This window comes from Carassius gibelio, chromosome A5 (assembly GCF_023724105.1).
Source record: "Carassius gibelio isolate Cgi1373 ecotype wild population from Czech Republic chromosome A5, carGib1.2-hapl.c, whole genome shotgun sequence".
Classification (NCBI taxonomy): domain Eukaryota; kingdom Metazoa; phylum Chordata; class Actinopteri; order Cypriniformes; family Cyprinidae; genus Carassius; species Carassius gibelio.
Window position 1 is genome coordinate 10816597 of NC_068375.1, and position 72089 is coordinate 10888685.

The 72089-nt window shown below is 43.3% G+C and overlaps 2 protein-coding genes and 1 long non-coding RNA gene across 3 annotated transcripts; 2 read left to right on the forward strand and 1 right to left on the reverse strand.

The window, feature by feature from the left end:
* Positions 1–2974: 2974 nt before the first annotated feature.
* Positions 2975–11315, reverse strand: LOC127993218 (PH and SEC7 domain-containing protein 1). Its single transcript, XM_052591706.1, has 14 exons — positions 11178–11315; positions 10023–10582; positions 9641–9719; positions 8334–9330; positions 8168–8248; positions 7902–8073; positions 7717–7806; positions 7588–7631; positions 7344–7516; positions 5808–5878; positions 5478–5623; positions 5263–5407; positions 4328–4474; positions 2975–3602 (listed from the first exon to the last, which is right to left on the reverse strand). The coding sequence occupies exons 2-14, from the start codon at positions 10422–10424 to the stop codon at positions 3318–3320; spliced, it is 2832 nt and encodes a 943-aa protein (XP_052447666.1). The 5' UTR covers positions 10425–10582; positions 11178–11315; the 3' UTR covers positions 2975–3317.
* Positions 11316–13704: 2389 nt separating this feature from the next.
* Positions 13705–16000, forward strand: LOC127993234 (zinc finger protein 436). The gene is made up of 2 exons (XM_052591707.1): positions 13705–13987; positions 14439–16000. Exons 1-2 carry the CDS (start codon positions 13786–13788, stop codon positions 15899–15901), a joined length of 1665 nt encoding a protein of 554 aa, XP_052447667.1. The 5' UTR covers positions 13705–13785; the 3' UTR covers positions 15902–16000.
* Positions 16001–39215: 23215 nt separating this feature from the next.
* On the forward strand, positions 39216–40728 carry LOC127987728 (uncharacterized). The gene is made up of 3 exons (XR_008161355.1): positions 39216–39271; positions 39400–39464; positions 40097–40728. It is a non-coding gene; the product is annotated as an uncharacterized LOC127987728 (long non-coding RNA).
* Positions 40729–72089: the final 31361 nt, after the last annotated feature.

A 72089-nucleotide genomic window follows, 5' to 3' on the forward strand; every position in this document is an offset into this window, starting at 1 on the left:
CCTCAAGAGTACAGATCCAGCCCTAATAAGCCTACATATTAATAAACAAGTTCATTATGAAAATGTGTGTGTAAAACAGCACAGGGATTTCCTGAGTTGTCATGTGTCTTTGAGCTATCAATCGATTTGACCAAGTTTTCTCATTGAAACACAGAAATCAAATGGTTCACTATAAACTCCCATAACAATTGCTGCTGAACCAAATGTATTTTGAAACTTTAAGTAGCTTTTAATTTGCTTTTTTTCTAAACTACAAAACACAAAAATATGAGCATGCGTTATTGTTATGCCAAACGCCTCAATATAATACAATCAATACAAATAATGTTTATATCAGTTGTATAATTTCATAACAGTTTATTTCATTCAGTTAATATGTTCATTCAATTGTATAATAATAATAATAATAATAATAAGTATAATAATAATAATTATAAACAAATTATTAAAAGTTTATTAAAGTATTTAAATTACAACAAAGTTAATACAAAAATACTGTAGATTTGGGTTAACTTATATATATATATATATTCTTAGAAATAATAGCTGCATTGATAGTATTGATCTTGCTTTTATTTTGTCTTGCTTTTATCTTGATCTTGCTTTTATTAAGTAGACTGCATAATATGATGTAAGAATATTAAAAACATGCAGGAAAACAGAATGCCAAATATTCATTTTATAATACACGAGGCACAGCCTGCAAGTTTAGGGGAAAGTTTTAAATGAAATGACCTGTGTTACAATAGCAGACAGTAAGATCCTTTATTTTGATATGCAAGTAAATGTTTCTGTGTAATACATGTAACTCTGCAATATGACATTATGGTTTATTTTGTCTCTCACAAAACTCACTCTACAGCAGTCATGTTTGTTAGTACTGTTGTTGTACTTCAGATCTATCAATCAGAATTCAGAAGCAGCCAAATGGTTAGAGAGACAAACTAAACTTGTAATACAAAGGTTGCGGATTCGACTCTCGATACTTGTAAGTGGGGGAAGTGAATATACAGTGCTTGCTTTCACCCTCAATATCACGACTGAGGTGTGACCCTTGAGCAAGGTAACAAACCCCCAACTGCTCCCCAGGTGCCGCAGCAATGGCTGTCCATTGCTCAGGGTGTGTGTATATGTGTGCACTTGGTTAAACACAGAGCACTAATTCTGAGCGTGGGACACCATACCTGGTTATTTCACTTCACTTCTGCCATATTTATCTACTTTGTGTCAGAGGCCACTATGCTCCATTTGGCATCAAATGATAAAAACAGCAAAGAGATGTGATTTCACATCAAACAACAACCCTGGAATTTCAAGCACAAATGCCATTTTGCGCTTGTTTGAGAATGACCCAGAATTTTTTGATGCATACATTACCGGACAAATCATAACTGTCCATCTGCAGTCACGTCAATGCATCAGTACATCAAGATGTACGTTATCTGCAAAAACTCACAGGACGCGTCTGCTTCACTTAACAGCATGAAAAATGTAGCCTGTTATTGTCCCTGGCAGCGTGTGTCTTCAGGCTGTTGTGAGTGGCGTTAATGTGGCCCAGCGCTGAGGCCAAACTCCGGTCACTGACCAAGACGACTTGGACCACTTTACCAGAAACCAACACAAATAAATTCAGCTTTAAAATGACGGAATCATGTGCTCAGGGTCTGTGAGTGAAAGAAATGCTCAGATATGAAAGATCCCAAGAAAAGTTTAACTCACATATGAATCCTCATCTAAACGGAGAACGTCTGATCAGAACAGATCATTTCTTAACATGACACACAAGACAACAAAGCCATTGTAAAGTGAGAAGATGGACGGATCAATAGACATGATACCTGTGCCTACAGTTTTGACTCACAAAGGTCAAATCTAGTAGTAAAATGACATGGGTCTTTAAAAAAGTATTTTCTTTTACTTTCCCTCACTTCTCTCCATCTGGGAAGGGAACCAACCTCCAACAAACATCAGGAGATGAACACAGGGGAGTGATGAGGACCGCCGTGAGAGCACTGGAGCAGATGGAGAAAGAGCGAGAAGAACAGCCACCACTGAAACCAGAGTTAACGCTTCACCCGCCGAATCTGAGCGCGAGTGACAGCACAAAGAGGAATTCAGAGGAATGATGTCAGGAATTTTTGTGACAGATCAAGCGAGAACGAGGGCGACGGACGAGACCCACGAGCAGCGGAGTGCTGGTTAGGGCCCTTAATGAAGAAAAGCCTCCGCTTGCCTTTTTAATTACTCAACCAGGCCTGACAAGTGGCCACAAAACCCTTCAGCCATACAGACATGCAGGAACAAAAAAACACAGAAGAACTTGAGCTCACTCCAGTAAAAGCGACTGCGTAGACGTCACGCTCCGCGGCTCCAGCACTGAGCTCTGGTCGTGACCTTATGCCAACAGCGGAGCGGGAACGGCTGCTGCTCACCTCGAGCAAACACAAGAGCTTCGGGGGAAAGGTGTAACGGTGAAAACAGCTCGACTGTAGCAGTGGATTCAAAATAACAGACATTCTTCAACTCTGAAGTATTTGGTAACACTCTATGAGGATTGTGTGTTCGTGTTGGTTTGTTAAACATAATTCTGTCCAGCAGCTGCAGGATTTCAAATCGCTCAAGTATTAAATTAATTGTCGGACTATATTTAGAGGCGCATTTGTACTTACACTGGTGCTTTATAACGTGGTATAAGAGCAGAAGTCTGGCTTTAAGTGGCGTTCAGTCATTTTCTAACTCACTGACAGTTTGATTGTTTTCCCTCACAATCTGTTTATGTGTCAACAGGCGGCATTATCTGTTATTGGCTTTTCAGATCTTTATCAAGTGACACATCCTGAGCATCCAGAGCCTAAAGGCACAATCCATCACAAACATCCTCAGCATCTGAGTTTAATGACCGCTGTTGTTTAAATGAAAGGATATGAGATATTCACAAACACAACATCCACAAAAGCCATTCAGCAACAACGCATTCAGAAGAAAATGTGCTTTACTATGGTTCTGCTGACAACACATTAAATCCAGGAACTCTTATTAAGATGTGAGGTAAGAACTAATGACTTGGAGCTTGTCCTTCATTTAAACATCTTGAGCAACATCTCCCTCTTGTGGGCGGTATGAACAGTGTCAATTAATGAAGAAGTTGTGTGCAAAAAAATCAGTATTTAAAAAGAATACATTTGTTGCTATTTTTACTTTGGATGGGACAGACTTAAAAATATATTAAATGATGTAAAATCTTAAAGGATTCAACTGCTTCATGCATATCTCCACAGTTTGTGTGTAAGAGTTCAGACACTATAGTCCTGATTTTTTCAAAGCTCTTTGTTACTGCGAGGGATTATGATCTTTCGGTAGGTCCGTCTCTCGGAGATGTTGCGTCTGACTTTGACGACAGGGTGAGGAGGTGTTTCTAACTCCAGAGACGGACTGGAGTGAGATCGCTTCATCCCAGCATCAGCCTCATCCTGCTGCTCGTCCATCACACCTCTCCACAATCCCTCATCAAACACATTCAGTTTGTCTCCAACCGAGGAATCAGACTTCTCCAGCTCCTGCCAGGCCTCCAGAACTTTAAGATAGACTTCATAACGAGACTTCTGTGAAAAGCAGCAGACAACAGTCTTCACTCATACCTTCTACAGTGGAAGTAAACTGAGTTACAGCATGGAAAATTAAACATAGTAAGCTTTCATGACACCTGCGGCCTTTTTTTTGATGAAAATGCTATATGTACACCAGATCTGGCACAAACATTGTAGGTAGTGATGCATGGTGCATACAAAAGCTCTATTCACTATTCTCTATCCTGAAATTATCATTAGCGGTTTTTATCATCTGAATTTCATTTCCATATGCATAGTGACATCCAGAAATGTGACACTACTGCTTTTAACAGTACAAAAAAAAAAAAAAAAAAATCAAGAGATATTACTGATTGTTAATAACACACCGCTTAAAATGTCCATGATCACTATCTTGTTTTCGTGCAAAAATATAGGGAAAGTTCACCCAAAAAAGACAAATCTGACATCATAGACAACAAGACAACAAGACATAAAACAAGACAGAGTAAACACTGACGGAATTGACATTTTTTGGGGGAACTGAACTGTCCAAATAAACAGATAAATTCTCCTCAGATGCTGAATGTTGACTTGTCTTCAGAACAAGAGCTTCTGTTTTTCTCAGCCCATTGGCAATACTTATATCTCATTAATCTTGTGTGTGTGTGTCATTTATACACCAGGCCTCTGGAGTTTGTAAGTGAAATGCATTGTGTATTATACGAAGGTCCAAACCTCTTATGGTGACAAACACACACCTCGTACTGTAAGTACTCCTCTCTCTGTCTGAGCTCCTCCAGCTCTCTGGCTTTGCTCTTTCTGCTGTCCGGCGCATCCTGCTGGAGAGCCGTCAGGTCCTGCTGAAAGCTGTGCAACATGGCTGCATGCGACTGCAGCTGTTTGTCCTGTGAAAACAACAACAGATGCAAATACACCGATCCACACCCTAAACGACGAATAGATGCTTGACATGCTGAACGACTCTCTAATGAAAGCAGGGAAATTAATGAACAGGTAAGCTGGTGTCTAACTACAGACAAACATATTGTCCTTTGGTGTGGGTGGATGCTAATATAGTTATGGTCATATAGTCATGGTTTTAGTTATTGGAGTGTATGTGTATTCAGGGATATTGTCCCTGAATGTGACGGTATCAGAATTTCATGCTGCGATTAATTGCAAATGGTTTTATCACTATATTGTTGTATTTAGCGCCATCTGCTGTCAGAGAGTGTATGTGCGCTTTCATTCAGCGGCATTCTTAAAATGCATTTAAAAAATCTGAATAATTTGTAATAAATAATTATTCACGGTTTTTTGAAGTTCATTATTGTGATATATCGCATTACTGAATACCTGGCAAATATCTATCCGTGATGGACAAGTTTAAATGTAGTCAGTCATGTCCACCCACAACTGTTGCCTAATGGGCTTGTTTACCTTGTTGTAAAGCAGCATATATGCTGGTTAGGTATGTTTTGAAACATTGCTACTGGTTTGAGCTGGTTCAAGATGGTCCTTAGCTGCCTTAAGCTGCTCGTGTGCTGGTCCTAACCAACTAGCTCCTGCTCAGGACCAGCTCATGACAAGTTAAGGACCAGCTCAAACCAGTGGGAATGCTTCACAAACATACTTAACAAACATATGCTGTTTTTTTCAACCGGACCGAGAAGCAGATCAGAAAGACTGTTACCAGCATGAGGTGTGACTGTGTCGCGGGCAGGATGGGCCGACAGAACTTTCTCTGAGAGCCTACAGCAGCGGGAAACGGTGGTGAGGAGTACAGCGCAGACACCAGGTTGATCCGGCCGATCCAAGAGTTCATCTGCTCTGTGGAACTAAAGAACAAGTGACGATCACTCAGACTGAACTGTTAAATGATTTGGGTTTAAGAATAATCAGACTCACGCAGCCTCAAAGAGGAAAACTCTCCAATCGGCTGTCTGCAGGCGAAACACGTGGGGGCGTTTGGTGTAATTCAGAGCTTGCTCCGCCAGAGCGTGATGAACGCTGACCACTTCCTCTGAGCTCTGACAGTCCTTCACATAATCATCCTGGACAGACAAGAGACACGGGTCACCTATGACCATTTTTACTGACATTTTTTATTGATGCTTTGGCAAGGTTATAAATGCAGGCATAGTAAACACGAAGACAGAGCGTGTGTCACCACTCTGGCTGTCCATATGCATATCTTTACATCTTACTAATATCCAGCATCAGTATCTGGCAACCAACCTTCTGCAGGTAAAGCACCATTCCCTTCAGCATGGCATAAAATGTCTTCCAGCTTCGTTTTCCCCAAGGAGCTGCAAATCAGTTCAGTTGGTTATTAGTTTGTGTCAAATATTCCCTGTTCAGCGCTCTTGGGATCACGATGGACAACTCATTGATTAAACATTTCAAAAATTACATAATAATGACAAATTAAATTGTGAGCTCCAATAGATTTTTTCTGGTTTTATCTGTGGTGTTTAAAAGGGAATTAATTGGTCTTCTCTACTTGTTGAAGAGAGTCTACTTGTCTTTCACACATACTTGTTTGCAGTGCATATGCAGTGTGGATGTTTTTGCCTGTGCCTGTGTTTTCAGGTTAGGCCGCACTGAGTCAACACATGGCTTTTTGACTAGGTTTAAAGCAAGGGAAAGCACATTAGACAAATGAGGCCTCATAACATATTGCACTCATGGAGGTAGAACATTTTTGTTTATGACCTGCATAAATATATAAATGCAAAAGAAAAGGCACAGAGATTGTCTTTTTATCAGGATTTAAGTAATAGCCTACTACCTTTAACGTATAAAAGTAGGCTATAGGTTATGTTTAAATGTTTTGCCACTTGCTTGAGCAACTTCATATGTAAATCTATAAGTGAAAGTGAAAGTCGTGACATTTGACAAGTATGGTAACCCATACTCGGAATTGCTGCTCTGCATTTAACACACACAGCAGTGAGAAGTGAACACACCGTGAACACACACCCGGAGCAGTGGGAAGCTGTATCCAGTGCCCAGGGAGCAACTGGTGGTTCAGTGCCTTGCTCAAGGGCACTTCAGCCATGGGTATTGAGGGTGTACGAGAGCGCTGTTCATTCACTCCACCACCTACAACTTCTGCCAGCATGAGACTCGAACCTGCGACCTTCAGGTTACAAGTCCAACCCTCTAACCATTAGGCCACAGCTGCCCCCAAATTAAATTAAATTAAAATGAATTTAATAATACATTGTTTCTATTTATTGTGTTTACACATGACTATGTCTATAAAATGTTGAATTATTGTACTTTGTAAAAAAGAAACACAATGGTAAAAAAGCATTTTCAGGATCAATGTTTGGATCTGATATCAAGAGTTAATTAAGGGAATTAATGTTGTGTTAGTGGATCAGTAGCGGATTGCAAATGCATCCTATGCAAAAGCACAATGAGCCTGTGCTGCTTCTGCACCACATGTATTGTACACGCACAGCACACAGACTGCATTTGGACTGCACCCGGTTCACATGTCAAACAGTTATTAGTGACTAGTCTGTTAGCAGCACAGTTAAAACTACTAAAATCATACTTTAAGCAGTAATGTTGTTGATATTTAAACTGTTTTTGGAAGGACTATGATATTTTTTTAAATATAAAATGTTAAAGTTAATTGCTATTTTTATTTGTTGAATATTGATCTTTTACGCTACTGAAGGGCTGCACACAGAAATGTGAATATAGCCTCCTAAATACTGACTTCTGTTCATCACACTTGTCTTTATACACACTGTGACTCACTGCGTTTGCCATCAATGTCTGCATGGGCTTTGCGCTTTAAAAAGCCTTTCTGGAACACGGTGGCCTTGGTGTCGTGAGGGAGATCCTGGAATGGGTTACTCTTTGAGCGCAGAAGTCCATCCTGGTCCACATCCTGCTCGAGCATCATGGATTTAGCCAGAACTTCATCCTCTCTAGGAACAGAGATAAACATGATAAAACATCAGAACAAAGTCGGATCAGCACTGCAGGTCAGTTTACTCACATGGCCCAATGCAGCGGATCACTCTTGATAGAGCTGTAGAGACTCTGAAAGAGACAGAAGAAACCAAATTACTACTAAGCTTATAATGCAATACGTGAACAACCCGGGATGAAGATTTGGCGCTCACACCTTCAGATAGTCCTTGTTGAAATTCTCGCCTCCATTCATGCCATCCAGATTTGACACAAATTCAGCTGAAGACATGGGCTTCCCAACATTCTAATGACACAAAAGAGTTACTCTCTCAAATGCTGTAGTTGATCAGTTGACATCTTAATCTTTTTCTATGACTGTTAGAGTAACATGAGACTCACTTGTCCATGCAGGTCTGTGTTAAGCAGCATAATGGCACACGTGAGCGTGAGCACAGATCCCACTGAGGAGAAAGTGTCAGGATTACACTGCTGGAAACGACAGGAGAAGTGCTGCAGGACTCTCTCGCGCTCCTGAGTTTCACCGATCAAAACCACCTCCTTCAGAAATGACCTAAGAATCAGGAAGAGCCCCAAAACTCTTTTAAAAGTGACCTCTTGATGCATCTCCTCATTGTGTGCTCAGATGTTGGGAATGAGAAGCTTACCGGAGTGCTTGCTCCAGATTTTGGTTGGTGAAGTCAAAGAACTTGAGGTACTCCTCCCCAACAGCATGACTGAACTTGTTGCTATCAAAAGAAACAGCTAATGGTAAGATTTGCTGGAAATACAAATACTTGCATGACACTTAATCAATGCTATGTAAAGATTTACTCTTTGTCCAGATGTCTGACCACATCTGTACGCCGAAAACCATCCAATCTGTAGAGCTTCACAGCCAACTGTTGAGCCTTAGCCCTGTCCACGACCTCAATGCCACCGTTGATGCAGGGACTAGCAGTTTTTGTGTCTAGAATAGGCAACTCGTCCTGCATCTGGGGCTCTGATGTCATATCCTGTACATGTTGTGCTATGTCTGTCAGCACTGTAGGTTGGTTCATGTCACTGGATGCGTCTGAATGCTCTGATGGCTCCATCTTTGATTGTGGCGTCTGCTCGCAGGGTTTCTCCTCTTCTGAACACTGGATCTGCTCTGAGGATTCGTTCTCTTCAGGACATCTGAACTTCTCGGGCTGCTCTATCAGCTCAGACACTGCTTGCTCTGGCAGCCCATTTTCAGGTTCAGACTTTTGTTCTGAACCAATGGGTTTTTCTACATATTCTTGGACCTGTGCATCGAATTGCTCTGAGTGGTCCTGAATCTCTTCTGCATGTTGAAAAGTGCCATTATTCTGGTTCATCTCTGTCTCTGTAACAGCTGTGCTTATCTTTTCTGGCTCTTGTGTCAGTATTACTGCCTCAAGTTCCACTGAATTGTCCATAATGTCCGACAGCTGCTCTGGTGGTTCTGTTGGGCCTGTAATGATGGCATCCTGTGAATGATCAGACTGGACCTCAGGAGGAATTGACTCTTCCTTTTCCAGACATTGATCAGGTCCTTGAATTTGATCCTGAATATCGGTTCTTGTGTCTGATGATTCTCCTTTGGCTTCGGCCTCAGTCCACTCTCTTGCTTGCTTTTCACTGCCTGAATCTGTTGTTTCCTCATGGGCAAAAGTAATTTGAGGAAGGACTAACGTGTCAGGTTCCTTCTCTTCATATGACCGTGAGCTGTCTTGATCCAGTTCAATCTCTGATTCTCGTTCATCCATAAAGATCGTAATATCATCAGAAGGTTCAGAATGCTCTTCATTCGCATCTGCTCTGGAATCTGATGGAAAACAGTACTGATTAATATTTTCACGCCATATTGATTTCTGAGAAAACCCTAAAAAAAAAAACAACACCAAGTCCAAACCTCAAGGAATGTAAAGGCTGATGGGAAACTCATGTGCATGTGGTCACATTTTAAAGGTTATGCAACAAAACTCAAGAGGAAGAAGTGCAATCGACTAAGTCAGCAAACAGTTCACCATTCACAGCTGACGAACATGGTCACATAATTACAACTACACCCCAATATGATTTAAAGCACATCACCCCACAAAAAACGATCCAATAATTTAGACTTAAAATATTACCATTGACATCTGCAGATGACATGGGAGGCTCTTCATGTAAAAGTACCGGCTGTGTTTCTGACTTCTGAGCATCATATGTCTATTGGAGGGGGGAAAAAACTTTAGAACAGATACATTTCACTCAAACAAATATACATTTGCCATCTTTTTCTTCTGGTCAATTCTAAACCAACTCAAACTGATATTGTATTAAATTCGAACAAACTTTTTGTTTTGGAATTTGTTTAACTCCCTTTAAAAAACTGTTCTTTTGAATTAACAATATATAAATGCACATTAAAAAGTGCACACACGCAGTATTAAGAAAGCAGGTCACTGGTAACTGATACAAGAACATGTCTACCAGAAAAACCACAAGGCCCTTCCGGTTTTACTGACATACCTGAGTAGATGCAAGTGCAATATCAAGTTGTGCCTCGGCTTCGGGTACGAAATCAACAATGGTGTCCTGATTTGTGCTATAACTGAGGTCTGCAGATGGTAGATCCAATGTCCAGTCGAACCTCGGCTCAGCAATGGAGTCTAGTTCAGTCTGAGATGATCCGGGAGGCTCTGTGGGCGTTTCTGGGGTATCCCATTGCACAGTAGCATAAGAGAGAGGAGCACAGGGAACAGTGACGGGGTACAAAGACACATCATGATCTGGCACGTCCAGATCCACACAGCTTTTCCTGGGGATGGTCTCGTTCTCAAGGCTAATTTCATTGTCCTGTTTCATCCTCTCTATGTACTGCATGGCCTCCAGGTAAGGCTCAGATTCCTGATAGTCTACAATATCCTCCATAGTCTTCGCATTCAGATGGTCATCGTGAACAGTTTAGGAAAAGCTCATGTCAGTCTTTTTCCTCCATGATGAGCAGGGCATCCATTTTGAGATCGTCACTCAGAAACACGGTTTCCTCCCACACCGACCAAAATCTTCAAACTTCAATGTCCAAGAGCCTAAGATTTCAGAATACAATCTATATCATGATCATTTAATATAGCATAAAATCAAACATTTTGAGAATGTAAATGTTCACTTTAGTCTAAAGTGCATCGGTAGAGATAAAACCCTTTCCTTAGCCATCACATCTACGCAGCTATGATACCACAAAACCATGACACTTTACAGCCATGTGCATGAGACTGCTGAAACATTAATTTCATTTTAATTGACGATCCGTGGAAGATGTTTGTGTTCAGCATTTACTCAACAAAGGCAATATAAATAAAGACAACATAAACCATCATGTTGACATGAAATTGTACAAAGAGCATCTGTAGAATCAGTTTTTTTTTTTTTTTATAATCATACACTTCTTATGATAAAAGTCCAAACAGGATCAGAGTCAGTGTTTGCAGTGCTTCAATAGTCTGTCAAAAGCACACACAAATGAGCAATAAATTATTTACATGTCATTTATAAGGCAACAGAGTCCTCCATAAGCAACGTGCCTGGTTTGCATGTTCACATTCTCCTAACAATCAGCATATGACTAAATCAATGACTTGATTTATAATATATAATGTGATGATGGTAGAGAATGGAGCTCACCTCAGCCGAGTCCTTCAGTGAAGCCACTTTTAAAGACACACAGAGCGGATGTACTCTGCAATGACTTTTGCTCAAGCAGCACTGAGGCACATTTACACTTCCTGACCACAAACAACCTCAACTGACACACACACACAGAGAGAGAGAGAGAGAGAGAGAGAGAGAGAGAGAGAGTTGAGGGTGTTTGGTGAGACGAAACTCAGTGAGTTCTTTTCTTGCAGTTAAATCACTCTAATCATCACTGTTAGCACAGATAAACACAGTCTAAGACTGACAGATAGACACTGAGATGAAACATGAACTGACCCTCTAACAGTAATAGATTATAGATCAGCACATCACTTCCTGCTGCTCCTCACATCACCTCACACTTCCTGTGCTGTAGAAAACATGAATATGAAAAAGGCGTCTCATATTTCAGACACTTTCACAGTCCAGTGACATAAACTGTTGCATTACAACACACAGTTTAATCTTCATCTGATCTGTGAAGGTCAGAATGTGTTTAAACAATAACAAAACACTATTCATGACATTCATACTTAAGTTCAAAAGTTAAAAGGGACTGAGAATATGCATAAAGCATGATATTAATATGCTTTCAGGACAAAGTAGTTAAATGGACAGTCTATGACATTAAAGAAAACTTAAAGAAATGTTAAATTATTTGAAAAGTGTTATTAGGCTACACACAAAGGAGAGAGCAAACAAATAAAATAAAAAACAAATAGCCTACATTACACTAGATCACAGAGTCTCTGTCCTTTTTTTCAACTTCATTTTACGTGAATCAGATGAAATCTGTGCTGCCCGAGTTGATGTGGTGGTTGTTTTCAAAAAATCATTCCCAAACAAGTCTAACAGCATTTTTTGCATTTTACAGGTACAGCTTCGAACCAAATGACACACACAACTCAATTCAAATTGACAGTCCACTACCCCAAAGTGTCACTCGGCCAGAATCAGGATGATCTAATGTTTAATTACAAAATAAATGCCCTCCAAAAACTCACACATGACCGGTTTTGTCTGATTTTGGATAGTTCTAAAAAGATCCCATTTCATGCCCAATTCAAATTTACATTTAATCATTTAGCAGATGCTTTTATCTGAATTACAAATGAGGACAATAGAAGCAATCCGACCAACAAGAGAACAACAAGGGCTAGTCAAGTTTTTGTTTTGTTTTTCAAGATAGACAAGAAAAGGTAAGTGCTAGTATTAGTTGGTCAAGTACTGGTGAAAAAGAAGAGTTTTTAGATGTTTTTTGAAAATGAGTAAAGACTCAGCCTTTCGAATTGAGATCATTCCACCAGCTGGGAACAGTCCAGGAAAAGGTCCATGAGAGTGACTTTGAACCTCTTTGTGATGGCACCACAAGCCGTCGTTCACTTGGAGAATGCAAGCTTCTGGCAGAGGAGAATGGCAATTTCAGTTCAGATTAATAATCCACTGCCCCAGGGTGTCACTCCGACAGTCTCAGAACAATCTGATATTGCATTACAAAATAAAACTGGCTGAGTGACACACCAGGATAGTGTACTGATAAATCAGAATTGAAACTGGTGTGTGGAAACAGGGAGTTTCCTTTTTAGAGCTATCCAAAATCATGGGCAGAACAGGTAGAATATGAGTTTTGAATGGCGTTTATTATGTAATGCAACATCAGACAGTCCTGAAATTGGTCAAGTTATACCTTGGGGTAGTGGACTATTAATCTAAATTGAAATTGATCTGTGGAAACAGTAAGTTGTCTTTTTAGAGCTATGAAGGCTTTTATTTTGTTATTTCTCACCAGTTATTTTCATATTTTTTGAAAATTCTACATTTAATATTACTCAACGTTTGAAGCCATTTGTATTTCGTCGTGCCGTTTTTTAAACATTTGTATTATTTTAAATGTATTTTTTTGTTCTTCGTTACTGCATTCATTCATTATGGAAAGAGAAACTGGGTCAATAAACGAATGCCAGAGATCGGTTCTCCTCTGATCTGAGTTTTTATAGACATCTACCGTAACGCCTGGTATATGCGCGCAAAAGGTGGCGGCTAGAATGACCGTGCTTTTCAAAGTGGAGGCTGGCCTGACCACAGGGGTGTTTTTTTCTGCGAGACATCCGTGAAAATACTACGAATTGAAAACCGATGCGCGTCTACAGGAAAGTGATCATACGATTGCATGGCTGTTGTCCTCTGAGCGGCTAAACATCTAATGGCCAGTCCGTCAAGACCCTGCGAACAAACATTATCCTAAAATATAGCGTATAATTCACAAACTACACATTTAACTACACAATATAACTTTATGAATTGTTTAGTATGAGTTGTGTTGTCTTCATTGATCCAGAGACAAAGACTATCAAAAAGTAAATGCTCTATACTAGTGAATTGCTTTCAGAACAAATGTTGTCTTAAGTTTTAATAAAGGTACACTATAGATAATTACAGTGAGAAATAAAGCATTATATCAATGAATAATCGCTGAAAAGTGTATCGAAACAAGCAATCAGAGCGGCTGTGATTGTCTTCCAATCCTGAAGGGGCAGTGGTGAGTCCGGCGGCGCTCGGGCTTGTTTCGCGGTCACTGCGGCTCCGTCTATTTGCTGAAATGGCGAAGTTTGGCGATTTAAAAACCTTTCTTGAATCATCGTTAAATGAAATCTTCCGTGCGACCGTCAGTGACATTCTGGATTCAGTAGAGCAGACTGTCGGCGAGTATCAGCGTAAAATTCAGCGAATTGAGTCCGAAAATGAGGATCTGAGAAAACGACTTTGTGCAAAAGAAAAAAGGACAAATTATATCAAAACTGGTGCGTGCAATTAGGAAAATTATTTCATAGTTAATATACACTGCTCTGTTTTTTGGTGCAACGCGTGCAAATGATAGTGTTGCACATTAAAGCTGAGCATTTGAGTTATTCCTTCTGTGATTATCTTTTGAAAAACCATCTGATATAACGTCACAGGTAAACGTAAATAAGGTGTGACAAGGGTTGAAGTATTTGTTTCTGAGAACAAATTCCCTCTAAAATAAAAAAATAAAAAAACGATTCCCTCTGTCATAACAGACAGGGACATTTAATCCATACAACGAAACTGCTGTCTGTTATCATCTGTTATGTTTTTCAACAAGATATGGTTTTATGTAAACTCTGATTTAATCCTTTGCAAGAGTTTAACTCTTCGGAGATCAGTGTGTTTTTCTTTGTTACTCATGATTTTTGGCATATCAGTAAACATTTGTTTTTGTATGTGTTGCAGAAGATGAAGACTGTGTTGTGGCTCAGCTTGAGTCTTCAAGAGACAATTCCAGCCAGACTTCATCTGCTTGTATGAATGAATACAATGATCAGACGAAGATGGCTGGAGATTTACCGTGCAGCCGTACAAAATCACAAACCATAGACGTCCAGTCGATCCAACTAAACAAAGATTGTGCAACACAATATTTATTCGTAAAGGCCGACCCAGACATGGAGGATGGATGTGCTGTTGACCTTTCAAATCCTCATGCTTCTCCTAAATACTCCAGTAAAGAAATAAAAATAGAGGATACGAATGAGAACTTTGACTCTGAACAACACGCTTTATTTAAACATCCTTTAGAGCCAGAGATCAACTCTAACGACTGTGATGTTAAAGTAACGGTAGTGTCAGACATGCACCTTTATCATGTTGATGAAGGCGAGTGCAGCAGACGTGCAGAGTTGGAGGAGGAAGCGCGGGAGTCACCGGAGCCCGATATCATCTCTGATGAAGAGTCTAATCCAGACAGTGAGGGGTTTTCTGGATTGTTGCATATGACGGCGTCGTCGCCAAACTCCGAAGAGCTGAGACCAAATTATTCCTGTGGTCAATTTAACAAGAGCTCCAAGCATGACGCGTCGCTCGGCATCCCGTTGAGATCTCAAAGCTCTGAGAAGACGCACATCTGCGGCCAGTGCGGGAAGGGGTTTGACCGAGCCGATCTCCTGAAGAACCACCAGCGCACGCACACCGGAGAAAGACCGTTCGTCTGTAACCTGTGCGGGAAGAGCTACGGCCATCAGGGCCAGCTGCGCATCCACAAAAGGATCCACACAGGCGAGAGGCCGTACTGCTGCCCGCACTGCGGCAAACGATTCAACGAACACAACCAGCTTAAAGTCCACCTACGGACCCACACGGGCGAACGGCCATACACCTGCAACGTATGTAGCAAAACCTTCACCAACGCCGGAAACCTGAGGAGCCACCAGAGAGTACACACCGGAGAGAAGCCCTATGCCTGCGGCCATTGTGGGAAGAGGTTTAACGGTATGGGTGACCTTAAAACACACTACCGCATCCACACGGGCGAAAAGCCTTACCGCTGCGAGCTGTGCACCAAGACCTTCAGCCAAGCCGGGCATCTGACCATCCACAAGCGCATGCACACCGGCGAGAGGCCGTACGGCTGTGGAGAGTGCGGGAAGCGCTTCACGGTGGCCAGTAGCCTGAAACTGCACCAGTTAACACACACCGGAGAGAAACTGCACAACTGCTCGCACTGCGACAAGAGCTTCAGCCGGGCTGGACACCTCAAGAGACACGAGCTGGTCCACTCCAAAGAGAAGCTGTATTGCTGCACGCATTGCGACAGGAAATACAGTGACCAGTCTTCTCTGAAGAAACACCAGAAACTGCACGTGACGGTCGAGAATGAAGGTGACCAGAGCACAGCTGCTGCGCTGGTCACAGAGTAACACTGACCAGACCTTAACATGTTCCTGTCTCTTCATTCATCTTTCCTCATCGTGTTCCTCAGTATCGCTTCTTACAATAAACATGTTGAATCTGCTGGCCTACAGTGACTGTTTGATTGAAATGATGGTTCCTTTGATTGGAAATATACTTTTGACATGTATTAAATCATAACGATTAAAGGATCGTGAGATCTGATGTTTATCCCTAATACTGAATGGTTATTATATTCACGTTTAAGGAATACCATGGCATTATCATGGTAGTTTTTGGCACGTCGCACAGCACACATACTGTGCTGATGTTTGATAATATCGATAGGTCTCCATTGCTTTAGACAGTGTGTTTTCTGTCTGTGATTGTATGAATTATGTTCACTAGAAATGAATGCTGTCGTCCTGTATGTGATCTAGTTTGTTAAATATCAGATATGATGTAAGTACATCTTCGATGAAATGCAATTTAACTTAAGCACGTTCTGTGTTCTCTATTGTATTGTGAATTAAAGTTTATCATTTCAACTCCTCATAAATATTATCTCAAATCTTCAGTGACAGAATAAAGCTTTGAAAATAGGTCAGTGTCCTGTTTGAATATTTCGATTTACTTTTTTTGAGTTCCAGTGATCATAACTGAAGATCATAAGGTGTCTGTTCATTAAGCTCAGTCATATGAAACCTATAAAGATGCCGTGTCATATTGGATTATGCATTTCTAGGCCTTTAAATTATTAACATGAATCAAATTTTGCTGTTTAACCTGTCGCACACAATCTACTACATCCCTTCTTTCATCTGATTTACAGTTATTATTAAGTTAAAGGTATAATTATATAATAAGTGTAATTGTACAAATGTTCACCTTCTGCTTCACATGTCTGTTTGCTGTCAAATTACTTACTGATTTTTATCAAAATGTGAGAATAACTGATATTGTTGGTAATATGTCAAGATAAACACTTATTGGACTGAAGCAGTTTTGGTTTGCTTGATTATTCAGACATTTTTTTTTTTTTTCTGTTAGTCATAAATATGATCTTCAGGCTTTTGAGGAACGTTTGTTTCCAGAAACCCTTGCTTTCACTGTTTCTTAGCGGAGAAATGATATTCCCAAACTCGAAAACAATAAATGTCATCTTACTAAAACATTTTATTTGGATAATATTTGAATATTATTGCAAATCCAGTTTTTCTGTATTTAGTCTGTCCCAGTTTTTTTTCAGTTTCTTCATGTAATCCTAAAAAGACTGTGTGGAGGACTGGCTGTTATCAGACTCATAAAAAAAACTCACTGCATTATTCCAATTAATGACAAAAGAAATGTTTAAAGATGTTAACTGATTTTTCCTACTGAATATATATATATACACACACGATTTGTCTATAGGATGGATACACTGTTTCTTCTTTAAAAAAAACTTTTTTTTTCATACAATTATTTCACTTTACAGTTATAAATGAGCCGCTCGTGTAGTTTCTCGTGGTCACCCAGTGCCCTCTAGTGTTCACTCGAGTAATGGCATTGAATCGCAACATTTCCTCCAATGAATTCAGATAGTATTTACTGGATTTCAACAGCCACAAATGGCTTAAGAATTTGTCTGGCCAACATTTTACTAAGGGAAAATCAGTCTTAATTTTTGGATTCAAATTAGATCAATCCACTTACAATTTTAAACTTGTTAAATTACTAACTGGTAAAACTAGTTTACGCTAAAGCATTTTAGGATTTAAAAATAGGGTTTGACTATCCATAAATATAACTTTGGATAGTCACAATTGTTATTCGGCAGTCATAATGACAATTAGATACAATCTGCAATTATAATTGCACAAGTAAGAAATCGGATTAAACACATCTCTAAATACTTTACGACTAGTCAAAACTCCATTTAAGATATCTGTAATTACTTTATAGATATCTTCAACAGACGCGTCATACATCCGCACATGTAATTAGAAATATCTCTAATTCAGTTTGGACTGAAGCTCCAAGTCAGAACATCTCGGTTACGTATGTAACCTTGGTTCCCTGAATAGGGAACGAGATGCTGCGGTGACGTCACCACGTATGGGAACACCTCTGGTGTGACGAATGTCTGAAGCCCTATACCATCCCGCCAATCCTATTGGCCAAATGGCGCATAGCACCACCCTGCGCATGCGCACGCATGATATACCTGGGTGCAGCGCGCCATTTCGCTCAGATTTCATGACTGAAGATGAAGAGTTATCAAGGTACGGAATGGCCAGAACCGCAGCATCTCGTTCCCTATTCAGGGAACCAAGGTTACATGCGTAACCGAGATGTTCCCTATCATAGGTCACTTCGATGCTGCGGTGACGTCACCACGTATGGGAACGATATACCAAAACGCCTGACGTACCTGATAACTGAGATCCGAGGAAGCATCTGCTCAAGCGGAGAGAACCCGGGAGCCAGGGGCCATCCTCACATCCAGACTGTAGGACTTGATAAAAGTGCTCGGTGAGGACCATCCTGCCGCAGCACAGATATCATCCATATAAGAGCCACTGAGAAAAGCTTGAGAAGAAGCTACAGCTCGAGTGGAATGAGCCTTAATCCCTAAGGGCGAAGCGAGTCCGCGCGCCTCATAGGCCAAAGAAATTGCCTCCACCAGCCAATGGGACATGCGCTGCTTTGTAACTGCACGGCCCTTACTTTTAAGCAGACAAACAGCTGGTCAGATTCACGCCAAGGGGCTGTACGATCCACATAAGTCTTTAAAGCTCTCACAGGGCAAAGACTTAGATCTCCTGACCCAGCCTCAGCAGGTGAAAAAGCTTCCAGAACCACTTGCTGAAAGCGAAAAGGGTTAGATGCGACCTTAGGAACATAGTTAGGCCTGGGCCGCAGCAGCACCTTCACAGAGCCCGGTGCGAATTCCATGCATGAAGGTGAAACAGAAAGAGCCTGTAAATCCCCAACTCTCTTGAGGGAGGATAAAGCCATGAGAAGAAGTGTCTTCAGTGTCAGGAATTTATCTGATACGGTCTCCAAGGGCTCAAACGGATGCCCTGATAAACCTAACAACACAATGGATAAATCCCATGAAGGAACTCGCACAGGGCGGAAAGGCCTCAGCCGTCGCGCACCCTGTATGAAACGAGAAACTAATGGATGACGCCCCACAGAGGCACCGCCTATGTATTCGTGGTAAGCTGAAATGGCTGCCACGTAAACCTTTAAAGTGGCTGGTGTAACGCCATCCGAGAAACGCTCCTGGAGGTACTCCAGCACTGAAGCCACTGGGCAGTAAACTGGATCCACATTATGATTGCCACACCAGGCTGTAAACAGTCTCCACTTGAAAGCATATAAGCGTCTCGTAGAAGCTGCTCTAGAATTCAATATAGTCTCAGTAGTTTCAACAGAAAGACCGGGACATACTAATTCACTCTGCTCAATGGCCACGCCCACAGTTTCCACAGATCTGGCCTCGGGTGCCAAATCAGCCCCTGTGCTTGTGATAATAAATCCTGTCTGAGGGGAATCTCCCACGGAGAGCCCGCTAGCAGACTGATCAGATCCGCAAACCACGGCTGCGTGTGCCATCGCGGAGCCACCAGCAGCAGCTGTTCCACTCTGTCCCGCCGTATTCTGCATAATACCGCTGGGATCAAACGAATCGGAGGAAAAGCATACAGACTGGTCCTGGGCCAGCTGTGAGCTAACGCATCCACGCCCAGGGGCGATGTGGAGCGTAGGGAGAACCATAGCGGGCAATGCGTAGTCATGCTCGACGCGAATAAATCCACTTTCGCTTTGCCGAATATCCGCCATAAAAGATCCACCGTCTGGGGGTGTAATCGCCATTCTCCCTGTTCCAGAGCCTGTCTGGATAGCAGGTCCGCTCCGAAATTCAATCGTCCGGGGACATGAATGGCCCGGATCGACAGAAACTTGTCCCGAGACCACAGAAGAACACGCCTCGCCAGCCTGCACAGGGGGCGAGAGCGCAATCCTCCTTGATGGTTCAGATAAGACACAACCGCTGTGTTGTCTGATCTGAGCAGCACATGGCGGCCGATCAGCAGATCCGCGAAATACTGGAGAGCCAGAAAAACTGCCAGTAATTCCAGTCTGTTTATGTGCCAGCCGCGCTGAGCCGCTGTCCACACTCCGTGGGCTGGTCGCCCTCGACACACAGCTCCCCAACCAGTCAAAGACGCGTCCGTCGTGACAGTCTCTCGGAAAGCATACATTCCCAGTCGAACTCCTGACAGGAGAAATTCGGTTGACATCCAAAATTTTAGCGACATCACACACCGCCGTGTCACCGAAATCGTGCGATGCGGGAGACAACGGGGTGAAATATTCCGCCTTTTCGTCCACCACTGAAAGGGGCGCATTTGAAGCAGTCCCAGACGAATCACAGGGGATGCTGCTGCCATTAGACCCAAGAGCCTGAGGCACAATCTCACTGTCACCGTGCGACCCGCTTTGAAGTGCCGCACGCATGACGCAATCGACTGAGAGCGCGGGAGAGAAAGCTTCGCTGTCATCGCGCGAGAGTCCAGATCTATTCCCAGAAAAGTTATCCGTTGAGAGGGAGTTAAAACACTTTTCTTGAAATTTGTTCGTAAGCCCAGGCTGTTTAAATGATTCAGCACAAGGTCTCGGTGAGAGTGTGCTTGAGTCCGCGATTGCGCTAGCACCAGCCAATCGTCCAAATAATTCAACACACGAACGCCCTGGAGCCGCAACGGGGCCAGAGCTGCGTCCATGCATTTTGAGAAAGTACGGGGCGCTAAAGCCAAGCCAAAGGGAAGAACGCGGTACTGATACGCTTTGCCCTCTAAAGCGAATCTGAGGAACTTCCTGTGTCTCTTGACGATCTGAATATGGAAATACGCATCCTTCAGATCGATCGTAATAAACCAATCGCTTGGTCGGATCTGAGACAGAATAGATTTCACCGTCAACATCTTGAATTTGCTCGGTCTGAGTGCAAGATTCAGACGGCGTAAATCCAGAATGGGCCGTAACCCGCCGTCTTTTTTCGGTACCACGAAATAACGGCTGTAAAAACCTGTCTCCATCGGAGAGGGGTGTACTTCTTCTATAGCCCCTTTGCTCAGCAGAGCTGACATTTCCTGTCGCAGCACCGCCAATTCCGTAGACTTCACCGTAGTGGAAAGAATTCCGCGGAAAGGGGGCGGGCCTTTCCGAAACTGAATGGTGTATCCGTGACAAACCGTGCGTAACACCCATTGAGGAATGCCGGGCAAGCGTTCCCACGCGCCCCGAAACAATATTAGCGGCTTGTGCAGGGTCCTTGAGTTGTCCCTCGAACTCCGAAAGCAGGATTGCGCAGAGTGTCTGAGGGAGCGTCTATTATTACAGCTCGATCCAATGTTGCTCGAGGCGCTGTTTGCGGCGAGACAATCAATGTTTGAGCATGGGGACTGCAATGAGAGTGTAGGATGCGCGAAAGCGGTCCGACAGCGCTCTCTAGCGGAGGGCACAGTCCCTGGCAAGCAGCAAAAAGATCAGGAGCTGCTATTCGGCACCCGAGAACGAGAGGCTTTAGCCGTCGAGGTCAGGTTCAATCGCTTACGTTGACGCTGGTGCGCCGGAGGAAAAACCCTAGGGCCCCAGTCCTTACGAGGAGGCGCCATAGGTGTGGGTTCCTCTCGAGAGGCTGCTCGCTGGCGGTGAGAGGAGGTTGAGCGAGAACGCACGGGCGCTTGCCGGCGTTCGACCTCCCTGGGTCTGCGGGGAATCAGCTGGCGGAAAGCGGCTGATTGCTGTTTCGCTGCCCTGAACTTCTCCACTACTGACGTGACAGCCTCACCGAACAATCCATCCCTGGAGACAGGGGCATCCATAAGGAAAGATTTATCCTTCTCCTTAATATCGGTGAGATTAAGCCAGAGGTGGCGCTCAACCGAAATCAAACCGGCCATAGTACGGCCCACTGCACGAGCGGTATGTTTGGTAGCACGTAGCGCCAAATCCGTAGCTCTACGCAGCTCTTTCACTGCATCCGGTGTGATGCCCTCACCTTCATCCAATTCCTTCAATAACTCCGCTTGGTAGGCCTGAAGGACCGCCATAGAGTGGAGCGAAGCAGCCGCTTGACCAGCCGCCATGTAGGATTTACCCACCAAACTAGACGTGACTCGACACGCCTTCGAAGGAAGAAGGGGGCGAGACTTCCAAGCCGCGGCCGAACTAGGCGCAAGGTGTTCGGCGAGAGTCTCTTCCACCGGGGGCATCATAGTATAGCCATGGTTCGCCATATCAGAAACGGTGGCGAAATCCGCGGCCGCAGCGTTAGTAATCCGCGCCGAAAACGGCTGTTTCCAGGACCTCGAAACCTCCTGGTGGAGGTCCGGGAAAAAAGGCAAAGGCCTCCGGGGCTGTGTAGGTGTCCGACTGGTTAGAAAACGGTCGTCCAGCTTAGAAGAAGGTTGGGCCTCGGCCTTGTCAACCTCCCAGTCAAGCCCCAATTTACCCACCGCACGAGAAACCACATCCAACAGCTCACTGTAGGAGGGGGAAACACGCCTCTCCTGTCCGCTAGGAGGAAGAGGGCTAGTGTCGGTCGCGAAGTCCTCAGACCCCGAGGCCGCAGTGGATAAAACATCGTCGTCATAGCGTCCACAACCGAAGGAGATGGCAGCGCATGCCTCCGGTGTGGGAAGTAAATCCTCATTAGAGAAGACGACAGGCTCAGTATAAGTTTTATTCTGCAGCAGGGTAGGGGAGAGCGAGCGATGTGGAGAATATTCCAGCGCTGCGCTGTCCACGAAGTCCATGTCGCACGTGTCACCCCAGGCCCTCGCCTCGTGCGGTGCCTCGGCAGTCGCAGAGGTGACCTGACGGGGGTTAGACTCGAGGGCGACATTAGAGAATACTTCCACCCTGGAGCGCAGTACTCTGAGCCGCAGGCCATCACAATGGGGACAGGAAGAAAGGCCACTAAGCGCGCCTGTGCGTGATGTAAACCAAGACATACTACGCACCTGTCATGAGTGTCCCCCGCCGTGATGTACCTGGTACATGGCTCCTTACATTTTCGAAAACTCATCGCGTCCGCGAAGAGGAGTTAACACTGCTCGAAGAGATCGCTGGAGAACGCGAGATGATAGGGCACAGATGATTCGCTATTCCTGAAGGAATGAAATCTGAGCGAAATGGCGCGCTGCACCCAGGTATATCATGCGTGCGCATGCGCAGGGTGGTGCTATGCGCCATTTGGCCAATAGGATTGGCGGGATGGTATAGGGCTTCAGACATTCGTCACACCAGAGGTGTTCCCATACGTGGTGACGTCACCGCAGCATCGAAGTGACCTATGATAGGGAAATGGTGTTGTGTGACATCAGAATACATTTACTCAAGCCCCTCCCCACCTACTCTGCTAACTGCTAATAAAATAATAAAAGTCTGCTTTTGTTGTCTTGGGGAGAAAAGCTACTGGATGAAGTGCTTCATGGATTATGAAATCTTGATGCAGCCTTATGTGGTAAAATGTCTCCAGTGTGCATGTATGTATAGTATGTATGTTGTAATTAAATAATGTTGCAAAACGGACCAAATGCAGAGTGATCGCAAACTGCTCATCTTTATTTATTTATTACATATATTTAGACATAATGAAAAAAAAAAAAAAAAAAAACGTAAAAATAATACAAATAAATGCATGACGAACAAGAACAATACCTAATCAGATGCAGTCAAAAGAGGTGAAGGCTGAATTTAAAAATATAAAAATTTAATGAAAGTTTAACTGACATTTATAAGACATTTATAAGTATGAATTCAGGTTCACTTGTTTCATTTTGGCAGCTTGTTTTGCTGCAAAACGGACCAAATGCTGTGTAATGTTCAATAAAAGGCAGAAAACCACAAATTGCTCGTCTGAATGTATTTATATATTTAGACATAAGGAAAAACAATGGAATTATATCACAAAAAAACACATATTTGAAAAATAGTACAAGCAAATGCATGAAGGACAAGAACAATGCCTCATAATAAGATGCAGTCAAAAAAGGTAAAGGCTGATTTAAAAAAAAATACAATTTAATAATTGTAATCTGCCAGTTTATAATAAAGTTTATAATAAAACGTATATGATCAGTTGTACCGCCTTTGTCAAGGAAAGGTTGACTGTGAGTGAATATGCTTTACATTTCCGCACTCTAGCCGCCAACTGTGGATGGAATGAAACTGTGCTTATCACCTGCTTTCGTCAAGGATTGAATCCTGCCATCAAGTGGCAGTTTATGATGATGTCATCGGCTTAGAGAACTTCATTCAGCGTACCATTCGCATCTCTCAACGTCTCACCGCCTGTGCTCTGGACCAACCCAATGCGCACCCTCTGCCTCCCACACCATATATAAACCTTCCAGCACCTGAGCCTATGCAAATCGACTCATACCATCTCACTGCAGTAGAACATCAACGACGCATTCACAATGGCCTCTGCCTCTACTGCGGTTCCGAGGGACATCTCATTTTGCAGTGCCCAGTGCGACCACCATGCCCATCGGTGAGTACAATCCAGATTCCTCCTATGATATCACCATTATCACGTACTCCGGTCATGATAGTGACCCGTTCCCACTCTGTTTTATCGTATGCCCTCATTGACACCAGCTCCTCAGGGAACTTCATCTCTCACGGACTCCTCAAGAAACTCTCCCGAGGAGAAGGATCACGAAGAAGTTAGAGATCCACACCATCTTGGGTAAACCGCTGGGCCGTGGTCAAGTCTGTCATCAATCCCCCATAGTCTCACTATGCATTTGATGTCTTCATCAGGAGGAGATTTCATTTCTGGTGCTGGAAGGATCCACCGCGGATATCATCCTGGGACGCCCGTGGATGTCAGAAAACTCCCCGCAAGTCAACTGGACCACTGGGGAAATTACGCAATGGGGTGAATCCTGCTCTTTATCTTGTCTACTACCTGTCATCAAGATCTGTCGTCAGAAACCCTCTCCTGATGATTCCCCCTCTTCCTCTCATCTTCACCTCAACTCCACGTCGATCGAAAGTCCAGAATCCAGCCATCCAACAGAGATTCCCCTTGAGTACTGGGCATTCCAGGAAGTGTTCAGCAAACAACAAGTGACACAGTTACCACCTCATCGGCCATGGGACTGCGCCATTGACCTGCTGCCTGGAGCCACACCACCCAAGGGCCGGATCTATCCACTGTCAATCCCGAAGCTGAAGGCCATGGATGAGTATAACAAGGAAGCCTTACAACAGCGGTTCATTCGACCTTCCACTTCCCCTGCTGCATCCAGCTTTTTTTTCGTGGGAAAGAAGGACGGAGGCTTGAGGCCGTGCATTGACTACCGTGCACTCAACGAACAAACGGTCAAATTCTGCTATCCCCTTCCCCTGGTCCCAACCGCTCTGGAACAACTACGTGGAGCTAAAATCTTCACCAAACTGGATCTCAGAAGTGCATACAATCTCATACGCATCCGAAGAGGCGACGAGTGGAAAACTGCTTTCATTACTCAGTCAGGGAACTATGAATATATTGTTATGCCCTATGGGCTGTCCAACTCTCCATCTGTATTTCAAGCCTTTATGAACGAAGTGTTCAGTGAGTTTTTGCATCAGTTCGTGATCGTTTATATTGATGACATCTTAATCTTCTCCAAGAGCTTAACTGAACACCATCACCACGTCTTTCAAGTCCTGCAAAGACTCAGAAATCATCAGTTGTTCCTGAAGTTGGAAAAGTGTGAGTTCCACCATACCACTGTTCACTTCCTCGGCTATGTCATCAGCCCACAAGGGATCCAAATGGACCAGAGGAAGGTGGACACCATCATGAACTGGTCACAACCCACCACCGTCAAAGACCTCCAGAGATTCTTAGGATTTGCAAACTTCTACCGTCGTTTTATTCATCAATACAGTATCATCAGTTCACCACTCACCTCTCTCCTCAAGTATCAGCCCAAGTCTCTGTCCTGGAACCCAGCTGCCACTCAAGCCTTCCAACAACTGAAGAACGCCTTCTGTTCGGCTCCCATCCTGGTCCATCCCAATCCGGACCTCCCCTTCGTGGTCGAAGTGGACGCCTCATCGACCGGGGTGGGAGCTATTCTATCACAGCAACAGGGGAAGCCTCCAGTACTCCATCCATGTGCCTTCTATTCCAAGAAACTGTCCACGGCGGAGCGTAATTACGACATCGGTAATCGGGAATTTCTGGCTATCAAGATGGCTTTCGAAGAATGGAGACACTGGCTGGAGGGAGCACACCATCAAGTCAAAGTCATTACGGAACACGTAACCTCAAATATCTTCAAGAAGCCAAACGTCTAAATCCTCGCCAAGCCCGATGGGCCCTCTTCTTCACTCGCTTCAACTTCCGAGTTACATATCGACCAGGAGGCAAGAACCTTAAAGCAGACGCCCTCTCCCGTCTTCATGCGCCTGAGCCCGAAGTATCACCTCGAGAAGCTATACTCCTTCCAGCCATTATCGTTAGTCCCATCGAATGGTCAATGGAGGATCGTATCGGGAAGCCACCCATTCCGAACCAGCTCTGCCGGGAGGTCTAGAGGGAAGGATATTTGTTCCATCATCACTATGGCTGTCCCTCATAGACTCAGTTCACACGTCTCCGGGCTCTGGACATCCAGGAAGCCGGCGAACCCTCTCGCTCCTTCGTAACCGGTTCTGGTGGCCTACCATCACGCAGGATGTCTCCCAGTACGTTCGTGGATGCTCAGTCTGTGCCATCTCCAATACTCCACGACGACTCCCCTAAGGGAAGCTGAAGCAACTGCCCATATCACGTCGTCCATGGTCCCATCTGGGCGTTGACTTTATGACTGATCTCACACCTTCAGACTCACACACTGGTATCCTAGTCGTGGTCGACCGCTTCTACAAGGCATGCAAACTCATCCCATTAAAAGGTCTTCCCACTGCCTTTGAAACTGCCAACCTACTATTCCACCATGTATTCCATCACTTTGGTCTACCAGAAGACATTGTATCAGATAGAGGTCCCCAATTCATCTCCCGAGTCTGGCATGCTTTCTTCAGATTACTCGGAGTCTCAGTCAGCCTATCTTCAGGGTACCATCCTCAATCCAAAGGTCAGACTGAGCGCAAGATTCAGGAGAAGGGGATGGGAGCAGCAGCTCATTTGCATTTAAAGAGACAGGCCCGAAAAACAGTGTGTTTCTGCTTCCACTCAAAATAGGCATTTTCAAAATGTTATAATAAATGATCTGTTTAGCATTTTGAGATGAAAATTCACAGACACATTCTGGAGGCACCAAAGACTTACACTGAACAAAATTATAAACACAACACTTTTGTTTTTGCCCCCATTTTTCTTGAGCTGAACTCAAAAAACTAAGACTTCTTGTATGTACACAAAAGGTGTCACGGAGTCACCAGTAACACCTGCCACACCATCAGAGTCCAATCACCCGACTCCGCCCATCCGCTCATTATCACCAGATTACTGAAGTCACCACACCTGCACCCGCTCATCACTGCCACTTCTTAAGCCCACACTTCCATTCACTCTATGTCTGGTCTCATCAGAGAATCACAGACTCTACTCTCTGTGCTACTCTTGGAATCATCTGAATACCTGAACGTCTGATCATCCTGCTTACCTTCCATCTGTCATCCGTGTCCTGTCAGTTCCTACCTGTGTCCACCCTTCGTCTGTACAGCAAGTATCCTCCAGTCAACCTCTTAACATCCCACTCAGCTCAACTATTACTCTGCAAGATTGTGTGATACCGTCTCCATAATTCCAATAAACATCTACTTACCTGCATATCCTATTATCTCTCTCTTCTGTACGTGACAGAAGACCAGACCGACTGTATGCAAAGAGCCGTTGGATTGGAAGAGGACCCTTCACGGGTCTCTCTTTCCGAGCAAGCACAAGCTGGCGATCCACCACTTCCACCTCATCTTCACTCCCCTTCAATGCCTGCCTCTCACAGTCCCATGGCCCGACCTGCAACGTACACCGGTGAGGCGGAGGGTTGCAGCGGGTTTCTACTACAATGTTCACTCTACTTTGAGATGCAAGTACATGCCTTCCCTACTGATCGTACTAAGATCGCCTATTTGATCTCCCTCCTCTCTGGTCCCGCCCTCCAATGGGCTCAGTCAATCTGGGAAGCGAATGGCCCCCTCACTTGCTCATGGGAGGCTTTCGCCACCCACTTCAAAGAAGTTTTTGGCCTCAACACCTCTGCTCTCTCCATCCATGATCAGTTGTACCGCCTTCGTCAAGGAAAGTTTACCGTGAGTGAATATGCTTTACGTTTCCGCACTCTAGCTGCCAACTGTGGATGGAATGAAACTGCGCTTATCACCTGCTTTCGTCAAGGATTGAATCCTACCATCCGCCATCAAGTGGCAGTTTATGATGATGTAATCGGCTTAGAGAACTTCATTCAGCGTACCATTCGCATCTCTCAACGTCTCACCGCCTGTGCTCTGGACCAACCCGCTGCGCACCCTCTGCCTCCCACACCATCTATAAACCTTCCAGCACCTGAGCCTATGCAAATCGACTCATACCATCTCACGGCAGTAGAACGTCAACGACGCATTCACAATGGCCTCTGCCTCTACTGCCTCTCATTTTGCAGTGCCCAGTGCGACCACCACGCCCAGCGGTAAGTACAATCCAGTCTCCTCCTATGATATCACCATTATCATGTACTCCAGTCATGATAGTGACCCGTTCCCACTCTGTTTTAGCGTATGCCCTCATTGACACCGGCTCCTCAGGGAACTTCATCTCCCACAAACTCCTCAAGAGGCTCAGTCTCCCGAGGAGAAGGATCACGAAGAAGTTAGAGATCCACACCATCTTGGGTAAACCGCTGGGCCGTGGTCAAGTCTGTCATCAATCCCCCATAGTCTCACTACGCATTGGATGTCTTCATCAGGAGAAGATTTCATTTCTGGTGCTGGAAGGGTCCACCGCGGATATCATCCTGGGACGCCCGTGGATGTCAGAACACTCCCCGCAAGTCAACTGGACCACTGGGGAAATTACGCAATGGGGTGAATCCTGCTCTTTATCTTGTCTACTACCTGTCATCAAGATCTGTCGTCAGAAACCCTCTCCTGATGATTCCCTCTCTTCCTCTCATCTTCACCTCAACTCAACGTCGATCGAAAGTCCAGAATCCAGCCATCCAACAGAGATTCCCCTTGAGTACTGGGCATTCCAGGAAGTGTTCAGCAAACAACAAGCGACACAGTTACCACCTCATGGGCCATGGGACTGCGCCATTGACCTGCTGCCTGGAGCCACACCACCCAAGGGCCGGATCTATCCATTGTCCATCCCGGAGCAGAAGGCCATGGATGAGTATATCAAGGAAGCCTTACAACAGCGGTTCATTCGACCTTCCACTTCCCCTGCTGCATCCAGCTTCTTTTTCGTGGGAAAGAAGGATGGAGGCTTGAGGTCATGCATTGACTACCGTGCACTCAACGAACAAACGGTCAAATTCCGCTATCCCCTTCCTCTGGTCCCCACTGCTCTGGAACAACTACGTGGAGCTAAAATCTTCACCAAACTGGATCTCAGAAGTGCATACAATCTCATACGCATCCGAAGAGGCGACGAGTGGAAAACTGCTTTCATTACTCCATCAGGGCACTATGAATATCTTGTTATGCCCTATGTGCTCTCCAATCTGCATCAATTTGTGATCGTTTATATTGATGACATCTTAATCTTCTCCAAGAGCTTAACTGAACACCATCACCACGTCTGTCAAGTCCTGCAAAGACTCAGAGATCATCAGTTGTTCCTGAAGTTGGAAAAGTGTGAGTTCCACCGTACCACTGTTCACTTCCTCGGCTATGTCATCAGCCCACAAGGGATCCAAATGGACCAGAGGAAGGTGGACACCATCATGAACTGGTCACAACCCACCACCGTCAAAGACCTCCAGAGATTCTTAGGATTTGCAAACTTCTACCGTCATTTTATTCATCAATACAGTATCATCAGTTCACCACTCACCTCTCTCCTCAAGGATCGGCCCAAGTCTCTGTCCTGGAACCCAGCTGCCACCCAAGCCTTCCAACAACTGAAGAACGCCTTCTTTTCGGCTCCCATCCTGGTCCATCCCAATCCGGACCTCCCCTTCGTGGTAAAAGTGGACGCCTCATCGACCGGGGTGGGAGCTATTCTATCACTGCAGAGGGGAAGCCTCCAGTACTCCATCCATGTGCCTTCTATTCCAAGAAACTGTCCCCGGCGGAGCGGAGCCATCTTGATAGCCAGAAGTTCCCGAGGTAATCGGGAACTTCTGGCTATCAAGATGGCTTTCGAAGAATGGAGACACTGGCTGGAGGGAGCACAACATCAAGTCAAAGTAATTACGGACCACCGTAACCTCAAATATCTTCAAGAAGCCAAACGTCTAAATCCTCGCCAAGCCCGATGGGCCCTCTTCTTCACTCGTTTCAACTTCCGAGTTACATATTGACCAGGAGGCAAGAACCTTAAAGCAGAAACCCTCTCCCGTCTTCATGCGCCTGAGCCCGAAGTATCACCTCCAGAAGCTATACTCCCTCCAGCCATTATCGTTAGTCCCATCGAATGGTCAATGGAGGATCGTATCCGGGAAGCCACCCATTCCGAGCCAGCTCCGCCGGGAGGTCCAGAGGGAAGGATATATGTTCCATCATCACTATGCCTGTCCCTTATAGACTCAGTTCACACGTCTCAGGGCCGGCGAACTCTCTCGCTCCATCGTAACCGGTTCTGGTGGCCCACCATCGCGCAGGATGTCTCCCAGTACGTTCGTGGATGCTCAATCTGTGCCATCTCCAATACTCCACGATGACTCCCTGAAGGGAAGCTGAAGCCACTGCCCATACCACGTCGTCCATGGTCCCATCTGGGCATCAACTTTATGACCGATCTCCCACCGCTTCGACCGTCGAACCTACTGCCACCAGAACCAAGGCAGCTGGAACCGCTTCCTCCCATGGGCCGAGTATGCACACCGTTTCAGTGCATACTCGGGTACCAACCTCCTCTCTTCCCCTGTTCAGGAGAGCCGTCAGAAGTCCCAGCAGTCAACACCTGGTTCGAAGTGAGTGAGAGGGTATGGGACTCAGCACACATCCATCTCCAGCGAGCAGTGCGAAGACACCAGAGCCAGGCTGACACCAAGAGAGGAGATACACCCCTGTACCAACCAGGTCAAAAGGTCTGGCTCTACACCAGAGACATGTCTTCACCTGCCCTGTCGAAAGCTGAGTCCCCGCTATATAGGTCCCTTCACCATCGAGAGGCAGGTCAACGAGGTCACCTACCGTCTTCACCTTCCCTCACACTACTGGATTGCACCATCATTTCATGTCTCACTGTTAAAGCCCTTCACTGACCCTCTTGTTTCTCCTTCCCCAGGACCTGATGGTGTTGACGTACCTCCTCCTCCCGAAGTCGCAGAGGAAGGGTCAATTCACTGTGTGCAGGACATCCTGGATTCCCGTCGGCGGGGCCGTCTCCTGGAGTATCTGCTAGACTGGGAGGGATATGGCCCCGAAGAACGCTCTTGGGTCCCTAGGGACGACATCCTGGACCCATCCCTCCTCACCCAGTTCCACAACTCCCATCCCAACCGCCCTGCGCCGAGAGGTCGAGGCCGACCCCATCGACGGGTAACGCGGGCATCAGGAGCCGCCCGTAGAGGGGGGGGGGGGGGTACTGTCATGGAGTCACCAGTAACACCTGCCACACCATCAGAGTCCAATCACCCGACTCCGCCCATCCGCTCATTATCACCAGATTACTGAAGTCACCACACCTGCACCCGCTCATCACTGCCACTTCTTAAGCCCACACTTCCTTTCACTCTCTGTCTGGTCTCGTCAGAGAATCACCGACTCTACTCTCTGTGCTACTCTTGGAATCATCTGAATACCTGAACGTCTGATCATCCTGCTTACCTACCACCATCTGTCATCCGTGTCCTGTCAGTTCCTCCTGTGTCCACCCTTCGTCTGTACAGCAAGTATCCTCAAGTCATCCTCTTAACATCCCACTCAGCTCAACTATTCCTCTGCAAGATTGTGTAATACCATCTTCTGTCTCCATAATTCCAATAAACATCTACTTACCTGCATACCCTGTTGTCTCTCTCTTCTGTCCGTGACACAAACACAATGTTATAAATTGTATAATTGTGAGATAAAACTTGCTATTTATTTTCTTCTTCATCAATTAATTATTTCTTTATTTACTTTCTGTTTGTTGCTGCTGTGTGTATTAAGTTTGAGCTCCGTCACGTTATTTTTTTATCAACTTAAAAAAAAAAAATCTTAAATATTTATTTTATACGCCATAATTTTCATTTCTATAATGTGTGAATATATCCTCTATTGTGTTCTACAACAAAAACAGAGCAAATTGTTTTCACTAGTTTTATTTTGATTTCCTGAATGGGCTATTTAGCTTACAGCCCATTAGCATCGCCAGCGTGGTTGCCGCTAATCCCACTTGCATTGCTAATACTCTATTCACACACATTACAATTGCTTTACTCACTGATACGTGCTTTAATGGCGGATGTATGTCTACCTTTTGAGTGCAGGTGTGGACATGTTCAAGCTGCATTCGGTGACCTGGAGGTGAGGCGGCCCAGTTGAGAGAGCGGAGAACCACGCTGGAAACCGGGGTAAGTATACAGTGTGCTGCTAACAGTACCACAACTTCTACTCTGTGTGTTTCTCTGCACAGGCCCGGTGGACCCAGGATGCGATCTTCCCAGATGTACTTCACTCCGGTGCAGGAACACCACGGACCCTGGGTGCATCCACAGTTGAGGACACGAGCCAGGCCCCGGGCGATGACTTTTCCCCCTCTGGTCTAAGAGATCTCCATCCGGAACCACTTCGCTCCCCTCTGCGAGACGGAATGCAACGCTGTGATCATCGGAGACTCCATCATCCCACACAACCATGCTACGCTAGATGAAGATACAGGTTTAACTCATTCAAAATACGTATGCTTAATGTTACACTGTCAGATATGCAAAGGAAATCCATTGTATCTCTTGCTCTGGCTACTGTGTATAGACCACCAGGACCGTATACAGATTTCCTCTCAGACCTTTTGGTTACAGTTAATAAAGTGCTAATTGTCAGAGATTTTAATGTTCACTTTAATAATACAAATGATGCATTAGGACTTGGGCTTACTGTCCTAATGAACTCTTTTGGAGTCAAGCAAAATGTCACCGGGCACACTCTTCGTTTTAATCATACATTAGATTTAATTATATCGCATGGAATCGATCTTCGTTACTGTCTGGACAGAACCATTGTTTCAGCAACCAAAGATAGATTCGCAAAGAACCTGCCTGATTTTTTTCAACTGCTTTGTGTACCCGAAAATACACATGAACTAGACATGAACTACACATGTAATGACTGGCAACATGGGCACTATTTTCTCTAATACATTAGAAGCTTTTGCCCCCATCAAATTGAAAAAGGAAAAAAATGTACCGTGCGATGGTATAATAGTAATACCCACTCGGTCAAGAAAGAAACTCGTAGTCTTGAGGGCAAATGGAGAAAAACTAACTTGGAAGTTTTTAGAATTGCATGGAAAAACAGTATGTCCAGCTATAGACAAGCCTAAAAACTGTCAGGGGCGAGCATATCCACAAACTCATCGAAAATAACCAAAACAATCCAAGGTTTTTATTTAGCACATTTGCTAGATTAACAAATAACCAGACGCCACCCATTTCAAATATTCCATCAATGTTTAAGAGTAATGACTTTATGAATTTCTTCACTGATAAAATAGATAACATTAGAAATACAATAGTGAATGTAGATTCTACAGCGTCTAATACTTCAGTTACATCCATCGCACCCAAAGATAAACTGCAGTGTTTTACAACTATAGGTAGAGTTGGGTCCGAGTCCACCTTTGTCGAGTACGAGTCAAGACCAAGTCCACAAACATCGAGTCCAAGTCTGAGTCCGAGTCCAAAAGGGGCCGAGTTGGACTCAAGTCCGAGTTCTTAAAGGCCGAGTCCGAGTCGAGTCCGCCCGAGTCCAGAAAGTAATTAAATTAAAAAAAGAGTATAAATTGGTATTGTACATTTTTACATTCTATTAATATTTTAACCTTTCAACCCATTAAACCAATGGCAATATAAAAATGTAATAAAAAAAAATACCACTGTTACATCTAGTCATTGCCATTGAACATTTTTATTTTATGTCAACCGAACTAGTTTCCTATCAAAAAAGTTTTCAAAGGTTTTATTGTATTACAAGTGCATGAAAATACAAATGAACCTATTTTATTATTGTATCACACTATATTGTCCTCCAGTTAAAGATGACATTTCAGTTATTTAATGCCTCTCCCCCACATTTGACAGAGGTAAAGTGCAGCCAATGAGGAGATCCTTAATGATGGCATTATGAATTTCTTGTTGTCTTGGAGAACTTGCATCATAAAGTTGCATTGCTTGTTTGGTCAGTTCTGGTCTTGCAAATCCTGCAATGCTGAGCTGTGCAGCATCTGTTGGTTGCTGCTGCTGTCTTTGGTACTCGGTTGCATCGGTTTTCGGATCACCAGCACACTGAACCGAAAACCGTTTCTTTCGGAGACGTCCGATTTGAGAACCGATGAACTGATGATACTGCGCATGCGTGTAATTTTTTCAAGTATTTTGTTAAACATCGGAAAGTGTGATAAAACTATATAAAATATATATATATATATATATATATATATATATATATATATATACGTTTTTTTTTTTTTAAGATAGGGGCTACATGTTTCTAATCTGTATATTGTAGATTATGTATGGGCCAAAGGGGTTTTCAGGGAAGTTAGACAATAGTTAAGACTCTAAAGACATGTTTAATATGAATAAGGGATGATTTATGAAATATCTGTACTGTATTTATAGTTAATGATGACAGATTCACAAACTGAGTTTGTAGTAAACAGAACATGAACACGAGTAGAGCAGCTGATGATACTGAACTGCAGCACGTGCCGGTGTCCTGACATTTTATCCTACCCTGTCAGATTTTCCTACCCGGGTTTTGAGCGATTCGCGTTCTCGAGTCAAGAACCGGTTGTATCAGTTTTCAGATCATCAGTAAACTGAACCGAAAACGGTTTCTTTCGGACGCGTCCGATTCGAGAACCGAGGAGCTGATGATACTGCGCATTCGTGATTCAGCATGAAGCCGAATGACTCACAGCGCGTCTGAACCGAACTGATTCTTTTGGTGATTGATTCTGAACTGATTTTGTGCTAATGTAATGAGTGCGGGTAAACCGAGGGCTTGAATGAACGGCACTCTGACGAAACGTAAGTTCATTTAATAACAAATAAATCGCAATGGATTATGTATCCGGTGAACTGTTTTTGGTAACACTTTATTTTGATAGTCCACTTTAGACATTCTACTAGCAGTAAGTAACTTTGCAACTACATGTCAACTAGCAGTTAGTAGAGTATTAGCAGACTGTCTGCTTAATATCTTCTAACACTTTCTTTGTCAACTAATTGTCAACTTATACTAAGCCTAAACCTACCCCTAACACTAACCCTAAACCTACCCTAACAGTGTACTCTGAGAGTTAGTAAACTTGTAGTTCCAAATTTCTGAGATTTAGTTGATATGTAGTGGCAAAGTTACTTATAGTCAGTAGAACATCTAAAGTGGACTATCAAAATAAAGTGTAACCCTGTTTTTTTTTTTTCAACCGGTTTATTGAATCAAACCGTCCGAAAGAACCGGTTCGCGGAAAAGAATCGAACTTCCCATCACTAATCCACATTGATATCCAGTGAGTGGTGCGTGTGTTTCGTCTGCAAGCAGGATACTTCTGCCTGCCGGTGTGGTGCAGTAAAATGACAGAAGGGGAGACATTCATTAATTTATCATTTCAATTTTATGCTGGTTTTATTGTTACACGTGACGCGGACTCGACTGTACTCGGAATATTTTCCGAGTCCAAAATGTTCAAGTCCGTGTCAAGTCCGAGTACAAATTCACCCGAGTGCGTGACAAGTCCGAGTTCATTCAAAATTGGACTCGAGTCCGGACTCGAGTCCGAGTCCAAGTTCGAGTACCCCAACTCTAACTATAGGACAGGAAGAGCTAAATAAACTTTTTACTGTATCTAAACCAACAACATGTTTATTAGATCCTGTACACACTAAATTACTGAAAGAGTTGTTACCTTTAGCCGAAGAACTGCTTCTCAATATTATATCGATGTTATCTTTAGGTCACGTCCCAAAATCATTCAAGCTGGTGGTTATTAAGCCTCTTTATTAAGAAACCACAACTAGATCCTAGTAAACTGGCAAATTATAGGCCAATTTCAAATCTTCCATTATGCTTAAAATTTTTTGAAGATTTTGTGTCTGCTTAATTGTGCTCCTTCAAAAAAAAAAAAAAAAAAAAAAAGATCTGTATGAAAAATTTCAGGCTCTAGTTCATGCATTTATGACCTCTAGACTGGACTATAGAGATCGCTAATGTGTCGTCATCATGACGTATTCCCAGTGGTGAACGCAAAGCATTTTGGGAATCTGCGGCACAAACATTAGGCGCCAGACTTCTTTGCATGGAGGGAAGAACACAGTGTTCAAGATGCAGTCTACCCGTTGTGTTATAAACTGCAATAGTCGTTCTCACGATAGAAGTGGCATAAAGCTTAAGAACGGAATATCCTTTTATCGTTTTCCAGCGAGGAAAAATAACAGTACAAGCCATGTTTCAGAGGAGACAAAAAGGCGAGGAATGGCATGGATAGCAGCGGTAAGGAGGCCGAGATTACCTTCGATGACACTACACCACACATGATGGTGTGTTCAAAGCATTTTCACAAAGGTAATTTACAATTACTCTCTGTAAATGTTAAGAATGTCAACTCTACATTTAAAATCAGTTTTAAATGTTGTACATCCAGGCTAACGTTACATTCGTTGCAATTTATTTGGTGACTGTTTGCAGGCAAACCTACCTATGAAATGTTGGAGTGTGATCCAGTTTTGGTTACAGGAATAAATTAGTTTAAAATATATTAAAATAGAAACGTCGTTTTAAATTGTCATAATATTTCACAATAGTACTCTTTTTTTTATCAAATAAATGAAGCCTTGTTGAGCAGAATATGCTTCTTTTAAAAACATTAAAATAATCTTACTGACCCCAAACATTTGAACGGTGGTGTATGTTGCCCCCTGTGTATAGCTAATCTGGATTCCTTAGGAATAGAGGTTGTTATATGACAATTTCTTTATATTGTTATTGTCAGACACTACACCTGCACCTGAGATGGAAGGTCCTGTGAATCCACCCCCATCGCCGGACACTGTCCACGCCGGTCATGAGACTGAGCTGAAGACTTTGCTGGATAATAATTGTGGTTGTGTGCTGTGCTTTGACCAATATGTGTCCAAGTGTTGTTGTGAAGGTGTCATGTTAAATTATACACCATGCTCACATCTAATATGTAAATGTTTTTTTTTCCCCAAAAGATTTTGTAATGTCTCTTCTCACATGTATTTTTTTTAGCCATGTCTGTAATTAAAATACACAAAGATTGAATGAAATTCTGCCTCCTTTATCTGTATTAAGGAAGAATTGTGCAAAATCAGTGTTCTATGGTTGCAAACACAATTACATAACTTATAGTAGTAACAACCAACTTAATTTCAGTTTCTTGACATATTTAACATGTAAATACATTTAGATGAATACATTAACACGTAAATACATTTATATTAATACATTTACATTTATAAAGAGTACATAGAAATGATGAGAAACTGAAAATGTATGAGGTAGGTTGTGGGTGATAAGTCACAGACACATGACTCTTCTCTGGCTGGTGCGCTGCTGAGTCCCACGCAGTCTAAATGGAATCACTGTATAGGAAAGTTCTGATTATTGTAAGCAAACATCAAGCTCTTCAGGCTGTCTGCAAAAGCACCACAACACAGCCTTTTCACGAGCCCTTCTTTTGGGCTGGAGGGTGTTACCTTGACCAGTCGCTCTGCTCGTAAGGATCGAGTCCTTTGATTCTCTTTATTTTCTCATCATATCTCATCTTTGCATTAGGATTTAGTTTTAGGCGATATGGTTCGACAATGTTTTCTCTAGCCCGCTGCATTTTGTAGGATTATATTCTGTTTTTCACGCTAATTTTTCATTATTTCCATGCCAGAACACTAGCCTGCTATGCCAGACCATGTCAACTGGCCAAACATACCCATAATTCTTTGCGTTCCGATGATGTTGCCGCCCAGTTGGTCACATTTTTTAGCGATCTCTATTGTAATGCACTTCTAGGTGGTTGTCCTGCATTCTCAGTATACTCTAAAAAACGCTGGGTTGTTTTTTCAACCCAACTGCTGGGTTGAGGCCGTTGGATAGGACTTTGGGATGTTTTAACCCAAGTTTGGGTTGAAAATAAGTCTCTTTTTTAACCCAGTGGGGCTGGGTTGAGGACGCGGACGTAAAGGAGAGCACACACGTCAGATCAAAATCGTACGTCTCCAGTGCGAGCAGCCGCCATTTTCTCAGCGTGATAGAAGCGAGTGAAAGACCATGGTAAGTAAATATTCAAAATGTAAAGTTATCTTTTATTGTTTACCCGGTTGTATGAAAGGCGGAAGGTTTTATGAAAGGCGAAAACAAAGGAGCTTAATGTTATATATATATATATATATATATATATATATATATATATATATATATATATATATATATATATATATTAAAAAGAACGGACGCAGTTTTCGCCTCAGACACGGAGGTCTTAACTGCCTCATGTAACGTTACTGAATGGAGGATGTACTTTTAATATAACGTCTGTGAATGTATTTTGTCATATTTACATAAGATTTTACATTATCTGTACTTTTTGAGGCGTTAACAGGCGGTTATGGTCACGGTTACGCTCATGTGAATTTGTCTTTTTTCGCGGTTAAACTGAATGTATGTTTGTCTGCCTGTTAACTTCACATTTTGATGCAAAAACAGGGTGATTTTATATGTGTGTGTATATATATAATATGTATGTATATGTTAATATTTTATTGAAACCATTGATGTCCCTCTTTGCAGAACTCAAACTAACTGGAGTTAAGGACACACAAGTCTGCTTGTGTGAGGAGGTGGTTTTCTCAGCTTCTTCTGAAGAGAGGGAAAGATCGTTTATGGCAAGTAAACTTCATAATTTCATGTTATCAGTTGTTGTTGTGTTTTACTAAGAATAAAATAATGTTTGCTTTTGTAGATGTTAAAAGCCAGAGACATGGGAGAGCATCATTCCTTTGAGATTTTATGTAAGTTATTTTTAGAAAATACATTTTTCTGTTGTCTCCTGCCAGTTTACTTCACATTTTGATGCAACAACAGTGTGATTACGTGCTCATTTCATTAAGACCATTGATGTCTGTGTTTTTTATTGCAGAAATCAAACCAACTTTGGAGTTGTCTGATTTGGAGAGTCATTATTCTTGGTCTTCGCTCTTAGAGGTAAGGTTCACACAAAAAATCATTTACTTGCCCTCAAGTCATTCCAAACCTATAAGACTTTTGTCTGTCTTTACAACATAAATTAATATATTTTTAGTTTTCTCATAATATTTGTTAATCCATTTATAGTTTAGATAATCAGTATTTTCAAGCTTCATAAATATAGAGTTATTGTAGAAGTAAATTCTGATATTTATATATGAATACATCTTAAATTATATGATAGCAAACATGTATGTTCAAAATAAAATACTGGTCTCCCAGACCAGCAATGGAGGACACAAAAAGAGAATATTAAATATATTCATATGTTTTCCAAAAAATGAGCAGAGTTTGTATGAGTCTGGAAAAACATGGGGAGAGTAAATTATGAACATTTTAATTATTTGGTGAACTAACACCAAATTATTTGGTGAACTATTGTTTATTCAAACAATATCGCATGTCCTCACACTAGTGCTGCCATTATAGCATTCTGGAGCGCTGTGGTGGACTGAGACATTAAATAACGGCACAAAGTGTTGAAACTTTAAAACCGATTATTTACCTATCCTTACGGATGTGAATACACCTCTTCCTGAAAATGGATAGTTTAATTAAATGTTAAATTTTTTCAAATGTGTTTCTCTTAGGCCACTGATGAAGAGCAGGCGGTGACTGGGATGAATGCTGGTCAGAGAGGAGAATCTTCTTTCCCCTAAACTGATGCAGCGGTGGTTTTAAAGGAGGACGCTGCCCTGGATGATGTAGAAGATGTCAGATGCTGTGCTGATGGGGCTTCTTCATGATTACATCAGTTATGCTAAAGAGATCATGAAAATTGACCGTGATGCATGATCTGTATTCATGGACTATGAAACAAACTGTAAGTGTATAATTTGTTAAAAAAAAAAAAAGTTAAATGCTTTTTCTGTGTTGTTTAGTAGAAGAGTTTACACTCTGTCATTCATACACCTGCTCGCATTCTTTCACACACACACACACACACACACACACATGCGTCTGTAAAATGTTATAATATCAAAGTTAATGTTGTGATTTATTTGTGTACTGTCATGCCAGAATAGTTGGAAAAAACCTAACTAATTGTACATTTATTGTATGTGTTTTTGTATATTTTTATACAATATATACAATTGAACAAAGTCCAATTTGATCTTAAGTTATATTCATCAAATGTTCAATGCTTTGTTTATGAACTCTGTAGCTGTTAATGCCATCCTTTTCTGCATTTCTTCTAACATGTTACTTTTTGACTTTTCTCTTGTTTTTAATAAATATTTTCCTTTTGATAATTATTATTTGTGTTTAAAAGTGATATTTAAAATGAACAACATTTGTAGGTTTAATGCCTAGCTCAATTTGGGTTAATTTTAACATAGAAATGCATTGTTTCCACACATGGCTGCACTCTGCGAGTTTATTTTCTGCCAGCAGGAGGCGCTAAGAGCGGGAGAGGTAGGTTTCTCCGGTAACGGCTGCAGAGCGGTGGTGAGCTCACAAACGCTGCCTTATCAAGCACATGCGAAATGATATCGAACATTTTCTACAGTAGTTTTCCTTCTGAAATACAGTGATAAAAAACACCCGCTCTGGTTTTTGAAACCCTGCAATATAGTCATTTTAAACCATAAAAAAGGCAACCCAGCAGGCTGGGTTAAATATGATAACCAAACTGGTTGGGTTAAAATAACCCAGCACTGGGTTCGTCCCTTTTTGACCCAGCGCTGGGTTGTCAAAATAACCCAAATTGGGTTGTTTTCAACCCAGCAGTTTTTAGAGAGTAAACAAGCTACAGGTACAGTAGTCCAAATTGAGTGGCTAGAGTCCTTACAAGGTCAAGAAAATATGATAATATTACCATATTATATGATAAATTTTACTCACTGCACTGACTACCTGTTAAGTTCCATATCAGCTACAAATTATCATTACTTACCTATAAGGCCCTAAATGGTTTAGCTCCTGTGTACCCAACTAGCCTTCTACCACACTACAATCCATCATGCTCCCTAAGGTCACAAAATGCTGGACTTTTGGTAGTTCCTCTGCACTTAAAGGGTTAGTTCACCCAAATAGCAAAATTATGTCATTAATAACTTACGCTCGTTGTTCCAGACCCGTAAGACCTCAGTTTTTTTTTTGGAACAAAGTTGAAAATATTTCAGATATAGTCCGAGAGCTCTCAGTCTCTCCATTGAAGCTGTCTGAACGGTATACTGTCCATGTCCAGAAAGGAAAAAAAACATAATCAAAGTAGTCTATGTGACATCAGAGGGTCAGTTATAATTTTTTTATGCATCAAAAATACATTTTGGTCCAAAAATAGCAAAAACGGTGACTTTATTCAGCATTGTCTTCTCTTCCCTGTCTGTTGTGAGTGAGAGTTCAAAACAAAGCAGTTTGTGATATCCGGTTCGCGAAAGAATCACTTGATGTAACAGGATCTTTTTGAACCAGTTCACTAAATCAAATTTAATCGTTTTAAACGGTTCGCGTCTCCAATACCTATTAATCCACAAATTACTTAAGCTGTTAACTTTTTTTTTTTTAATGTTGCTTACACTTCGAGTTCAAACAAACCAATATCCTGGACTAATTCATGTACTCAAACAGTAAACTGACTGAACTGCTGTGAAAAGAGAATTGAAGATGAACATCGAGCCGAACCAGATAACGAACAACAGACTGACTCATTTTCGTTATTAATGACATAATTAAGTAATTTGGGTGAAGTTATTAATGTAAGTTAAGTTATTAAGTTATTAATGACATAATTTTGCTATTTGGGTGAACTAACCCTTTAACATTCTAAAATGACAAAATGTACTGCAAGGCATTTTATATCCAGTAGAGGGCGAAATGGTGTAACATACTGACTGTAGGCTATCCAGGCAACTAACAATATATAGTTTATAATTGGCAAAGTGAGGGCTCAAGACAATGCAAGAAAGGATGAAAGCCAGAATCAAAAACGATCCAAGTCTGTTAAAAGTATGGTAGAGGTAAAGCGATTATCTGGCAATATCTGTGAACTACAAGACTATATGTAAACTCTAATGCCATATGCAATTGTAAAATGATAGGATGCGCATACGTCCACCTCGTGTCCACCAAATACAACTTTTTTCTTTTCTTTGAACAATTAAATTTTGGGCTAAATGTGTGTTGTAACGCAAGCATTACTGAACATGTACAGAGTAAAATATCAATAAAAATTGATTAGTTATGCATTACACTACTGCGGTAAAGCAAAAAGTAATATGTTACTGTAATTCAATTCAATTCAAGTTTATTTGTATAGCACTTTTTACAATACGAATCGTTACAAAGCAACTTTACAGAAAATTATGTTTCTACAATATTTAGTAGTAGCTTATGGTGTTGTCTGTCAATTTGTGCACGTTTGACATGATTTTTAGAAATAATTTTTTTTTTTTTATAAAAGACGTAGTCAGCTAGACGATGAACATTATTAATATTATTAATTAATAATTGTTATATGATGCAGTCACACTTGTAGCAATATTTGTTAGTTCTGTTTGTTGATTCAGGGTTAGCATTATCTGAGGTCCTCTGAGGGTCAGCATCATCTCTTCTCAGGTGTTCTGGATCCAGACTGGAGCTTGTGTAAATCCTAGTTACCACGGGATGTAAATCCTGTGGCAAAAAATAGAAACAAAATAGAGACATCATTAGCATAGCTGCTGATCCAACAAAGTAAAATTAGTTTAACCCAAGCTAATGAATAAAAATGCACCTTTGATCAGATGCAACTACACTCATAATTTAAAAGATACATTATTCAAATGCTTGGCGAAAGAGATGTGTTTTTAATCTAGATTTAAACAGAGAGAGTGTGTCTGAACCCCGAACATTATCAGGAAGGCTATTCCAGAGTTTGGGAGCCAAATGTGAAAAAGCTCTACCTCCTTTAGTGGACTTTGCTATCCTAGGAACTACCAAAAGTCCAGCGTTTTGTGACCTTAGGGTGCGTGATGGGTTGTAGATTGGTAGAAGGCTACTTAGGTACACAGGAGCTAAACCATTTAGGGCCTTATAGGTAAGTAATGATAATTTGTAACTGATACGGAACTTAACAGGTAGCCAGTGCAGAGACTGTAAAATTGGGGTAATATGATCATATTTTCTTGACCTGGTAAGGACTCTAGCTGCTGCATTTTGGACTACCTGTAGCTTGTTTATTGACGAAGCAGGACAACCACCTAGAAGTGCATTACAATAGTCCAGTCTAGAGGTCATAAATGCATGAACTAGCTTTTCTTGATCAGAAACAGATAACATGTTTCGTAGCTTGGCAATATTTCTAAGATGGAAGAATGCAGTTTTTGTAACATTGGAAATATGATTTTCAAAAGACAAATTGCTGTCTAATATGACACCCAGATTTCTGACTGTAGAGGAAGTAACAGTACATCCGTCTAATTGCAAATTGTAATCTACAAGATTCTGTGTAGTGTTTTTTGGTCCAATAATTAATATCTCTGTCTTATCCGAATTTAAATGGAGAAAATTATTTGTCATCCAATCTTTTACATTTTTAACACACTCTGTTAGCTTAGATAATTGAGAAGTTACATCTGGTCTCGTTGAGATATATAGCTGAGTATCATCAGCATAACAGTGGAAGCTAATTCTGTATTTTCTAATAATATTACCAAGGGGCAACATGTATATTGAAAATAGAAGGGGACCTAGGACGGATCCTTGTGGCACTCCATATTTTACTGATGATAATTGAGATAACATCCCATTTAAGTAAACAAAATGGTAGCGATCGGACAGGTAGGATCTAAACAATCTTAGAGCCTGCCCTTGAATACCTGTATAGTTTTGTAATCTATCTATGAGTATGTCATGATCTATGGTGTCGAACGCAGCACTAAGATCAAGTAAGACTAGAAATGAGATGCAGCCTTGATCTGACGCAAGGAGCAGGTCATTTTAACAAGTGCAGTTTCTGTGCTATGGTGGGGCCTGAAACCTGACTGAAATTCTTCATACAAATCATTTTTATGCAGGAAGGTGCTCAATTGAGCAGACACAACTTTTTCTAAAATTTTTGACATAAATGGAAGATTTGAAATAGGCCTATAATTTGCCAGTACACAAGGATCTAGTTTTGGTTTCTTAATAAGAGGCTTGATAACCGCCAGCTTGAATGGTTTTGGGACATGACCTAAAGATAACGACGAGTTAATGATATTGAGAAGCGGTTCTTCGGCTACAGGTAACAACTCTTTCAGTAATTTAGTGGGTACAGGATCTAATAAACATGTTAGATACAGTGATAAGTTTATTTAGCTCTTCCTGTCCTATGGTTGTAAAGCACTGCAGTTTATCTTTGGGTGCGATGGATGAAACTGAAGTGTTAGACGCTGTAGAATCTACATTCGCTACTGTATTTCTAATGTTATCTATTTTATCAGTGAAGAAATTCATAAAGTCATTACTATTTAACGTTGGTGGAATATTTGAATCAGGTGGTGTCTGGTAATTTGTTAATTTAGCCACTGTGCTAAATAAAAACCTTGTATTGTTTTGGTTATTTTCAATGAGTTTGTGTATATGCTCTGCCCTAGCAGTTTTTAGAGCCTGTCTATAGCTGGACATACTGTTTTTCCATGCAATTCTAAAAACTTCCAAGTTAGTTTTTCTCCATTTGCGTTCAAGACTATGAGTTTCTATCTTGAGAGAGTGAGTATTACTGTTATACCATGGCACAGTACGTTTTTCTCTAACCTTTTTCCATTTGATGGGGGCAACATTTTCTAATGTATTAGAGAAAATAGTGCCCATGTTGTCAGTCATTTCGTCTAATTCATGTGTATTTTTGGGTACAAATAGCAGTTGAGATAGATAAGGCAGGTTATTTGCGAATCTTTCTTTGGTGGCTGGAACAATAGTTCTACCCAGACGGTAATGCTGAGACATATAGTTAATGTTTCTTCCCCAGCCACCGATCAGGAGAGAAGCAATCGGTTTGAGGAAACCCGCCTGGTCGTGTTTCGCGGGACCAGGGGAGGTCGCCGAGGAGGGAGTGGGCGAGAGGAGGCTCAGCATTGGTCTCCACCATGGCCCCCCTTCGACTCTGGGCTCATGTGGGAGGGATAAGAGCCGCCGTCTCACCATGGCGGATGGAGAAAGCCAGCGCCACTGCCCATGATGGCCACAGGTCCAGTGCCACTGCACAAGATGGCCGCCACCCCAGCGCCACGAGGCAAGATGGAAGCCAGCCCCGCGCCAAAGCACAAGATGGCTGCCAACCCAGCACCGCTGCAGTGCATGGCCACCAACACCGCACCACGAGGCAAGATAGAAGCCAGCCTCACACCACAGTACAAGATGGCCGCCAGCTCAGCGCCACGAGGCAACATGGCCACCAACTCAGCACCACAAAGCAAGATGGCCGCCAGGCCAGCGCCACAGCACAAGATAGATGCCAACCCAGCTCCATGAGGCAATATGGACGCCAGCTCAGTGCCAACGCCCAAGATGGCCGCTGACTCATTCTTGGATTATTTCTCCACGCTGTCAAAGATCCTAGAAATTCCCAAGACTGTTCACGTCACGGCTGCTGAGCCAGCGCCACAACCCAAGATGGCCGCCCATCCAGCTCCACCGCACAAGATGGCTGCCAGCCCAGTGCCACAGCGCAAGATGGCCACTCACCCAGTGCCAATGCCCAAGTTGGCCACCGGTCATGGCCCAAGATGGCTGCTTGCCCAATGCCGCTGCACAGGATGACAGTCACAGCTGACCCTCTGGAGTCGAGTCAGGTTCCAGTGGACCCTCCTGAGTTGAGTCAGGTTCCAGTGGACCCTCCAGAGTCGAGTCAGGTTCCAGTGGACCCTCCAGAGTCGAGTCAGGTTCCTGTTGACCCCCCAGAGTCGAGTCAGGTTCCAGTTAACCCACCGTTTTTCTTTTCTGGTCCTCCATCCCTCCCCCTGAGCCGCCACCTGTCCGCCTCCCTCCTGGTCTCTGTTTTGTGTCTTGTCGTGGGAGCTGCTCCGTAGAGGGGGGGTACTGTCTGGGTTGTGTTCCCTGGTTTTCCACTAGATGTCCTCCTTTCCCACGGTGTCTGTCACTTTATGAACTGTCTGTACCCTTATTTGGTCACCTTCCTCCTTGTTTGGGTTAATTGATTATTCCCCACCTGTCTCCAGTTCCCTCATTACCTTCTTTAACGGAAACAGGTCCATTTAGCTCAAAGGGAATCATTTAATAATTTTAAGGGAATTTGAACAGAATCACTGTTTCACGGCTCATCACGAGACGCCCTGCCATTCACTGAACAAGCCGTTTAACATCAAATCTGCGCTGGATATTGATATCCAAAGTATAGTGAAAACACTATAAATTAGCACAGTAACAAGATCGGCAGTTTAAGACATTAACTTGTAAGCACAAAACACAAGATACTTCTCTTTTCAATATGAATAAGGCTTTATAAGATAAATCTAAGACATATAAACTAATCTAACACATAAACGCACGCACTCAAACATTCACACAAGTTGCAGGAAGATCAAAAGTTAGGGAAAGATGAGTTTAAGAGAATGGAAATATGGAATCCCAAGTTTACAGCAATACGTTAAATTGCATAGACATGAACAACCATCAACCACGTAATTAGCCTTCGCATTGAGTTCCTCAATGAGGTTAAAATTATATTCGATACACCAGTAAAGGTCACAGTCTGGAGGTAAAGTTACTTGCGTCTCCTGTGAAAAAGGAGTCCCGTTGAAAGGGCTATCCCGAGGTCGTTGATTGGCTGGAAGTTCAGTAGTCGCTAAAGTGACGTCTTGGGGAGCTCGTGGTTGGACGTTGGCTGAAGATGGAGTTGTGTGGGCTGGTTGAAGTTGAACGCGCAGACGAGGTCGACGTTACAAAACTTAACTCAGAACACGAAACTCTCAAATGGAAAAGAAAATAAATAAAGTTTGACGAGACTAAGGTGATGTTTCTTCTCATCGTGGCTAAGTAGCAGCAGGCAGGCATGCTGGAATCGCGCTCAAAGAACAGTGATGACTAAACAGCATGGCTAGAAGCTACAAGCTAGCAGAAGCATAGCTAGAGACTAGAAAGCCACGTGACGAATAGCAGCAGCATTGCTAGAGATTAAAAGCCAGATTTTATGGTGTCCTAAGTATTTAAACTGGCCTGTTGGCCACACCTCAAATGTTGTCTTGACCAGTCAGATATTGTCTTGGCTCGGGGGTATCATAAATCATATGTTTATCTTACCATGCTTTGGTCCGAATTTTCCTGCTCTGGCAGGGTCTAATTTTGGACACGATTCCTATAACACGAATATGATACATGGGACAAATAAATTATTGTCTGTGCTAATTCAAGCAAGCAAATTCGATCACACACATACCAAACATAATTATGAATCGTTAAGCTATGCCATAGTTATTAAAAAAAAACATACACAATAAGTGATTATAACATGATAGTCAAATGTGTGGGTTACACATAAATGAATATGGAGTGAAGCAATGGACTGATTCATGTATAAGTCTTTTTGAGTTCATTCTGGTCCATATATATGTACAAAAAGCAGTTTCTTTGTCATTCTCTGACATAGGGATGTTCTGTGAAGAGGTTCAAAGCCCCTTCCCCCCCTTAGGAATTTCAGTCTGGTTCTGCTAGGTGGGGGGAAGTCAATGGAAGTGTTTAACTCGATCTCATGGGTTTACATGTGATGTCCAGCATTGCATTTCCATTACGAACAACATATGACACCAAATTTCTCTTCTTCGAATTGAAATTGTAAATTATTGTTCTAGTGGTGTTAATGTTGAAAGCTGTTGTGTTAACAAGTTGGTTGCTCATCTTGCTTGGGACATGTGGCACAGAATGTTTTATGACTTCCTGAGGAATTTGCAGAGATGGGACCAAGTCACACATGTGCAGGTCTCAAGTAAGTCTCAAGTCTTAACCTTCAAGTCTCAAGTAAGTCCCAAGTATTTTTTTCTTGGGCAAGTCAAGTCAAGTCACAAGCTGTGTCAAGTCAAGTCAAGTCCAAGTCAAGTCAAGTCACCTTATTATTGTAATTTTACCTGCAGAATCTGATCTTAATAAAGTTAAAAGACAAGATATAAGTAACTGTCAGTAAATTAAAATAATTTGGATTTGCATTGTAATTTTCTCATGTTCAGTAAAATACATCATGCAAAATTGTAACTTCATAAAATTATTTATTTTTCACTTCTGCCAACAGTTTGAAATGTTTTACATTTTCAACATTGAGTCCATAAAACAAATAACAGTTAACATCCAACAGACTCCTCTCTGAACAACATACAACATTAAACTTTGTTACATTTCTCCTTCCTCTCTCTCTCTGTCTCTCTCTCTATCTCACACACACACACACACACACTCTCTCTCTCTCTCTCAGAGTATATCCATAAGTCATTACCTCTATTACAAGGTATTGCACTTGCAAAATATAAGATTCGAGAGAGTCTTGTCGAGCACGATGTGGCCTATCCTACCATGTATGCGCCACCGGTATGCTCGCTCATAATGGAAGCAACTCGTTTTTTCCAGGCGCATCCGCATTGCATCGAGTCAGAATGCCGCAAGCGCACCACAGGTCATGTGACAATAACTAAACAATCAGCATCATCCTTTCCCTTAACAACGTTGAAAGCTCAGCCAAGATGAAGGAACAGCTGATCATAGCTGTTTATGGATTGCCATTTTGAAATAAATTTAGTAGCAGAGCTACTGCAAGCGATTTTTAGTGCTGCAAATCAATTTATCCTTTGCTGAAAGTTGAAAAAACATCTTCAAGGAGAGAGCGCGTCATGGTTGCTTAGCAACGGCAGACGCCTCAGGGGCGCAACTGCCCAAGCACTTTGGAAAGGAGGAGATAGCGGCGCGACTAGCGTTTTCCACGCGTTTTTAGGTGCAAATTATTGACTACAAAAGCGATGACCCTCGGTCCCCCTCAAGCTGAGATGTTGATGTGATGTGATATATCTGATCTAAGTGGGCGTGGTGTGCGTAAGGTAGAGAGGGCATGACTGATAGTGTCCTGATCCAGTCATGACAATGCTATTCTCAGCCTGCTCCAGATGAGTAATCAATTTTATTTAAAAAAATTATTTATATATTTTATATTTTATATTCAAACTGAAATTGTAATATTAAGTACACTGTACACTGTAAATTATCTGTGTATATTTACATGCAATGCAAGTTGTTCAACAATAAAAGTTAAACTATGGGACTATGGGAAAAATTACATGGATACAAGTCATATATTTTATATTAAATATTATCATATTAGTTTTACATCCAGAAATGCAAGTGATCTGAACCCACCCCCCACATTATCCAGTTAAAGAATACAATTTTATTTAAAATGAAATAATGCAAGAAGGACTGCCTTCAAGCCATATGTGCTTAAGAACTATAGAGTGAGGAAACAATGACATCACTTTCTATGCAGGTCGGCTGTTAGCCACACACCTTGTTCACTCGACAAAAAGACTAGGATTTTTCCATAGGCTTTCGGATTATCTGAAAAAATAAGCACTGTGTTCAGCCATAATTCATGATTTTTACACATTATGTCCATCAAGATAATCTTCACAAAATAATGTAACTTTGATTAATCTTGAAGCCTAAATAAAAGTTAAACTTAAGCTATAAACTAACTACTGTTACAAACACGCCAGGTTCCACCTCCACACAATCACAGCGCACACCCTCACCTGAGTACTAAACTCTGAGTACTACTCACTCTGTCTTCTCTCCACCAGTAAGCTGGTGAGTGGTGGGCGTTCTGGCGCAATATGGCTGCCGTCGCATCATCCAGGTGGATGCTGCACACTGGTGGTGGATGAGGAGATACCCCCTGACTATGAAAGCGCATTGAGTGCCTAGAAAAGCGCTATATACATGTAATTAATTATTATTATTATTATTATTATTATTAAACCATCACCACCTGATCCTCATCAACAGTCATCCACCACAGCACTATAAAAGCCACACACACGCACCCAGTCATTGTCCGGTCATGTTCGCGACAAGTTCATTCATGTGCGCTAACTATAAGGACTAACTCCTCTTTACCTTCTCTCCAAGGATAAACTCAGAAGACTCCTCTTCCATCTTCTCTCTAAGGATAAGTCCCGAAGACTCCTCTAAGCCCCAACGGTGCGTGTGTGTGGTCACTACCTTCCCGGAACGGATCCTAACACCCATCCACTCCTCACTACCTGCTCCTCTGCTTGTGTCTATAAATAAACACCTACTTCATCTGTTCTCCTCTGTCTCTGAGTGATCCGTAACAGATGACCGGACCTGCACCAAGAGATGCAAGCATGAGCCTCACGGACTCCTTCCAGGAATTAGTTGATGCACTCCGTCGGACACTCATGTCAGCACCCGCATCCCCACCACCAGCGCGCACTTCCGCTGATCCCGTCATCCCTCCTTCACCTGCCTGCACACCAGTTCCATGGCCCGGCCAGCGCCCTACTCTGGTTCGGCGGAGAAATGCAGCGGTTTCCTGCTTCAGTGTTCACTGGTCCTGGAGATACAACCGCTTCATATTCTAGCTTTGTCGAACATTTCCGGGAAGTTTTCGGCAAACCTGCCTGGGACTCCTCGATAGGTGAGAGACTATACAATTTGAAACAAGGGAAAATGTCTGTCAATGATTATGCCTTTCAGTTCAGAACTCTGGCGGCCTCCAGTGGGTGGAATGAACAGGCCCTGCTCCCTACCTATCGTCAAGGACTGGAACCCGGAGTGTGGTTGCATCTCGCTGCATACGAGGATACCATCGGCCTCGAGCGATTCATCCAGCTGTCCATCCGCTTCGCCACTCGTATGCAGTCATGCTTAGAAGAGCACCAGGGCCAGGCGCATTCCTCCACACCGCTCTGCCGACCAGAGAACGTCAGCTCCCCAGAACCAGCCAACGAACCCATGCTCGTGGACTCATACCGCCTCACTATGGAGGAGCGTCAAAGACGGCTGGCCCAGAATCTTTGTCTGTACTGTGCACCCCGTTTGTCCTCCTCGTCCCATGGTGAGTGCCATTCTTCCTTCACGACACCAAATGAAACCACTCACCACTGTTGTGACACTTACTGCGGCTGATGTGTCTCTTCCAGTTTCCGCCCTCCTCAATTTCTGGGTCAGCTGGCAACTTCATCTCCGGTGCCCTCTGCCGTCAGCTCAGGCTCCCAACCACGGCCACGCCGGCCGCTTACCAGATCCACACAATCACCGGCAGGCCGTTGAGCAAGAAGTATGTACACCACTGCATGGGCCCTATCTCCCTTCAGACATGACTCCTTCACCACGAGGATATCCATCTGCTGGTTCTGGAGGATTCCACCGCTGACGTCATCCTAGGGTGCCCATGGTTGGAGCAGCATTTCCCAGTGATCTCCTGGAAGACAGGAGAAATCCTGAAGTGGGGCGAAGCCTGCTTTCAATCATGTATCTCCGGCTGTCCTGTCCCAGTGGAACGTCCCCCCCAATCACTACCAGTCTACTCCAACTCCATTGAAAGCCCGGTCGAGAACCAGTCCATCTCCATACCCCAGTGTTACGCCCCCTTGAGTGATGTCTTCTGCCCGAAGCGGGCCTCCAAGCTGCCTTCAACCCGGCCGTGGGACTGTGTAATAGATCTGCTGCCGGGTGAACCAGTGCCTAAGGGACGGATCTATCCCCTATCCGTTCCGGAGGAGAAGGCCATGGAGGATTACATCAGGGAGGCGCTGGCTCAAGGATACATCCGCCCATCTATCTCCCCTGCTGCTTCCAGTTTCTTCTTCGTGGCCAAGAAGGATTGCGGGTTATGGTCATGTATCGATTATAGAGCCCTTAACAAGATAACTCAGAAGTTCCGATATCCTCTTTTCCCTCGTCCCAGAGGCCCTTGAACATCTCCGTGGTGCCACTGTGTTTACCAAGTTGGACCTCCGCAGCGCGTATAACCTCATCCGGATACGTAAGGGGGACGAGTGGAAGACCGCCTTCATCACCCCTACTGGTCACTATGAGTATTGCGTTATGCCGTATGGGCTTGTAAACGCCCCCTCCGTATTCCAGGACTTCATTCATGAGGTGCTCCGGGATTTCCTCCATCAGTTCGTCCTAGTCTATATCGATGACATCTTGATATACTCCCGGAGCCAGGCAGAACATCAACGCCACGTTGCGGAGGTCCTGCAACGCCTGAGGGACTACCAGCTCTACCTGAAAGCGGAGAAATGTTCATTCCATCAACCCTCAGTGCAGTTCCTTGGATATACCATCAACCGCAGTGGCATCCAGATGGACGAGGGGAAGGTAAGCGCCGTCGGGACTGGCCCATTCCTACCACCATAAAGGAACTGCAGCAATTCCTTGGCTTCGCCAACTTTTATCGACGATTCATTCAGAATTTTAGTACTATCACCAGTCTTCTAACCAACCTCCTCCTTCGTCAGAAGCCCAAGTCCCTGGCATGGACTCCTGCCGCCACCGAAGCCTTCCAGGCCTTGAAGCTGGCCTTCACGACCGCCCCACTCCTTGTGCATCCAAACCCAGAGTTACCCTTTGTTGTGGAAGTGGACGCCTCTACCACCGGAGTGGGAGCGGTCCTATCCCAGCAGCAGGGGACGCCCAGCCACCTCCATCCATGCGCCTTCTTCTCCAGGAAACTCAACCCCGTGGAGGTAAATTATGACATCGGGAATAGGGAGCTACTTGCCATCAAGCTTGCCCTGGAGGAGCGGAGACATTGGCTGGAGGAAGCCAAACATCGTTTTCAAGTGCTCACAGACCACAAAAATCTGGAATACCTTAGAGCAGCCAAGAGACTCAATCCCAGACAAGCCTGCTGGGCGCTATTCTTCATCCGCTTCCAGTTTTCCATTACCTACCACCCTGGGGCTAAGAACGTAAAGGCCGATGCTCTGTCCAGATGTTATGCACCTGAAGAAAAGTTGGAGAATCCCGAACCCATCCTCCCAGACAAGGTCATAGTCGCCCCTATCACCTGGTCAGCAGAGACTCTACCTCCAGCCGAAGCTCCCAACAACACCCCGCCGGGTTGCCCACCAGGACACCAATACATACCTAGGACACAGCGCACTCCACTCATCCACTCCACCCATACATCACTTGGCACTGGTCACCGTCTCGTTGCTACGGTAACGCTTCTGGTGGCCCAACATGGCTTCGGATGTCAGAAGGTACGTGAGTGGATGTACAAGCTGCGCCATGTCCAAAAGTCCTCGCCATCTACCATCTGGCAAACTCCATCCTCTGCCCGTTCCCAACCGCCCGTGGTCACACCTAGGGGTGGATTTCATAACGGACCTTCCACCCTCTGACAGCAACACATGTATTCTGATAATTCTGGATAGATTTTCTAAAGCTTGTCGTCTTCTTCCTCTGAAGGGTCTCCCCACTGCCATGGAAACGGCAGAACAGATGTTTAACCATGTCTTCAGGAACTTCGCCATACCAGAGGACATTGTGTCGGATCGGGGCCTCCAGTTCATCTCCCGAGTATGGAGAGCGTTTCACTCCCTCCTAGGTGTGGCCATCAGCCTGTCCTCCGGCTACCACCCACAGTCCAACAGGCAGACGGAAAGAAAGGTCCAGGAGATCGGACGCTTCCTCCGTACCTTCTGTCATGGCCACCAGAACTCCTGGAACCAATTCCTGGGGTGGGCCGAGTACGCACAGAACTCCCTCCGTCAACCCACCACCGGACTCACACCCTTCCAGTGCGTACTTGGCTACCAACCACCTCTATTCCCCTGGTCTGGAGAGCCCTCTGATGTTCCCGCGGTCGACTACTGGTTCCGGGAGAGCGAGAGGGTCTGGGACGCGGCCCATCACGAACTGCAACGGGCGCTCCGCCAACGCAGGACGGCAGCCGACCTTCGCCGTTTCGAGGCCCCCCAGTATCAACCCGGTCAGAAGGTCTGGCTGTCTACCCGGGACATCCACCTGCGTCTACCTTGCCGCAAGCTCAGTCCCAGATTCATTGGCCCATTCACAATCACCCAGCTGATCAATCCGGTCACCTACAAACTTCAACTTCCCCCTGAGTACCGGATTCACCCCACTTTCCATGTCTCACTCCTAAAACCTCACCATCCTTCTGTCCTTCCCTCCACAGAACCTGGCGAGACGGAAGCCCCCCCTCCTCTCCTCCTAGATGACGGCGCAGCCTACTCGGTCAAGGACATTCTGGACTCCCGGGAGCCGTGGTGGGCAGCTGGAATACTTAGTGGACTGGGAAGGATACGGTCCAGAGGAACGTTCCTGGGTCCCACGCAACGACATCTTGGATCCCACCTTGCTGGATACCTTCCACTCCAGACACCCCAACCGACCTGCTCCCAGGGGAAGAGGACGCCCACCACGTCGTCTGGGTCCCCGGCCCTCAGGAGCGGGCCCTGGGGAGGGGGGTACTGTTACAAACACGCCAGGTTCCACCTCCACACAATCACAGCGCACACCCTCACCTGAGTACTAAACCATCACCACCTGATCCTCATCACCATTCATCCACCACAGCACTATAAAAGCCACACACACGCACCCAGTCATTGTCCGGTCACGTTCACAACAAGATCATTCATGTGCGCTAACTATAAGGACTAACTCCTCTTTACCTTCTCTCCAAGGATAAACTCTGAAGACTCCTCTTCGATCTTCTCTCTAAGGATAACTCCCGAAGACTCCTCTAGGCCCCAACGGTGCATGTGTGTGGTCACTACCTTCCCGGCACGGATCCCAACACCCATCCACTCCTCACTACCTGCTGCTTTGCTTGTGTCTATAAATAAACACTTACTTCATCTGTTACTCCTCTGTCTCCGAGTGATCCATAACAACTACAGCACGGTCGCTCGCCTTCATCACAACCACCATGCTTTCCACAACTTTTTCACTTATTTTTTATGTGACCAGTGAAAATGATTTACTCTGTATATGAATTTTAATCCACGCTGCATGAACCTTTTCATACTGGAATAAATACAAAATTAGAGCCAAACTAAAACTGAAATGAGACATTAATAATAAATAATATAGTGAATAAATGTAATAAGAATAGCTAAAGGACATATGAAGGCACGTATTTCGGCACATTTCGAAATAAGGTGGATTAAAAGTCAATAAATCCTTGATTAAAATAAATATTTTAATTAAAAATGTGTCTCCACCTACTATTCAATAGTGAATTTAATCTATTAAATAACAGCAGAGTGAGTTTTTGGATATGGTAATTTTAGTGAATAAAGTACCACATTTCAGCTTTGTTAGGATGAGCACACAAAATGTTATTTTATCCTTGCTTCTAGAAAAATCCTCATATGCTTTCTAAGAGCTTTACGTGGGGGTAAACATTTATATGTAACGTGCCTTTAAGCATATGCATCGTTAAAGTTTCACTTTCACCGTGACTAAGCTGGTAAATGTGGTGTTTACATATAATTGTAATATGAGTTTACCTCTTAATGAGCATCTTCCATCTGAAGACTTCCATCTGAAGACATTTTGGGGCATAACAAAAAAACATTACCGACCAACTATATAAAATGCGGGAGACTATTAATTGGTTATTCTATAATGAATTGTACAAAAAATTTTACTACAACTGGAAAATACTATTAATTGATTAACTGTTCAGCATAATGACGTTTGATGTCTCCAACGGCGCAATGTAGTCCCATTTAGCAACCAACTTTTTAAAGAAACGTGTCAGTTAAAAAAAGAATACTACATCAGCAGCCGTTTATGAACACTGTTTATTCATATTAAACATTTAAGCTGAACGTTTATAAACTTATGATATACACTACAGTCTATATGCTCACAGCGTCCCAAACGCAAATAATTTGTATATTTATTTATTTATATTTACATTTTTGTTGTCTATATGGGATTTCGGTATGGAGGTAAAGATTACGATTATAATATTTTTGGTAGAATTATATTACATTGTGAGTGTATATTAGCACCTTGTGGAAACCACACCCACCTAGCTTGACGGCTGTGACATCAGTGGCCATCCACCATAATGGACATCTTTCTTCAGGTGTCCGCAAGTTTAGCGGATGTTCTGCAAACTTCCATTGATGTTTCGCACAGGCTTAGCCCTAAATTGGGCAATGCATGCCCTCGAACAATAATTGTGATTAAGCATGATCATGTTTGGGCTGACACAAAAAAAATCTAGTGCGCAAACTCAAAATTAGGATAACAGAATACCTGACTCAGAGAACCAAGGAAGCCTGGAACAAACTGTGGCCGTTTGTGAAGAAAGAGGGTTGGTGAGCTGGTTTCAAGGGTCCCTTTGCAATCGTTGATGGAAAGATGTGTGTGGATGATAACTGACTTCTAATAGACATTAGAGATTAAGGGCCCCTTATGCCAGTTATGGATATTGCCATTTTCACTGCGAAAAACCTTGTATTACATTTCATATTCTTTGTTAATAGTGTAGCGATTAAAAGCTTTTTTTTTCTTTCTTGTTCTCTTCTTGTTCTTATGTCATTTAAACTTGTTTTTCTTTTAATGTATGGGGTATTCGTGATTTATCTAAATGTGAAGCTTTATTTCTATTTTGTATGTCACAGAAAATAGATTTTTCTTCAAGAAACACATTCTTCTTTCTTTCAACTTTTTGGCATGATCAATGGGGAGATAATATTTTATTTTGTTATGGGACTAACCACTTTGCTGAGGTTTTGATTTTGTTTGATCGTAATTTTAGCGGTTCTATTCAGTCCATTTCTTCTTCTGAGAGCAGATGGATTATTGTTGTCATTCTTTTGGATGATTTCTTATTTATCTTGGGCAATGTTTATGGTTTTAACAATCATAGTAATACCATTGTTATGGTTTTTGTAATGTCCTTTCTCTATTGGATGCTTATAGGTTTATATGCATGCTGATACTTGTTCATTTTCTTGGTTTAGAGCAGATCTCTTAAGAAAATCTCATTTAGATTATTGGCTTATATCTGATTTCATGCCTCCTTTTATTAAATCTAGTTTTATTTGTCCTGCTTCTCTAACAGATCATGCTTTATTGATCTTATTTTATCTGATTCTGGTGCTAGTAGTCATAGAAACCCTGGATACTGGAAACTAAATTGTTCCTTACTAGGACTTTCCTTACTTAATTGTTCCTTACTAGATGGATTTGTCATTTGAAGAGTTGGATGTTATTATTCTTAAATCTACCCTCTTAAAATTAATTTTGTAGTTGTCTATTGACCCCCAGGACCACTGGGTAACTTTTTGGATGATTAGATGTGTTGCTCTCAACCTTTCCTGAGGATGATACACCCCTAGTTATGCTTGTAGATTTCAACATCCACCTAGATAAACCTCTGTATGCTGATTTCCACACTCTGCTTGCCTCTTTTGATCACAACCGAGTGTCAACTACTGCTACTCACTGATCATGTTCTGGTTACTCCACTGTACAGGTCGGATCACTTCCTCCTCACTCTTAACCTCAACATGGTCCCTGACGCATCACTTACCCCTCCACATGTCATCTTTTGATGTAACCTACGCACACTTTCACCCTCCCGGCTATCTGCAATGGTTTCATCGCGCCGTGAAGCGGCAGTTTCGGCGTCTGGTCTATTTTTTGCGCAAGGCGCGAGCGATCCGCGTCAATTCCGGGGAGGAAGTCACTGTCTGTCTGAGCAGAAGCGCTTGTTGACCGCCGCAGAGAATATGCTTCTGGTGCGAACAGGCAGGCACCTAACACTAGCTTGCTCTATTCTTTTTTTTATTCTTAATATTCATTATATTATTTAAAAGCCCATGCTACGTGTACTGTGTTAACCTAACTGAGAATTGTTATAGCACTTATATCATTGCTCTTTTTGTTGTTTTTGATTGCTTCCACTGTCCTTATTTGTAAGTCGCTTTGGGTAAAAGCGTCTGCTAAATGAGTAAATGCAAATGTAAATGTATGTAAAAGTCCAGGTCCAGATAGACTGCCTTTTAAATTCTACAGGACCTTTTGGCTAGACATAAAAAGTTTATTTTAGAATTGGCAAATTGACAAAGCCTCTGCCAAGTCTGTACCATAGCATCCAGTCCCAGAGGAGCTGGATGAACTAGAAAGAACCAGAGGTGACCTTATGATGTTTCCTAAATCGCAAATAGATCCACCTCGGCCTTTTGTCAAAAAACTCTCCATATTTGCTCCACAACCTCGGGGTGAAGAAACCACTCCCCAGGCCTCGGCCCCTGTCTTGACAGGACATCTGCTCCTACATTAGGATTTCCAGGAATATATACTGCTCTGGGTGAGAGGAGTTTGTCCTGGGCCCACATGAGGATCTGGTGTGCCAACTTATAAAAGGGTCGTGAACGTAGACCTCCCTGGTGGTTAATATAAAAAACTACTGATGTGTTGTCGGTGCACACCAACACATGGTGACCTCTACGGTCTTGGAGGATTTAATTTAATGTCTGAAGCACAGCCAGTATATCTATACAATTGATATGCCATGTTAGATGTCGATCACTCCACATACCACAGGCAGGGTGGCTATTCATGACTGCACCCCAGCCGGTGAGGAAAACGTCTGTCGCTATCGTTACCGATGACAAGGAGCTCCCAGTTCCAGGCCCTGATTGAAGAACCAAGGTTACTTCCACATGTCTAAGACATGGAGGCATCATCGTGTGACCTTGATAGCTCGAAGTGGATTCCCCCTCGGGGAAAATCCCTTGGTCTTGAGCCACCACCGTAGGGGTCTCATGTACAGCAGGCCAATTGATATCGCATTGGATGCAACTGCCCTCAGACCCAACGGTCTCTGAAACTGTTTGACGGTGAGTGGCTGGCCTTCTATGACTCTCTTGACTGCATCTTGATCAAATCCTACACTACACCTAGATAGGTGCTTCTCTGAACTGGAGAAAGTACACTTTTCTTGGCGTTCAGTCTTAAACCCAGCTCCCCTGTGTGGGCAAGAACATCATCTCGATGTCAAACTGATGTCTCATTGAGCTAAAATCAACCAATCGTTGAAACAGTTTAGCATGCAGAGTCGTAGTGGAGCCATTTGAGTAGCATCCACGCACTTCATAAATTCACTGGGTGAGAGTACACGGCCAGACAGAAGTACTCAGTATTGGTACACTGTTCCCAGCAACCAATCTGTTTTAGAGACCCACATGGGGGCAGCGAGCCTGTCAGCTCCGTTACGCTCTGGGTGGAAGAAACTGAGAGCCCCGCCAGCTGGAAGCCGCTGCGCCCTGGATCTCTGGCAGGATTAGTAGATTGATTTCCCGAGGGCATTGAGGAGAAACCGTGTAATGCATGTAAACAGCGCTCTAACCCAGTAGGGGCAACCCTCTGCAGTCCTGACCAACACAAATCAGGACTCCTTGCCTGAAGTACGGCCCTCAGATCCGGCTTATTCCCTAGCCCAAAGCATTGCTTCGGCCACTGGTCTCAATGCGGGGGAGCACAGGCGGCAATGCTCTGTTGCTGTGCATCCCTGTGCGAGGAGCCCGTACGCAGAGGGGGCTGCTCCCGCCCAGCAGCCCCTGGAGCTAGAGAGGAGCAAAGGAGGAACTTTTTTATGGGCCTCCTGGTACCTGCCGAAGACTGAATTGACAGCGTCACCGAACAGGCCAGAAGGCACAAGCGGGGCATCGAGGAGGAAGGCCTTGTCTCTATCCTTTATGTCGGACAAGGTCAACCAGACATGTCTCTTCACTGCCACCAAGGAGATTGCCCGTGCCATTATGCGGTCCGTGGCAGGGTATTGCCCTGTAACTGGGTATTGCCCTGTGGGTATTGCCCTGTAACTGCGCTCACTCAGCCCTGCCACATTTCCATAATTATCAGAAGCAGGGATGAAGAGGTGAGCCGAGAATGTCTTAGCCCACGACCTCGACACCTCGGGGTGGAGGTCCAGAAAAAATGGCAGGCTCCGGCATGAAGGTGGTGGCCTGAACCGCAGGAAGCGTTAATCCAACTTGCTTCGCTGTGGCTCATTTTGACTGTCGACGGGCCAAATGATATTTAACCAGGCTACCGCACAAGTCCCCACCTCCACTAGCTCCTCATACAGGGGTGCAAGACCTCATCTACGCTCTCCATGTCAACCTCCTCAGAGGAAAACAGGCAAAGCGCCGCGGTGCAGGCTTCTGAACCCAGAGATCGGGCAGATCTCATGGGTGAGGAAGTAGATAGGGATGCACCCGTCTCCATTACTTCCAGCAGATCTATCTGCAAAACCCACAAATGTAGCCGCCGCTCCGCGTCAACGGAAGCACTGCCACACGTGCTTTTAAGCTTCCTGGTCAATGATGTCACCAGCCTATAACGTCTCGGATTTCCATTGGGCAGATTACACATGTGATTCAGAGCACGGTCACTCAGAGAGTGTTCCCCATAGCGGTTCTACGCAGCTCAAGTCCGTGAAGAGGAACTCACCAATTCACTATCTCAGCATATTAGAATACTTCATAAGACCAATAAAAACAAAAATCTTTTTTAGTTTTTAGTGAATTGTTGGCCTTCTGGAAAGTATGTTAATTTACTGTACATGTAATCAATACTTGGTAGGGGCTCCTATTGCTTTAATTAATGCCTCAATTCAGCGTGGCATGGAGGTGATCAGTTTGTGGCACAGCTGAGGTGTTATGGAAGCCCAGGATTCTTTGACAGTGGCCTTCAGCTCATCTGCATTTTTTGGTCTCTTGTTTCTCATGTTCCTCTTCACAATAGCCCATAGATTCTCTATGGGGTTCAGGTTTGGTGAGTTTGCTGGCCAGTCAAGCACACCAACACCATGGTTATTTAACCAACTTTTGGTGCTTTTGGCAGTGTGGGCAGGTGGCAAATACTGCTGGAAAATTAAATCAGCATCTTCAAAAAGCTGGTCAGCAGAAGGAAGCATGCACTGCTCCAAAATTTCTTGGTAAATGGGTGCAAATGACATTGCACCCCAAATATCATAGACTGTGAACTTAACACTGGACCTCAAGCAACTTGGGCTGTGAACTTCTCCACCATTCCTCCAGACTCAAGGACCTTGTTTTCCAAATGAAATACAAGACTTGCTTTAATCTGAAAAGAGGACTTTGGACCACTGGGCGCCGGTCCAGTTCTTCATCTCCTGCAGCAAATTCCTTGACACGCTGTGTGTAATGGCACCTGATGTCTTGACCCCAGTCTCAGTACATTCCTTGTGAAGTTCACTCAAATTCTTGAATAGATTTTGCTTGACAATCCTCATAAGGCTTTGGTTCTCTCGGTTGGTTGTGCATCTTTTTCTTCAACACTTTTTCCTTCCATTCAACTTTCTGTTAACATGCTTGGAAACAGCACTCTGTGAACAGTCATCTCCTTTGGCAATGTTTGTGTCTTACCCTCCTTGTTAAGGGTGTCAATGAATGTCATATGGACAACTGTCAGATCAGCAGTCTTCCCCATGATTGTGTAGCCGAGTGCAGTGGTCCCCAACCTTTTTAGCACCAAGGACCGGTTTAATGTCAGACAAAATTTTCATAAACCGGGCTTTATGGTGTGTTGGATAAATACAAAATAATGATACGACTGGCATAAAAACTGTGGTATATTGTAAATAATATAATAAACATGAATCCACTGTGTATTCGTATAAAACTATATTTAGCAGTGTCCTTTTAACATCGTGCCAACAACATTACATGAATAACATCCTCTCTGCCCTCTAACCCACTTTTATTCACTGATTTTGGTCACTATGGTGGCGTTTAAACGTGCCTAAAAAATAAGATGCACCACAAAAACGAATATAAAATCCATAAAAATAACACAGAGCATCTGGCCTTTTTCCAAAATAAAAGATTGGCTATGGCTCAGCACACTTCTACCTCCACCTCTGTTATTTGTTTTGCAAAAATCCACCGCTCACGGCTCTTCTGGTCCAGTAAGCGCAAGGCTGTGCCACAGTGTTGTTTTGTGTTGAAAATGTAAAAAATATATATAATGAGGGAGTACATCATGAATCCCTTTTCCAAACCGTGTTTTTGTCTTATCCTGAATCACTACGGTACACCTATAATAAGTGTTTATATTCAGACTATTTTAGTCTGGTTGGGGTCAGCAACGCTGAAGAGTAGCAAAGTACCTGCGTGACTCGCAATAGATGTAAACAGAGAGAAGTAGCTCCGGCTACAATGTTCTTCCGGTACCGGTCCACGGCCCGGAGGTTGGGGACCACTGGCCTAGTGAACCAAACTGAGAGACCATTTTGAAGGCTTAGGAAACCTTTGCAGGTGTTTTGAGTTGATGATTGGCATGTCACCATATTCTAATTTGTTGAGATTGAATGTGAATTAGTGGGTTTTTGTTGAATATTAGCCCAAATCATCACAATTAAAAGAACCAATGACTTAAACTACTTCGGTCTATGTGCATTGAATTTATTTAAAGGTCCTATGTCATGAAAATTTCACTTTCTGAGGTTTTTTAAGATTAATATGAGTTCCCCTAGCCTGTATATGGTCCCCAAGTTTCTAGAAATTTGAATCGCTGTAAATCAAGATTTTTCTATCTTTCTCTGCCTTTGAAAAAATGGAAGCTCAAACGATCTGATCTTGAATCTCCTCGTTGTGACGTTGCAACAAGAATTGTTACCTCCCCTTTCTCTGCTTTGCCCGCCCAAATATTTACATATAATTCAGTCGTAATGTCAGCACAGGCGTTTCAAACAGACTTTTATGATATGGATTCGACAGCACCGCCACAAACAGTGAGTAACAGTGTTCATTAATGCCTGATGTGTGATCAGTAATTTCTGATGTGTAGCTAATCATTCAAGTTCACACAGACTTTCTTTCTAAATCGTTTAATACTGTTTATGCATCAGTGAATCAAGCCAGTAACTAAACGATCAAATTCACGTTGTTTCTCTTAGTAGCATGAAACAAATCTGTTATTTAAATTGTGATTTAACTACAGAGAGCGATCAAAGAAAGCTCACTTTTTTTCCGGAGCTGTTACACATCGCGAGTATATCTGCAGACTTGCAATAAACAATATATTTTGTAAAGATGAATATTACCTGAAAAACTGTTCATTCCAGCCTACGAAAAGTTATGAAAACACATCATCAACAGATGCACATGTATATATATTTTTAAATATACATAGCAACATTTCTTCTTTCACCCCCCTTTTTTTGAAGGAGGGGGGGGGGGGTACGGGTAAACTGCTTGACTACTGTAAGAACAGTCTCCTAAGGCTACAATGGAGGGACTATAAATCCAGCCTTTTAGGTTTTATGACTGGCCTCCCCGATTTGGTTCTGGTTACTACTCCTGTTGGACGGACAGAATATGTTTGGGGTGCCAGTGCATTTTGTGTCTCTGTACTGTTCTCGGACAACTGGGAACCAGCATGGGTGTCACACCCACCCTCCTTTACATCCATAGGAGAAAGGAAATGTCGGTTCCTACGAACAGTTCCATGAGGCTCCTCAACCTGGTAAGAACGGGGTGTTGGATGTTCCCCCACCACAGTTCCAGTTACCTTTTGATCTCTGACCCAAACCTTGTCGCCAGGTGAGAGTTTATTCAGGTCATGCACTCTATGCCATTTGTTGAAATATCTCGCATCTGCACTTCTTTTCTCTCTCTCTCGAGCACTTATGGCAGTGGCATTGACCTATTTGACAATAAAACAAGGTAGGGGTCATGCTCTTTTTTTAAGGAGGTTTTTTACGGTCTGTACAGCCCGCTCAGCTTCTCCGTTGCTGCGTGGATGCTTTGGGCTACTGGTGACATGTCTGAATCCATAAGCACCTGCGAACTCTGAGAAAGCGCTGGATGAGAACTGCGGCCCATGGGACCTTTAATACAAGTTTCACAATTTGAGTTGAATTACTGAAATAAATGAACTTTTCCATGAAAAGTATTTATTAAGATGCACCTGTATTTTTATTACTCGTTGCTTAGACGTTCAGGGTTTTCCAGTAGCAGAACACACTTTCTAATTAGTCTACTGGTGGATGACACCCGTTTGTTTTTAAAAGATGAGAAGAAGGTTCCTGTCATTTTGGATGCTTTGAATCTATTTTCTAATGCTTCTGGTCTCTCAGTCAATCGAAATAAGATTGAAATTATGCCCGTTCACAGGTACTGAGGTCAAATACTCTTTTTAATTAGTAAATATTTGACTAATAGAATTTTATTTTTTATTTTTTGAAATGGATACAAAAATCAAAGAATATTTTAAATTTTTGGTTACAAAGAAACTTAACCATTTATGGTTGTGTTTTGATATCTAAAGCAAAAGGTATTTCTAGTATTGTTTACCCAGCTTTGTCTTTATATGTTGACCAAAAAACATCTATCGACTCTATGTTATTTACATTTTTGTGGAAAAATAAAACTAAAGATGTTAAAAGGAAGACACTGATTGAAAATACTTTGGAGGGAGCTGTGAATGCTTTGGACTTTAGTACTCTCAATCAAGTTTTTAAGTTTTTTAATTGCCGTAAAACTCCCAGTTAAGCTTGCTAATTTTCCTAAGCAAGCTCTGGACGCTTGTAAGATTGCCTTCCATCGCATTTTTTCCCTCATAGATGTATTCTATGGAATAATCAGAATGTACTGCATGGGAAAAAAAAACCTGTCTTTATTAAAAACTGATTTGAAAGGTGTAATTTTTGTTTTAGATTTGTCAAAAAATGATGGTAACTTCTATTCCTATTCCGAATTTTCCGATTTTTTTTTAAAGTGGATACTTCAAAGTGGTTTTTTTTAGAGTGTATGAATGGTTTATTAATTCTGTTTCACCTAAACGGTTACATTTGATTTGGTCAAATTGCTACAGTTCTTCAAAATGTGAAATGTAAAAAAAAATTATTGGAGGTCTGGAGCTTTCTATTGTTAAACGTAACAATTTCTGGATTAGAAAAACCCTTATTAAGATGTTTAGTTGTCATCCTAAAGCATTTTATAAGTGGAAAATAAATTACCCTTTTCTTTCTACTATTAAAATATGGGCCGGTATTTAAAAGGTTTTTGTTACCTAACAAGATTAAAGAACTTGTTCTATGTACTATTCCTGTAATTCTTTACTCTTAAAATTAAAGATGTACGACTCTTGATAATGCACATTTTGTAATTCTAATTTGGAAACAATATCACACTTTTTGGGGAATTTTTGGAAATAAATGTCTTGTTTTGTTTTCTCATCTTACAACAAACTTTTTAGGTTTGAAATAATTAATGTACTATTTTTAATTTGGGAATCAGGGTCAAAGGAGCTGGATGATATCTTAAAACTGTTAACTCTTTGTGGCCTATATCATTTACCCAATTTTAAAGTTACTGATTGTATGCCCAGTTTGTGGATTTTTTTTTTTTTGATTGATTTGAAATTACAGTTGTAAGTGAAGTGTAGTTTTTCATTTAAATGATTTTTTATAAAAATTGATTTACAATTTATTTATAAAAAAAAAATGTTTACATTTTTTTTCTATTTACATTTAATTTGTATTATTCTTTATGTATTTATTGTTTTGTATTCTGGTTATGTATGTACTTTATTGCTTTGATTTTTTTACCCTGTGAATGTTATATCCTCAAAAAAAATAAAAAAATTAAATAAAAAAAGGTTGCCGTTTGGAAGCGGTGACGCGTGACATTGCTGCATGGAAGTGGTGATGTGATGTCTGACTAGAAGGGTCGTCAGAGGTACTTCTGACTGTTTTATCACCACTGACTGCAATATGTTTAAATATGCAGGCTGCCGCATACAATAACACCACAGACCTCCAAGAGTACTCAGAGACTGTCACTCCCTATTTCACCAAGTGTCTGGGTCAACCAGAAGCATTGGATGACAGGGGAGGTCATCAAAGAGGCTAATTGACAGTACTCCAGGGGGATAGCCCATCAATTCAGCGACAGCAGAAACTCTCTGAGCCTGTGGCATGGGATACAGAGCATTACGGACTACATGCCCCCACCACGCACTTGTGATGACACCATCTCCCTGCTGAACAAGCTGAAGGCCTTCTTCAATCATTTTGAGGTTAAAAAAAGCTCTTCCACACAGAAGACCCCACCTTCTCCCGGCGACCAGGTGATGGCGCTGTCCCTGTATAGCGTGAGTAGATCTCTCAGCAGGATCTATGCACACAAAGCTCCGGGTCCTGACAACATTCCTTGGCATGTACTGAGAGACTGTTCAGTGGAACACACTGATGTCTTCACAGACATTTTCAGCATCTTACTAAGTCAGGCTTTGGTCCCCGCATGCTTCAAAGCTACCACCATCATTCCAGTCCCGAAGATGTTGTCTCCTTCCTACTTCAATGACTACCGTCCAGTTGCACTAATTAATGTACTCACGAATTGCTTTGAATGGCTAGTCATGCACCATATGAAGTCTGTCCTCCCCACTTCAATGGACCCCCTTTCAATTTGCATATCATTCCAACTGCTCCACCGATGATGCCATTACCATTGACATCCACTCACCATTCACACATCTGGACAAAAAATACTTATCCGTCAGAATGCTGTTCATAGACTTCAATTCAGCATTCAGCACAATCATCCCTCAACAGCTCATTCATAAACTGATCCAGCTGGGACTCAGCACTTTACTTTGAAATTTGCTATTTTACTTTCAGACTGGAAGACCTCAGGCAGTACGGGTCAGCAGCAATACATCTAGCACCATCACACTGAACAATAGGGATCCCCCAATGATGTGTGCTGAGCCCCGTCCTCTTCAATTTACCAACCCATGACTGCTCACCATCACACAACTCCAACCTCTTCATTAAGTATGTGGATGACACGACTGTGGTGGGTCTCATTACTTATGGAGATGAGAAAAACTACAGGAGCGAGTTGAGCCACCTGGCTGAATGGTGCAGTGACAACAATCTCTCTCTGAATGTGGAGAAGACTAAGGAGATTGTTGTTGACTTCAGGAGAGTGCAACACACAGCATGTTCCTCTGGCCATCAAAGGTGCGACTGTGGCGAGAGTAAGCAGCACCAAGTTCCTGGGTGTGCACATCACAGAGGACCTCTCCTGGACTGATAACACTGCAGCAATGGCCAAGAAAGCAGAGCAGCATTTCTACTTCCTCCGCAAAATGACACAGAGCTTGAGCCCCTGGCCACATCATGTGCACCTTCTACAAGAGGCACCATTGAAAGCATTCTGAATAGCTGCATCACTGTGTGGTATAACGCCTGCAACATTTCCTGCCACAAGACCCTTTAACGCATAGTAAGAGCAGCTGAGAAGATCATTGGTGCCTCTCTCCCCTTACTCTTGGATATTTATGGAACTCATCTCACCTACAAAGCCCTCTGCATTGCAGGTGATCCCACCCACCAGACACCCAGCTTCATAAGTCTGCTGCAAGCAGGGAGGAGACTGCAGAGTGTGTGTGTTTTGTCTTGTTTTCTCATCAGACTAGTGTGTGATCATCATTGCTAGAAAAGTTTTTGGTTTAAATTGTGTGTGTCTTACCCTGGTTAAATACGTGCTGAAAGTGGTGCTTGGTTTTGCGTTTGCCTATCGCGGGACTGCCTGGTTTCGATCTGCTAAATAGCGAGGCGTGGCCAAAGCCAGTGAAAGTACTTTAATTAGCTGTTTGTAAAACACTTGTCAGAAGAAACAGTCGAGCAACATAGAAGGACAGCAGCTTGTGAGTGTTTTGTCTTGTTTTCTCATCAGACTAGTGTGTGATCATCATTGCTAGAAAAGTTTTTGGTTTAAATTGTGTGTGTCTTACCCTGGTTAAATACGTGCTGAAAGTGGTGCTTGGTTTTGCGTTTGCCTATCGCGGGACTGCCTGGTTTCGATCTGCTAAATAGCGAGGCGTGGCCAAAGCCAGTGAAAGTACTTTAATTAGCTGTTTGTAAAACACTTGTCAGAAGAAACAGTCGAGCAACATAGAAGGACAGCAGCTTGTGAGTGTTTTGTCTTGTTTTCTCATCAGACTAGTGTGTGATCATCATTGCTAGAAAAGTTTTTGGTTTAAATTGTGTGTGTCTTACCCTGGTTAAATACATGCTGAAAGTGGTGCTTGGTTTTGCGTTTGCCTATCGCGGGACTGCCTGGTTTCGATCTGCTAAATAGCGAGGCGTGTCCAGCTGACTTCATTTGCAGGTAATCAGGCTTATACAAAGCACTAGGTTTCACCGCGGCAGCGGTCGCGGCAACCCTCGTGTGAAGACCGACGAGTGTAAAGACAATCGACTCTACCTGCGCGACTCCACCGAGCAAGGACACCGACTGGGCACTTGAGTATTGCTTTTCTCTTTATTTACTTTTTTGTATAGCCTCTCAAATATATCTTACACTTGTAGTCACTATGTGCTTTCAGATCTCTACTATCACTACTAACACTCGGAGAGCACGCTATGTATGTCGCAGGAAGGCCTGTCTGACAAACTTACGCCATGTCCCTCTGACCTCTACTACTATGCTCTCTATTCCAGTTGGTCTCTGGAACTGCCAGTCTGCAGTTAACAAAGCAGACTTCATTTCTTCTATTGCTACTCATTCCGGTCTCAACCTCATGGCACTGACAGAGACTTGGATCAAACCTGAAGATACTGCCACCCCTGCAGCCCTCTCCACGAATTTCACTTGTTCCCACACTCCTCGCACCACTGGGAGGGGTGGAGGTACGGGTCTCCTTATATCCAAAGAATGGAAATTTGATCTTCAGCCATCACCTACAGGTACTGGTTCATTTGAATCACATGCCATTACTGTAACCCACCCTGTTAAAATCCACTTTGTGGTCATTTATCGTCCCCCAGGTCAACTGGGAAACTTCTTGGAGGAGTTGGATGTGCTGCTATCAAACTTTCCTGAAGATGGTACTCCTCTGGTACTGCTTGGTGACTTCAACATCCACCTAGATAAACCCCAGGCTGCTGACTTCAAAACTCTGCTCACCTCATTTGATCTCAAGCTAGTGTCTACTACAGCAACTCACAAATCAGGCAACCAACTGGACCTCATCTACACGCGCTGTTGCTCTGTGGACACCTCTTCAGTTGCTCCACTGCACACCTCTGATCACTTCCTCATTACTGCTAACCTAGCACTTACTCCTGAAGTGGCACACACTCCAACGCAGGTCACCTTTCGACGGAACCTACGCTCACTCTCTCCATCTCGCCTATCTGCTGTGGTTTCATCCTCTCTTCCACCATTCTCTCAGTTTTCTGCTCTGGACACGAACAGTGCTACGGACACTCTTTGCTCCACTTTAACATCTTGCTTGGACAACTTTTGCCCACTGTTGTCTAGACCAGCACGCACTGCCCCATCTGCCCCCTGGCTGTCTGAGGTTCTCCGTGAACATCGCTCTAAACTAAGGGCTGCAGAGAGGAAATGGCAGAAATCAAAAAACTCTACGGACCTCAGTGTGTATCAATCTCTCCTCTCTTCCTTCTCTGCAAATGTCTTCACAGCTAAAACATCCTACTACCACAACAAAATTAACAGCTGCAGTGATGCTCGGACACTATTCAAGACTTTCTCTTCTCTTCTTAATCCGCCGCCTCCGCCTCCTCCATCGACTCTTACAGCGGACGACTTTGCAGCTTTCTTCACAAATAAGACAAGATCCATCAGTGACCAATTCTCCACACCGCAGACCGAGGACAACGTCACAATGACGGATGCACACACTTTATCCTCCTTCTCCCCACTCTCAGAGATGGACGTCTCCAAAATTCTCCTGTCCAATCATCCTACTACTTGTCCACTTGATCCAATCCCCACTCACCTCCTTCAAGCGATCTCTTCTTCAGTCATACCTTCACTTACTCACATTATCAACTCCTCTCTTCACTCTGGAACATTTCCCTTAGCATTCAAGCAGGCTCGGGTAAGCCCACTGCTCAAGAAACCATCTCTAAATCCAGCGCTTCTTGAAAACTACAGACCGGTATCCCTTCTTCCATTCATTGCAAAGACACTTGAGCGAGCTGTGTTCAACCAGCTTTCTATGTTCCTTGGACAGAACAACCTCCTGGACAGCAACCAATCTGGCTTCAAAAGTGGCCACTCAACTGAGACTGCTCTGCTCTCGGTTACTGAAGCCCTGCGACTAGCAAGAGCAGCTTCAAAATCCTCGGTACTCATCTTGCTGGACCTGTCTGCTGCTTTTGACACTGTTAATCACCAGATTCTCTTGTCCACCCTCAGAAAGATGGGCATCTCTGGAACTGCTCTCCTGTGGGTTAAGTCCTACCTCTCTGACAGATCCTTCAGTGTGTCTTGGAGGGGTGATGTTTCAAAGTCACACCACCTTGCTACTGGGGTTCCTCAGGGCTCAGTACTTGGACCACTTCTCTTCTCCATCTACATGACATCTTTAGGATCTGTCATTCAGAAGCATGGCTTTTCTTATCACTGCTATGCTGATGACACCCAACTCTACTTCTCATTCCAGCCAGATGACCCGACGGTAGCTGCTCGCATTTCAGCCTGTCTGAGTGACATTTCTAGCTGGATGAATGACCATCACCTTCAGCTTAACCTTACAAAGACTGAACTCCTGGTGATTCCAGCTAACCCATTGATTCATCACAACTTCTCTATACAGCTGGGCCCGTCCACCATAACTCCTTCGAGGACAGCCAGAAACCTAGGTGTTGTGATGGATCATCAATTAAGCTTCACTGACCACATTGCTACAACGACCCGGTCCTGCAGGTTTGCCTTATACAACATTAGGAAGATTAGACCCTTCCTGTCAGAGCAAGTAACCCAACTTCTTGTCCAAGCTCTTGTTCTCTCCAGACTGGACTATTGTAATGCTCTCCTGGCGGGCCTTCCTACATGTACTGTCAAGCCTCTGCAAATGATCCAGAATGCAGCAGCGAGGGTTGTCTTCAATGAGCCAAAAAAAGCTCATGTTACTCCTCTCCTCATCAGGTTACACTGGCTACCAGTAGCCGCTCGCATCAAATTCAAGGTACTGATGCTTGCCTACAAGACGACCACTGGCACGGCACCAACTTACCTAAACTCACTGGTTAAATCCTATGTGCCCTCCAGAAGTTTGCGCTCTGCAAGTGAACAACGCCTTGTGGTGCCATCCCAAAGAAATTCAAAATCACTCTCACGGACCTTTTCCTGGACTGTGCCCAGCTGGTGGAATGACCTCCCAATCCCAATTCGTACAGCTGAGTCTTTACTAATTTTCAAGAAACGTCTGAAGACTCATCTTTTTCGCCTGCACTTAACCTACTAACACCAGTACTTTTCATTTTCTTGTCTTTGTTCATTTAATAAAAAAAAAAAAAAAAAAAAAAAAAAATCCTGGCTATGCGTTCTATACTAGACTAACTGAGACTTGTCATGGCACTTGTATACTGTTGTTGTTCTCCTGTTGACCTGACTGCTTCTATTGTTCTCATTTGTAAGTCGCTTTGGATAAAAGCGTCTGCTAAATGATTAAATGTAAATGTAAATGTAAATGTGTGTGTAGACCAGGTGAGATCCTTACTGATGTTAACGCCGAGGAACTTAAAGGGTTAGTTCACCCAATTTTTTTTTATGTCATTAATGACTCACCCTCATGTCG

What these genes read in the sequence shown, in the direction of transcription:
- LOC127993218 (XM_052591706.1), bottom strand. Translation starts at nt 10,424, where the DNA reads ATGGAGGATATTGTAGACTATCAGGAATCTGAGCCTTACCTGGAGGCC. An exon ending in GTTTTCCTCTTTGAGGCTGC is followed by an intron (nt 5,408 to 5,477) that starts GTGAGTCTGATT and finishes CTTGTTCTTTAG; the next exon opens with TTCCACAGAGCAGATGAACT. An exon ending in CACAGTCACACCTCATGCTG is followed by an intron (nt 4,475 to 5,262) that starts GTAACAGTCTTT and finishes TTGTTTTCACAG; the next exon opens with GACAAACAGCTGCAGTCGCA.
- LOC127993234 (XM_052591707.1), top strand. Translation starts at nt 13,786, where the DNA reads ATGGCGAAGTTTGGCGATTTAAAAACCTTTCTTGAATCATCGTTAAAT. An exon ending in GACAAATTATATCAAAACTG is followed by an intron (nt 13,988 to 14,438) that starts GTGCGTGCAATT and finishes TATGTGTTGCAG; the next exon opens with AAGATGAAGACTGTGTTGTG.